The sequence below is a fragment of the Necator americanus genome, chromosome V, assembly GCF_031761385.1.
Source record: "Necator americanus strain Aroian chromosome V, whole genome shotgun sequence".
Taxonomy (NCBI): domain Eukaryota; kingdom Metazoa; phylum Nematoda; class Chromadorea; order Rhabditida; family Ancylostomatidae; genus Necator; species Necator americanus.
Genome location: NC_087375.1, coordinates 36,204,088 through 36,270,463, shown reverse-complemented (window position 1 = coordinate 36,270,463; position 66,376 = coordinate 36,204,088). Strand labels below are relative to the sequence as shown.

At 37.3% G+C, this 66,376-nt stretch overlaps 3 protein-coding genes across 5 annotated transcripts; all 3 read right to left on the bottom strand.

Moving 5' to 3' along the window:
• Positions 1-9,882: 9,882 nt before the first annotated feature.
• RB195_016256 (uncharacterized protein) lies at positions 9,883-18,113 on the bottom strand (the record flags this gene model as incomplete). Its single annotated transcript, XM_064207326.1, has 8 exons — positions 9,883-10,004; positions 14,096-14,246; positions 15,094-15,207; positions 15,420-15,638; positions 16,782-16,886; positions 17,616-17,732; positions 17,791-17,933; positions 18,008-18,113. The coding sequence occupies 8 exons, from the start codon at positions 18,111-18,113 to the stop codon at positions 9,883-9,885; spliced, it is 1,077 nt and encodes a 358-aa protein (XP_064063207.1).
• A 429-nt stretch (positions 18,114-18,542) lies between these two features.
• RB195_016255 (uncharacterized protein) lies at positions 18,543-19,065 on the bottom strand (the record flags this gene model as incomplete). The annotated part of the gene is made up of 2 exons (XM_064207325.1): positions 18,543-18,664; positions 18,975-19,065. The coding sequence occupies 2 exons, from the start codon at positions 19,063-19,065 to the stop codon at positions 18,543-18,545; spliced, it is 213 nt and encodes a 70-aa protein (XP_064063206.1).
• A 475-nt stretch (positions 19,066-19,540) lies between these two features.
• Positions 19,541-50,264, bottom strand: RB195_016254 (uncharacterized protein; the record flags this gene model as incomplete). Of its 3 annotated transcripts, XM_064207324.1 has the most annotated exons (97): positions 19,541-19,590; positions 19,688-19,880; positions 20,191-20,264; positions 21,571-21,756; positions 21,916-22,049; positions 22,116-22,222; positions 22,315-22,423; positions 22,792-22,972; positions 23,028-23,127; positions 23,191-23,307; positions 23,366-23,526; positions 23,704-23,851; positions 23,915-24,010; positions 24,065-24,187; positions 24,291-24,464; positions 24,606-24,731; positions 24,799-24,959; positions 25,015-25,159; positions 25,217-25,369; positions 25,450-25,527; positions 25,591-25,683; positions 25,751-25,843; positions 25,899-26,015; positions 26,080-26,260; positions 26,320-26,465; positions 26,520-26,615; positions 26,818-26,961; positions 27,060-27,221; positions 27,290-27,431; positions 27,511-27,641; positions 27,733-27,861; positions 27,938-28,075; positions 28,421-28,583; positions 28,734-28,840; positions 28,919-29,024; positions 29,150-29,308; positions 29,384-29,521; positions 29,582-29,679; positions 29,776-29,889; positions 30,048-30,216; positions 30,496-30,629; positions 30,684-30,761; positions 30,832-30,931; positions 31,021-31,160; positions 31,249-31,413; positions 31,484-31,556; positions 31,620-31,780; positions 31,970-32,038; positions 32,119-32,277; positions 32,341-32,490; positions 32,560-32,702; positions 32,818-32,939; positions 33,025-33,152; positions 33,527-33,628; positions 33,955-34,146; positions 34,213-34,327; positions 34,429-34,523; positions 34,612-34,767; positions 34,831-34,974; positions 35,046-35,162; positions 35,228-35,371; positions 35,439-35,588; positions 35,659-35,787; positions 35,867-35,974; positions 36,041-36,204; positions 36,273-36,396; positions 36,452-36,568; positions 36,686-36,805; positions 36,904-37,135; positions 37,592-37,758; positions 37,894-38,082; positions 38,139-38,220; positions 38,317-38,453; positions 38,526-38,630; positions 38,784-38,885; positions 39,016-39,193; positions 39,260-39,384; positions 39,474-39,557; positions 39,614-39,731; positions 41,422-41,525; positions 41,583-41,699; positions 41,757-41,814; positions 41,904-41,994; positions 42,111-42,202; positions 42,340-42,417; positions 42,490-42,599; positions 42,683-42,814; positions 43,112-43,208; positions 43,272-43,426; positions 43,642-43,749; positions 44,280-44,352; positions 44,425-44,528; positions 46,509-46,691; positions 48,119-48,222; positions 49,130-49,177; positions 49,232-49,476; positions 49,568-49,683. In XM_064207324.1, 97 exons carry the CDS (start codon positions 49,681-49,683, stop codon positions 19,541-19,543), a joined length of 12,375 nt encoding a protein of 4,124 aa, XP_064063204.1. The 3 variants fall into 3 exon arrangements, with proteins under 3 accessions (XP_064063204.1, XP_064063203.1, XP_064063205.1); XM_064207323.1 differs by lacking the exons at positions 49,130-49,177; positions 49,232-49,476; positions 49,568-49,683 and adding an exon at positions 50,237-50,264; XM_064207322.1 differs by lacking the exons at positions 49,232-49,476; positions 49,568-49,683 and having other exon boundaries at positions 49,130-49,196.
• Positions 50,265-66,376: the final 16,112 nt, after the last annotated feature.

The window sequence follows — 66,376 nt, the reverse complement described above, 5'->3', positions numbered from 1 at the left end:
CTTCAGGATTTTTTTCTTCAGAAAAAAAAACCCACGAGAAAAAAATGTTGGCATTAGTGAAGTGTGGAGGAGTTTTTTGAAGAGATGAAGAGTAGTAGCACGTGATTTCCGAGGCTTTCTTGCACGTTCTACTTGAGAAAAAAATCCTAGAACGATTGTTTGAAGGTCTTGGCACGAAATCCACGAAGTCGTGTTTTATTTTATTATTATATTTATATTATATTATACATTTATTTTTTTTTGTTTTTTTTTGGCTTCGTTAGAAAAAATTTATTAAAAATTAGAAAAAAAATAAAAAATTATCTACACAGATTCCGGTTTTTTTTTCTGCTGCGAAGAATATCAACCTATCTTTTCACCATTTTTTCTGGAATTTCATGTGATTCATGTGATCAGGGAATTGAAAAAATGAAAAAAAATGAAATTGATTTCTTGCCTAATTCAATATACAATCTAAACGCGAAAATCTCTCCAGAACTCTATGGACAAACTCTAACCTTAGTTTTTCAACCATTAACGTAGCCACTAAATGATCATGTTGGATTGGAGAAGGCGATAAGCCGATACGTTAATCAATAAATGAATTAAATAAAAATGAACAATCAATAACAATTTTAATAACAATAGCTCATTAAAAATCAATAAATCATCTTATTATGCCGAAGATCATCAGAATACGAACAAAAAAAAATCGAACAAAAGATAGAACGGTGAGGAAAAAAATTCTCACAATCTTATGTTCACGGAAACTCGTCGCATGTGGAGAAATCCCAGCATGTGGACGAGTTTCACCTGACTACAACAAAACTGCTGTTGTACCCGGTTAAGGGAAGATGACCAATAACTGATAAGATGCGGATCGTGGTGAGACCCACAGTCAGAATGGCGATGTTATCTAGGAAGAACAGGTCCGCGGCCGGTCGAAAACCACCACAAACAGTTTCGCTTTCCGCTGTATGGTAAGGAAACAGTGAAAGAGGGCGGGGTCACACCACAGAAACTCCTAGAAATAATAAATACCGTACAATTAAATAAATTATACGGTATTCTGTGTTATTTATTTGATTCTACGGCAATTTATTTTATTTTATTTTATTCTATTTTTATTTTCCTTATTTAAAAATTTTATTTAATTAAGGAAATTTTAATTTTAAGAAAATTTTGTTTTATTTTTTATTTTTCCTTTATTTTTTGTAAAATAATCCTCCTACACCTTTCTTGTAAACTTCCATAGCCCTCCTTCAAAATTCATCTGTTTACGATGAAAATATACTGTTGTCTCTTTTTTTAAATCCATAATTTATTCGATTTATTTTTTTTTCGTAGAAATATATTTTTTCTCTCCTAGAAATAATTGTATGCACTGTATAATGCGGAATAAACAATAATTACAGAGACAGAGAGAAATATATTACATTTAATTTTTATAGCTAGAAAATATTACTCAAATCAAAAAGTGAAAATATTTCCACGAAATTTATTATTATTATTTATTAAATTATTTTTCAAACTTATTTTTATTAATTAATTATTAATAAAATTTATTTTTTTTCGAGGTTTTCTGATCAAAACACCATAGAAATGGTTTTTCCAAGGAAAGGGAAACGCTTCTTAAATCACTACGAAGTCTTACTAATAAAATTTAATTCGCTCTGGAAGAATCACGGACGACTATGTACTCTAATAGGAAAATAAATAAATATCAATTTCTTGCATCGGATAAGTTTCGGTGACTTAAAATTCCATTGGAACTAAGCTGATCAGAAAAACTATGAAATAAATTTAAAACTGCACCTCATCTTCAATCTCTCTTTTTTTTCTTACAAAAAGATGGACGAGTTTTAGTTGAAACTGGAAGGATTCAGGAGAATTTTTGAATTACGATACTGCGTAATCGTGTGCGTGTGTTCACTTTAATCCAGCAACCAATTGAAAAGGAAAAAAGAAAAACGCCCCGAACGAAACAAGTGAATGCCAAAGTGAATCCACCAGAAAGAAGATCTGCGAAATTTTTCGAGATTTTTCCGCTACGACATGTCGAAATGACACTTCCGAAATGACGAACTACGCGGATCGCATGCGTTAAGCAAGCAGAAACGGGAATCGCGTAGGGGGACTGGGCTGGTGAGGCGGGTGCCGGCCGAGGAGCGGAGGGTGATTGCCCCACATCTTCACTCATCCGCGATCCGAACCCCGACCCGTCGAACCCCCCCCCCCCCCCACTCCCCTACGGTAGCAGAATTTGGGTCAGAGACGTAGAATGTGCTCTGTCGTCTGGCTCCGTTTTATGATCACGACATCTGATCCTCATCATCTCCGGAACGTTGTTTCCAGTAAAGTAGCCGACGTTTTTTCGATTTCGTCGTTTGATACGATATTTATGGATGTGCCACGAAATAATCACACCATCAATGCCCTTCCGCTTGCTCCACCTTCCAAGATGTTAAGAATTCTATTCAAAAATAGGAAGAAAAAAAAAGAAAAAATATTTTAAAAAATAAAAATAATAAATATGATACAAATAATTAAAAATATGACAATAATATAAATAATAATATAAAAATAAAAATAATAAAAATAAAACAAATAGTAATATAATAATATAATTAATAATAATATAAAGTAAAATAGAAAATACGCCATAAAAATATAGTGATGATCCCAAAAACGTATTTGCAAACTGGAAAATTCATGGAAAAGAAAGACACTGAGGAGGGAATACGTAAAATTTGTCGGTGAATTTAGAAACTGCCCATGAATTTTTTGGAATTATTTAATTAATAATTTATTATGACATTAACTATTAATTATTATTAATTTTATTATGATTTAATTTAGAATTTGAATTCTATTAATTTCACTTTGAAATGGTTTTTTTTTAGTGATGGCCGTACCCGTACGGGAAGAATACAGGACTATTTGCTGATGGAATGAGTGAAAAAAGAAGGAATAAGAAGAAAAAAAACAGAAAACGGTAGACACTATAAAAATAAGAATATTAGGAGATAGAACTCTTCCCAGGACTCTACGACACCCTTCAGAAAGTGATCAGCAAAATAAGTGACTGGGCCAACTAGGCCACGCCCACCAATCCATTCATCCCCAACGAAGACTATGTGAGCAAGTTTTTGTGGTCTTTATGAAAGGAAAATTCTAGGATTTTTTGTAATTTTTATTTTTGTAATATTATGAAAGGAAAATTCTAGAATTTCTGTAGTTTCCTTCCAACGCTACTATGTGAGAAGTAATCTGGTCACTTTTATTGCGTTGTGTTACGTTGAACGTAACAAAACGAGAAACCACTACGTACACTTTAGGAATCACATCAGCAACGAAACAGGTCCTCGGATGACTCCACGCAGTTCTGTTGATGTAAACACCGGCATCAGGCAACGATTATCGTTCCATTATCAAATCCAGAAACTGTGAAAAATCTGGTATGGTTTAGATAGATGAAAATATTAATTATATAATAAATAAGATACGGTATATATAAAAATATATAATATATAATAAACATGATAATTTTAAGAGAAGATTGGCTCCATAAAAAGATGCCAAACTTGGATCTGGCCACCGTTAAGAAGACACCGAACTCACTGAGGTCCTAAAATGACTCATGGTTGACCATAAAAGAAGCATCGAGAATTTTTGAGACTAGAAAAATACGAGAAACAGATGAGAAAAAAATAAGGGAGAAATAAAACTGGTGAATATTGAACATTGCCATTGAAAAAAAATTATGATAAAAAATTATCAATAATATATTAAGTTGTCATTTTATTAATCAAATAAAATTTTATTATTATGTCAAATAAAGGATAAAGGAGGATAAATAAATAAAAATAAAATAAATAAACGAGTAACAAATAAATAATAAATAAGGATAAGTAAATAATAGACAAATATTAAATAAAGGATCTTTGGCGCCTCACTCCACTTTTAATTACCCAACGTATTTTTCCGTAATTCGTAATATATATTAATAATAATAATAAATCGTAATAATTCCTAACATATAGTAATATATTAAATTATTATTGAATTATTATTAAATTATTACTCTTATATAAATTATAATATTATCAAATTACCGTATTTTTATTGCTAAACGTGTATTGGGAACTTTGACTGATCTTTGATTTTGAATAAAAGAAAGAAAACCAATGTGAAAATCAATAAAGATGGAAACAGGGGACAGAATTAAAATTACATTTATTATTATTTTAGTATATCATAAAAATATTATAATAAATTGTTGTTAATTCACTAAATTATTATTATATTAATTACTGAACTAAATACTTACTGCAGTATTAATTAAATTATTAATATATTAAGTACTATATTAGCCAATCATTACATCGATACTGATAAATGTGTACCAGGGACTTTGATTGAACTTTGATTTTGGAAAAATGTGACAAAATCAATTTTTTTCAGGAGGAAAAAATCGTTCAGTTGTTTGCTCGCAATCGCTTGATTCTTATTTCGTATCGTTAAGTATAATGATATGAGCACATGAAAATGTCCGTGATGACGAGAGTCCAGAAAATTTTTGACGTTCCTGGATTTCCGGAAGATTTATGACATATCAAATAAATCATGCTGTATTAAATGATTGAGAAAAAAAAATTGCAAAAAAAAAAGCACTACATCAATCCGGATGCTCTTCATCTGGGTAAACTGATGCATTTTTCATCTTCATTGAAGCGATTCGATTAATTTTTAGTCCAGACACGAGCAAGTTTCTGGAGTTAAACGCGCGCGCCTGTGGGCGCCCGCGCAAAATCTGCAAAAGCTTCAAATTTCCAGGCATGCAAAGCATCCGAAGAAACGTTCGGTCGTCAACTCGATTGTAATAAACTGAAAGAAAAAAATCCACGGCAGATATCCGTACCGAACAAGTTTTGAATCCACGAAAACTCAGTCTTTCGAACGAAATAAGAAAGAATTCGTATGAATGTTTAAGTGAACATTTAAGCTGCTTCCGGTCGATTTTCCAGCAAAAATTAAACGTATTTCCTATGAACAACCTGTAAATTCTGTTATGGCGTTTTTTACAGGTTTTTCCAGTGAGGACCACCACGAAAAAATGGTGTGGGCGTGGCCAAATTGCAGCAGATAACTGATCCGAAATGTCCGAAAGCATCGAGCGAAGACGACCAGGCAATAAAGAATTTTATTGCTCAGATTTGGTGCGCAATAAACGGCAGTGATCGAGAATTTTCCGCATTTAGAAAAAAAAAACAAAAGTGGAGAAGGAGGCGCGACTGAAGGGAAGAACATGAGCGCGGGAAAATTTAGAGATAAAAATTAAAGGATGAAGACAAAGTCTCTGATGTGTGTATTCCGCATGAGATCCGCAAATGCGTTCGACCGTAATTCAGAGATTCGTTGAGAATTTACGAACGTTCCCTGAATGACTATAAAATTAAGAAAAAAATTCAGCTCTTCTATAAATATTTGTTGTATACGTACGTATTTTTTGCCATTGATTTTTCACTTATTTTTACGAACGACAAATATTTATTCTCTCCTGAATCCGTATCCAATAGAAATTTTCCACTTGGATAAACGTACTCCAGCCAAAAATGTTCCTTGCTTGGACACAATGCTATCCAATAAAAATTTGTTCGTGGAAAAACGCACGGAGACGCAACGGAAACATGTTTTCACTCGTTATACTGCTGGAAATATTTCTCCAGAAATCGAGTGGGTCCCGAAACGAAGTGCCAGTGCACTGAGTTTGAGTGTGAGGATCGTCAGGAATAATCAAATCAAATATAGGACAGCAATAAAGGAGAAGAAAAGTCGCCAATGGTTTTGTTTCTATCGTATTTATCCTTCCAAAGAGAAATATATTGGATACGGTCTCAGGATACATCACTTTCCCCGCGGCCCCATCAATTGAGCGGCGATAAATTTTCGACAAAGAAGTTATGTGAGTGAAATCAAGCTGTTTACAAATGAGAGTGAATGAGTTGTCAAGATGGGACCTTGACGGGACTTAAACGATACGGTAGAGACTACTTTCTTTGAAAAAAAAGATAATAGGTATGCTAAATAGCACAACAGTTAGGAACAGAGCTCGTGAGCAGGCGGAAGAGCTTCCGAGGACCCATCCCATAATCTGCTCGGCATACAAAACGCTAATGACGGTCGGTGGTCGGTGAGTAGCGGACGGACGGACGGACGGACGGCTAAACGCGCAAATAAACGGGAAAATCACAAATAGCCAGTTACCAACGAACGTCCACGAAGGTGCGCGTCGGACGCACGTCGCTTGCCCTCTTGACGTCAGTTTTCGCCCCGGTCCCAGCCGGTCGGTCAGAGGTTCACATTCACATTCGCATCGAAAGGCAGTTTTTAGTGGCGCTTAACGACGCGACGAAAACGGGTGAAGTGGCACGAAAGTGGTGGACGACGAGTCCGGCCGCGGTCCTTTAGTCGGCGCAGCCGGCGGTGTCGCCGTGACCTAGAACTATTCAGAAGCGCGAGGCGCGACACGGTTTTCCTCGTCCAATCATCCGACGCATGTAATTGCGTTACCAAACGTTGTTAATGAAGTTTTCCATGAAAACGAGGTCGACGTCGGAGGACGGAGGTGACCGCCGATCGCCGACAAAACGCGGGCATTCGTTATCGAAAGGGTTTGAGGTGATCCTGACTTGATAGGGAAATTTACATGTGCTATGTACGAGTTTCGATGTCCACAGTCATTGTGAGCGAGTGTAGCGCAGCCGGTAAGAGGTTCGACTGTTTCTGAACGATCGATTGGGAGTTCGAATCCGCCCCAGTGACAACCAAGCCTTTCATCATATCGAAGACGACAAATTGGCCCCAGACACCTTATCTCCTGGATATTCTTTGGATATCGGCGATTGATCTTAAGCGGGGACCGATTTTATAGTGCATTCGATTAAGCCAGTATAATGAGAGGGTGACAAAAACAGCAGTTAGCGGCTCCTCTACGGTCGTTGTTGTTCCAATATTCGATATCCAGATCGATTTATAATTTCCAGAGTTATTAGGGCCCGAATATTCAGTCGAGTCGAGCGAATATTCGAAATTTTTCCTAGTGTTTGTAATTGAAGACTCTTGTGTCTGACAATTTTATATAAAATTTGAGTATACGGAAATTTTTCTTTGAAAAAAATTCTATTTAAATTTTAATTCAATTTTAAAAAAATGATGAAGATTCGAATTAATCAACTAAGTGGATTCCGTAGAATGAAACGATGAAGAGAGCGTCGAAATTTTCCAATTTCCAAAATTTTCTCATTCGAATGTTGATATTCCGCAAAAAGTATAGGATTTAGTTTTCCTAAAGACTTATTATTTACCTACTCACTTACTTAAACCTAAATACCTCTCTGAGTTTTCTGATGAAGAATTGATTTTGGTTAATTTTTGATTGGATTTCCTTCTTTTTTTTCAAATTTGAGGAAAATATTCAGCGTTTTATCCTTGAAATTCAGACTTTATTTTCCATTTTTTACGCCAACAATGTCCACAGCTTCTTAACTAGCTTTGTTTTTATTTTAGTTTATTAGTATAGTACGTAAATACGGCTATTTAAACACTGTTAGTCTGGATAGGATCGATGACCCTGAAGAGATGTGAGATCAAGAATAATGATCATAAAAAACGACGTAGTTCCTTTTTTTTTTTTTTTTTTTTTTTTTTTTTTTTTTTTTTTATGTTTTTTTTTTTTTTTTTATTTTTTTTAAATTTTTTTTTTTTTTTTTTTTTTTTTTTTTATTTTTTTTTTTTTTTTTTTGTTTAAATAAGTTGTTTTTTTTTTTTTTTTTATTTTGAGTTTTTTTTTAATTTAAAAAAAAGAAAAAAAAAAAAAAAAAATTTTTTTTTTTAAAGGGTTTTTTTAAGGGAAAAAAAAACCGTCTTTAGGATACAATTATCCATGAGAAATTGAAACAATAATATTTCTGGAATGTAGAGCTTGAAAGATATGAATCTGAGTCTGAAGATCTGAAGGGCTTCTACTGTATTAGAAAAAGTAACGTATAAATAATTATTTAATAATTATTTAATCAATATTTAATTAAAAATGTAATTATTTCCGATTAATAGACTTCGACAGATTAATTGGAGTCCCTTCCCTTTCACTATGCACTCAAGAAATCCGGAGCAAATAAAGAAATCAGCAAAGAGAAATCTACACCTACCGTAACCTTCTCATCACTTCGACACAGAATTCGGTTATGTTTCTCTTTCGGAATTCATTTAAGGCCCAGTTATAACCCCTAGCAAAACAGGTTTGGTATGAACAGCCGGAAAATAACTAATTAAACTTATTTTACCAACTATTAACCTAAATTATTCCGTTGACAAACTGAGAAAAAAGAGTAATTAATAAATTAGAATCACGTTTCCTTACGCAAAATTTGAAAAAATCAAAAAAAAAACATTTGCCAAATATGCCCCAAATCACTTAGTAGCTAACAAAAATTTTTGAGGAGCCCATGAAGTGGGAGAGCAAACGTGCAAGAAAAGAAAAGGAAGAGGTTTGCGACATTTTTTTCTGTGGGAGCCCCGACACAAGCACTTTTAGAACAAAAAAAATCGCACAAAAATCCCCAGAAAAAATTAAGAACAACAAAAAATAAGACCAGGAAGCTAAAATACAACAAAATCGATCAAAATCGATTCTTTGGCAAAATTTCAAGAAGATGCAAGAAAAAGAAAAAATATACAAGAAAAGCCTAGTTGACACAAATTAGATCCAAATCGGCTATCTTGATGTCTTTTCTGACTCAGAGCACGTTTTAAGCAATAAGTCAGGATAACTCTGAAAATATCCAGGGAATCCCGAGAAATTGTCAGCGAAAAAAATCGATAAAATCATAAAGAGATCCAAATAAAATGAATTTTTCGTGAGAGAGCGGCAAGTCGAGAGGATAACCGGTCGGCATCGTTCCGGTCAACAACAATCATCGGCAAGCAAACATTTGTGTACGGATGCATGTATTCCTGGACAAGAACAGAGACGGAGGTGTAAGCACGTGAGCCGCTGGCGAGGGTCCGCCGCGAATAAGCCCCTATTCCACAAATTCCACAAATTTTCCTACTCTAGCACTCAAAAGTACTAGTTTTACTTGGGTAGTTTTACTTTTCTAGTAGTTTTACTTAGGGAATTCCCTAAACTCTGCACTACGTTCTACTGGGATCTACGAAAAAAATCTATTTATCTTCCTATTTATTTGTTTATTTGTTTATTCATATACTTATAGATAACTAAATAATAAATGAATAAATTCATATACTTATAGATAACTAAATAATAAATTCTCTTCTCCCGTATTATAATGTTTTATTTATTGATTCATATACTCGTAAATAACAATATAATAAATGAATAAATATATAAATTCTTTACCCACTTTCCTATAAAGTTTTTATTTACGTATTTGTTTATTTCTTTATGAGCACATAGGCAAATTTTTTTTCAAATTGAAAAAATCCACAAAACAATTATTACTGACATCATGGACAAAATATTCAGGAAAAGGAAAAAGAAAACTTCGGCTGAATTTTTCTGACGATTAGTGGAGAATTTTTAGCTCCACATGATTTTTAAATTTGCTTTTTTTCAACTATCTAATTCCACAGAAAATTTCCATTTTGTTTTTTCTTTATTAATTTCTTTAATTAATTTAATTTCTTTATTTTCGTCTTAGTTCATGTGTAGAAAAGTAAAAGAAAAGAAAAATGTGTAAACAGGCGAAACTCTGACCTTACCGTAAGAAAAATTCCCAACAATCGCGTTTTCCACCGCATAGCAAAATACTCCGGAAATTCGAGGATGTCCATAATAATTGTTTGTTGTTGTGGATTTTGGATTGAGAATGAGAAGGTAATTCAGCGACTACAAATAGCGTATTGTGGTTGCTTCATGAAAACAAATGATGCGACTCCTTTTTCTTCCAAGGAGAACGAATGCGTATAATTTTCAGGATCTTCCCCGAAGATCCGCAGACCAGCTGTAAACAAGACATTATTGTCACTAATATTTCTAGGATCATTAAAATATTTTTTGCTCGCATCTGTTATTTGCAATCAACTAGGTTATCTATTGTAAATAGTACAATTCTTGTAAGATCACCAAAATCCTGAAAAATTTAGATCCCATTGAGGGAATGAAAGCAGGTCCCATTTCCGAAGTTTTCTTTTCTCCCTTCCTATAAACCTTTATTCACCAATTTATTTACTTATTTTTCTATTTATTTATTTACATATTTATTCGTATAGTCATAGATAACTATATAATAAATGAATAAATAAATAGATAAACTCTCTTCTCGCTTTCTATGATGTTTTATTTATTTATTTATTTATTTATTCATATACTCGTAGATAAGAATATAACAAATAAATGAATAAATAAATAGATAAACAAATTTTTTACCCTCTTCCCTATAGAGTTCTTATTAACGCATTTATTTATTTGTCTATACGCTTACAGATAATCATGAGATTAATAAATAAATAATTTATTCCCTTCACGTAAAGTTTTTATTTATTTATTTATTCCTGCGGTCGCGGATAACCATAGTGAATAAATAAATAAACTATAAATAATAAATAAATAATAATAGAATAAATAATAAAAATTTCCTTTCTTCCTATGGGGTTTTCCAGATACTCGCGGATTTTTCAAGATCCAGACGTTGCATTTCCAGTACAAGCAGGCGAAAGACCTTTTCAAAGTCGCCTACCAATGCTTCGACGTTTTTCCGGGTCAGAAAAAGGCAAACTTTTTTCCCAGGGGTCTTCCTTTTTCTTTGGGTCACCATTTTTTCCCGTCGTTTTTTCCAAAACCTACCGTATGGGACAAATGTCGTCCTCGTTGACGATTGCTTCCCATGTTGAAAAAAAAGCACCAAATGGGATTCAGGTGAGGACAACTGCCTCCTCAACCGGTTTTGCACATATAACGGTACTCGAAAAAAAGAAGAAGAAAACGTCTAAGTGTCGAAAGTAATTCGATAACGATTGGGAATGTAAGGACTTTGAAAAGGACAGGGAAGAGAGTTCGTGTGGAAAAAAAAAACAGAACTGCTACGTTTTGGAGGAGTACCAATAAGGAATAATGAACGAAAAAAAGAAAAGAAAAAGAAAAAAAAAGAGTTTGTGTAGGGAAAAAAGCGCACTGCTGCATTCTGGAGAATTAGACGACTGGGGGATCAAAAACAAAGTGCTAGACGTTAGTCAATCGCTTTGGAATGCGTCCACAAGTTCGATTCCGATTCAGAATCACCTGAAGATTGGAAAACCCTAAGTAATGATAGGCGGAGACCATCAGATCAACGTTTTTATTCTCGTTGAAAAATTTGGCACCAAAGCTTTTCCACTAAAGTGACTAATCCAGTTACAAATACAAATAATAGATAATGAATAGCTCTGGACCCTTTTTGGACTTCCACCTGTGCCAAAAGAAATAACAATATGCAATTTAACCTATTTAAAGGGCGCAGGTTGCTTTCCCTGAAAGGATTTCTGGAAAATCTTGGTCATAAAAGCGTAGAAAAACCAAAAATTAGCGCTGTCCACGCCGAAAGATTGGAAATCCATACCAAATTATCCCATCAATATACTGGAAACGAAAGCACGAAGAAACAGTTCTCTCCATTTTTTTTCGTTTGGAAATCTACAAAAAGAATTTTTTCGGGAATCTCTAACTATTAGAAGATCTCTTGGCGTATGGAGAATTGAGCTATTATTGACTCGACGACTCGGAGTGCACAGAAACTTGAAGTGTTTGTTAATCCTCACGCTGCGGACGAGTTGACATTGTTCCTGACTAGACGCTCGGATTTCTTTCTTTCGCCGCACGGAAGAAAAAAAAGAGGAAAGAGAAGAAGAAAATAATAGGAATGAGGAAAGAATTATGGTAGATTATAAGAAGAAGCGAAAGTTAAAAAGTCATGTTTTTGTTTTTGTTTTTATTTTTTGTTGTCAACGTAAAACTTTTAGCAACGTAAGATTTTTTTTTAAAAATTTGTAGCGATGATCCAGAGGTTCGTCACTAATCGAGAGAGAGAGAGGATATTTTACCTCAAACAAGATGTGATGAGGTGAGGAATGTTCCCTGAAAAATCTCAGAATACCAGAGCATATAATAAAAGAAGAGAAAAAGAAACAAAGAGAGAGAAATAAGGAGAGAGAGGGTGAAAGGGAGTAAAATTGAAGAACAGAGGAGAATAGGTAAAATTCGAGGAAAAATCCTTTTGATATTTCTCAAATCTACTATTACTGCTACTATTTACTTTAAAAACGTCTATTTCTCCTTGGATGAGAGGAAAATTCAGAGAGGACGTGAAAAAACGAGACCGCAACGATGAAATTCTGATTCCATTCTAAAAAAGCGAGCACGATTGCCTTTCAGATCGGTGTGAAGAATCACCCTCCGAGTAGGTAAACAGTGGACACCGCAAACAGCCGCCTGAGTGAAGTGGAGGTGAAGTCCACACCTCTCACCCCTCAACGCGATCCAACGCAGATCTGACAAACAACGAGTGACAGTGACGGGAACGAAGAGGATAAATTGTCAATTTTAGACAGACGATACGTTTCATATTCGGATACGAGAAGAATAAAGGATATACCTAGGACCTAGGGGAATATTTAGGGGATCCTGAGGGCCAGAGTTCACTTACGTCACTAATGGATACATCAGGATTAGAAAAAGTGACTAGATGGACGAGTCACCGATGTCTCATCCGGAAACGTTTCTCGCTCGTTTTGATTTTTTTCCCGACTTTTCTAGGAAAGACGTATTAAGTCAAGAATAGTAATACTAAGATGTTTTCTACCATAAACAAGAAACCGGTTCTTTTCCAGGAGATAAAAAAAGGAGAAGGAAAATAGGAATAAAATAATATTTTTGATATAAAATAATAATAAAACAATAAGAAAGTAATATAATATAAAATAATAATAAATAAAAATAAAATAGTGATTTTTTCTTAATACCTATCATGATATCAAAAGTATTAGAATATATTCCTATACCTATTATATTTTTATTAATATTTTTATTTTAACTCCATATAGATTACCGCTTCTTCTAGTTGAACAAAATAACGTAGGAAAAGAAAGATTCGGAAATTTTTTTTTCTTTTAAGAGAAAATTCTGCGAAATTATAGGAGAAATATTTTTTTCTATGCGCATTACATCCGCGTTTTTGCATTGCGCTCGAATTCAAAAATTGGGCCCGTATATTCCGGGCTTGATTATTAAATAAAATATTATTATTTAACAATCTTCAATTATCTATCTTAATAATCTATAGCGGATAAGTAAGTGAATAGAAGATGTAATAATAAATTAAAAATAATAGTAGAATAAATCAGAAGTCTCTTTCCATTACCGTCGCATCAAATTATTGTCATTTCACGTAATTAATGTTAACAATAAATAAGTAATAATAAAATAATAGTAATAATAAAGTAAAGTAGTAATAAAATAATAGTAATAGTAAAGTGAAGTAATAAATAAAGCAATATATAAATAATAATAAAATCGTAATAGTAATAATAAAGTAGTAATAATTAAGTGTATAAGAATTGTTAAAGGTCCCCTTGTTCTCCTACGATTAGAAAAAAAGCGGAAGAGGCGTCTTTAGTCCCGAAAAAAAATGAACACACTAAAACTCATCGTAATTTTTAAGAAAAATATCGCACCCAGCAAAATAATTTACTGAAATAACCTCTTATTATGCACATATAATAATCTTCACGTGTGCACCGGGGAAATACATGCAAAAAAAACGAGTGAAGTACATCGGTGGACCGAAATTTTGGACAATCAAAGGTGCTACAGATACAGTGAGGCTAACAAGTAAACAACAAACAACAACAACAACAACAATTCGAAGGGAATTATGTAAGTGCGAAATCGAGCGAATGTGAGATGCTTTTCGATGGAAAAGAGCGGGAAGCAGACGGAAAAAGTGCGGCATAAACTGCGCACGCGTCGCGGAACCATTAAAAAAAAAAAAAAATTTTATTGTGTTATGTTGAGAGGGAAATAAATATAAATACATTCTTGCTCGCAAACGAAGTCGTCTACCACGAGAATTCCATAGAACGTAGTTGTCAGCCGCACGATCTCGTTCACGTACACGAAATTTGAGGCCGCTGATAATTTTGTCTCTGTTCGGCCAATCGAAACGTTCTCGTACGTGAAATCGCACGATGTCCACGAATCCATCCTTCCATTCCTGTATTATTTTTTTGAAGCAAAATTATAAATTCCATGCAAATCATCCATCATCCATTTATTCATCCATTCTTACCATGCTGACACAGATGCCTCAATACGAGAACCAAAAAAAAATCTCGCTTTTTTTGTTAAATAACCTCAAGTTTAGAGTTAAAATTAAAAATAAAGCTAAAATTTGTGAAACCACTTTTTTCGAAATTAAACATCAAAAAACTCTACACCTGCAGTTATTTTCTAATTATTGATTGATTAGTCTTATATAATATCCGATTCGATTATTCCTTGATTGAAAAAAATGATCTAGCTAATTTTCGCAAGAAAACTAGTAGGTTGGCTTTCCTTAGAACAAATATCCGTCTGAGATATTCCCAGAAAAATAATGACAGAATCAAAAAATCATTGCCAAGGTGCATCAGTTCCGGACAACTTGGACGAATTTCAGGGACAAATTCTCACCGCACGTGCACTTGAACATATCACGTGAACACGCCGTGCAGTGTCGTGAACTTGTAAGGGATTTTACCCTATTTTCTCTTATAATCGGAAATTTCAAAGTGAAATTATAAAATACGAATCAATAACTTCACTTAATTTATTAATTAATAGTGAATAATTTCGACGAGCAATGATTTTAGGCTAGGATTTGTGATTTTTGTACTTTTTTGGCCAATTCCGGACACATTTGTCCTCTCCGCCTACAATCTACAAATAGTTGCTGTTCGCAATACTTTCACATCTTTAAATAAAATGCTAAAAAATTAATATTAAAGCAATCACAAAAATATGTGTTTAAATCTAATGCTAAAAATGAAATAATAGAGTAAACCCTCTCGAAAATCACTAACCTTTAAAAGAACACGAAAATCCTTCAATGTCGGTGGTCCGTCACGGAACATTGATGAAAGCACAACGCTTGCGTCGTTTACGTATGGGACAGAATACAGTAGTAAGCATAGAAGCTAAAAAAAAATAACATTAGTATAATATAATATAAATAGAATATAATAATAAAAATAACAAAAAAAAACAATAAAAAATGAAAATAATGATGAAATTAATAATAATAAACGATAAATATAATATAAAAAACTGAAATAAGATAATGTAAAAAAATGAAATAATATCCGTCGGAAATAGCTGAAAACGGTAGAAAAAACACATGGATACCTACATTTTGAACAACGTGGTGCTGCATTAATTCGTGCACAAACGGTCTCATTTTCACCGAATTTATTGTCAACGTCCGTACGTTCGTTTCTTTAAGGAAATGGACAAACTCGTCCACAGTACACAATAAATGAGCATCGACACAGGATAACGTGAGAACAGTCACATGATTTCGGACGAGAATAGACAGCAGTGAATCCAGGAATGAAGAGCACACATCACCCTGAAATCAGGAAAAAAATTCATATAAATAGTTAATAATTTATTATTTCATGATTTCTTATTCTAGTATAACATAATTTCTTATAGTCCATGCAGTGCCGCACTATGACTTACACACACCGCGTACGCAATGGTAACTATGAATATCGATTGAAAGCCGGTAACAACTTATGTTTTTACCGTTTTTCCTCGGATATTCCTCTGTTTGCAATGAGTATAATTTTCTTCCATTGACAATTTCTAGCAAAAACGTAAATAAAAATCATTGTTGACTGGCCATTCGCTCAAAAACTCTTCCTTCACTTTACAATGAGTCTATAGTCAAAATCCCGCTCTAATCGAGCACGCGTCGCGGCTATTGGGGTAAACATAAGTGCTGGCGCCTATAAGCTTTCACGTGTGAATTCCACCTTTAATTTGCAGTTCATATACAGTCACAGAGCATAATTATTAAGTGATTGGTAACCTTATTATAACCATTACAGTAGAACTCTCCGCCTTTAAAATCCATCCCATTCAGAGACCGGATTCATGGAAATTTCCTGGAAGATTCCAAATTGACTGGGCAAGTTTCTGGCGTAAAAAAATTGGCCGCCACGAAAAAAACGGGAACGTTATCGGCTTTTCCGACGTGAGAGCGGGAGGGCTCCCGTTTTCCCGACTCCTGTGAGCACGAGAAAAGACACCGTCCTTCCTGCTCCCGACCTTTCAGGAATCTTTAAGGATCTTTCAGGGAGTCTCTGGACGTCTCTAGTTCAGTGCGACCGCAGCACGAGAACTCGCGGGGAAGGAGATAATAAAACAAACAATAGAATTGTCAACAAATAAGAAAGTAAAATACGTAATAAAAACAGAAAATAAAAATAGGTACTATCGATTTTTTCTTCTATACAAAATGTAAATATGATTTGAGAGCCATCACTACCATATCCCATCACCTTTCCTTATAAGAATAAAGTTTATATTATATTTAGCTTGAAAGTGAAATGAGCGACAATTTCTACACTTCTGGATTTTACCAGAACGCTACTTTCTAGGAATATTATGTCCAACTCGAATAAAGAGAGAAAAAATAACAGTAGTCGTATTTATTGTTTATTTTTATTATTATTTAATTGCAAATAGTAAACTATGCGAAGATTACCTCCATAAAGTGCAATGCTGTGATAGCAACATCGTGGAATTCGGATAATTTCTTTGACTGTAGCCCATCAATTTCAGGATCACAAACAAAAGGAACAGATTCCTTCTGAAAACGTGATATATGACCAACTGAACTGATAGGATGAAATAATTGTGAAACTATCAACAAATAATAAAAAAATTCTGAGCAATAAAAAAACTTTGCAACTTTGTAAGATTATACGGTAGAATATGTGAGAGCCAGGATTTTTGAACAGCTTTATTGGTTGTTCGAATCCGTATCCAGAAGTTATATTCATTTTTTTGAGATGATTTTAATTCCTTAAAGAGTTCTTTTTTTTAATTTTCAAGGGCGCGCCAGCCATTTTTCTACGTTTAGATAATGCTGACGGATAATTACTTTACCCCAAACTTTGAATCCATACGCTTTTGTCACAGCAATTAAAGAGGAAAAAAACAGGATTTCCCGCAAAGTCTGCAGAAAAAACAGAAGAAAATGATGGACTCCTTCCTTCCCCGTGAAAAAGTTTTCAGGAATTCCGCATAAAGAGGTTATATTCATTTTTTGAGACCATTTTAATTCCTTGTAGAGTTTTTTTTTTATTTTCAGGGGCGCATCAACCATTTTTCTACGTTTAGATAATGCTGACGGATAGTTACTTTACCCCAAACTTTGTATCCATACGCTTTTTCACAGCAATTCCCGAGAAGAAAAAACAGGATTTCCCACCAAGCCAAAAGAAAATCCAGCTCGGATAATTTCTCCAGAAAAGCAACAATAGAAAACTAACTTAAAATATGCATTTAATTCTTTGAATCAAGAACGGGAACTAACGAGGTACACGGCGACGGTGCCGATCTTCGGTCTCTGTAACTCCGAACCTCCTTCCATGATCAATCGATTGAACGAGCGGCAAACTAATCGGCACGAGATCACATCATTTGCGGTCAACTTAAGTTGAGCGATGTTAACGTGAAGCATTTCCCAGGAAGAAATCAAAGGAGCCTACATATTGCAGAACTTTAAGCTGAATACTGGATGGTAGCTCAAGAAATTCGAAGAATCCAGGAATTGGTACTTGAAAATCTGAGCGTTGCGGTTCTGGACCTCGTTTTAGTTTACCTCGGGGCAATTTTTCCACGTATTTGATTTCTGAACTCGAAATGATCGAAAATCATGAGGAATGTTCTGGTATTTTACAAGGGAAATTGCTAAGACTCCTTAACCTTTCAAGAGAAGGCAATAATCCTGGTCTGTTTTTCCAGACAACGTCCAAAGAAGTCTTTTCTTAGATTCACACAGATTGTTATTCGTTTTTGTACTGGAATCCATTCAATTCTGGCGGTTTACCTGAAATTCCACAAACTCCATCTTTTTAGGACGAAAAAAGGGACAAGTTATATGGAAGAAGAATAAATGGAAGAGCTTAAGCAGAAAACGAAGGAATTCAGCAGCAAGTTCGAATTCCGAAATGTCACTCTCCGCTACTTTGGTTAGAAGAAAAAAAAAGAAAGAAAAAAGAAAGAGAGAAAAAACTAAACAAAAGCCCTCAAGCACAGTCTCTAGAAATAACGGCTTGCAAATAAACACAACGCTTTTCCCCACGGAGTTGTTCTCTGTTTATTTTTCTATTCTCTTTTCCAAAACCTCCTCTTCGATACTTTTTCTTCAATCTTAAAATGGAGCAGATCAATTTAATTGATTTTTTCATTATTTATTCCTTTTCAATTTGACCATTCAGTTTTTACAGGTGTGTAAGCGTTAACAGTTTATTTCGAGGAATTTCGGAGCAAAATCCTTCTCGCCAGCTTTGTTCCTGAACTTAAAAGTACTCTTAGTGATGGATGGAGCCCATTTTTTATGCCTTGAGCCCACCAAGTCTCCTAGAATCATAAAGTTATCCAAGAGAAACCTTGACACGGACGAGCTTTTTGTACCGTAGCTTTGATAAATCCTATAAGACCCAGGAGAACTACAAAATAGCGGTTTTTTATTGCTTGTGTCATACAAGAATTCATTCTTGTTAATTTGTTTGACTTTAATCGGCAACAGTAACCTAAAATACTGAAAGGCAAAGAAAAATTAGACGAATTTTTAGTAATCTCGATGTTTGACTGGGGTGCAATCCCGAATCAAATCATTTCCAGGGCTAGAAGACCCTACCAGGATCCGCCCTACTCGATAAAATCCTACCTTTTAAAAGAAATAAGAAAATCCACATCAAAGGCTTCATTTTAGCAACAAAACATATATTTGTATATAATTTATTCTGATTATTAAACATTTCTTCGCGGACAACTGACACATGGATCGACGATGACAACCATCGGGCTTGGCGCCACGTCTCTCAACTGAGCCTTCGGACACAATAAGCTTCACCTATACTCGAATAACAATAAAAAATGTGATATGCGAAGAGCAATACACACTGAAGACACGCTTGCTTGAGCTACACATAACATCTGATCACTTCGCCAAAAGAAAAAAGAAGAAGAAAGTAGAGGAGAACGGGGAAAAATCGGATAAAAATGAATTGTGTACAACAGACAACAAACGGAGCGCGTAACACAGACATAGGACATATACGTGGAATGATTCAACTGGGATAACAAAAAAAAAGAAAGAAGGAAACAAAACGAAAGTTGAGAATTAAAGGCGATCTGGGCACACTGAGGCAATCTGCAAATGGTATCGTATACGAGAAATTTCAACCAGTTGAGACTGTATGGAGAGTTTCCTCGATCCGGCACTTGGCGGTCTCATTTTTGAGACTTCGATCCACGTTTACCGAACAGTGAAAATCGCTTCTCTGTAAAGCGTTTGCTATCAATACAAATATATCCTCGCCAACTAATAAAATAAAATAAAATAACTAGTAATAATAAATAACTAATAAAATAACTCACTCTCGCTCTTTAAGGAGTCATTGTCATGATGAGATGAGGGAGTTGTAGGCAGTGTAGGAGTTTGTCGACCGTGTGGTTGATTGTTTTCCACCCATGAGATGAACTCCACACTTTCCGAAACGCGACTATCACGATGCGGGGGCGTTTCGCGTGTATACGTCGACGTAGAATGTTCTTGATATGCTAACGTTTCCTGAATATGTGGGATCAACGCTTACGGTAAGAGGACAGACTATGGGAGTGAATAAAAAGTGGAAACATTTATTCTCGTTTTATTTATAACTTTTTAACAACTACTTCGAGCTCGTAGCATTGTTTAATTCTTATTTCTCAAAGCAACTGTTAAAAAGTTATAAATAAACAAGAATAAAAGTCCAGTATAAACAGAAACTGTAGGTGAGCATAAAATAGAACAACAATAAACACTATTTCATGTGCAGTATATACAAATATAATATAATAAATGTAATGCAATTATATATTAAAAAGAACCAATCACTAACCATATATCCGTTCGTCGCGGATGGAGTGCGAATTGTCGCTGTCGGTCCGTATGTGAACGAAGTGGATACACCACCTGAAAGACATGTCAACGGTTACTAGTTATCATTATCAATAAATTACTGTAAGTTGTTGTCGTGATATTCAGGTGATCATTAGGACATGGATTTCACGAATAAACATTAAGAATAAATAAACAAAGACCACATGAATAATCTCGTCCTCTATCCTACGCAGTACTTCGATAACAGAGTATTTTGCTGACAATCATGAAAAGCTTTTATATTACTTTCTCGGATATAAGATTATTCATCCAGTCCTCACGTGTGCTTTTTTTTTTGTTTAAATTGAAATAGAAGTGCGTGATGACTATTTCGCATAAGTTTCTGTGAATATCAACACAAAGAGTTGTGCTTGTTTTAGTTAATTATGCTGATTATTGTTAGTATTTAAACAGATTAACAGTGCAATGCGCAAGAACTACAGCACCTTCATGAAGATATATCGGAATTTAGTGCAAAGCACTACTCCAATAAATGTTCATAATCTTGACAATCCTGGTAAAATAGAAAGATGTGGATGAATATATGACATCCGATGGTATGCGTGCAAATGTTTTGGTGCTGATTGCTTCGAGTGCTCATATTCGAAGTGAAAAGGTTACTGCCAAGTGCTTTTCTTGCATTCTCCAACGTGTAAATTAATTCATTCAATAATTTAACTGTTAGTGTAATGTGGAAAGACTCTGGAGCGGTGCCATTCCATAGTGTCGTTAACTCCAGAATACATCATCGACGACACGTGCTCATGCCGATAGATATGTCCACAAACCATTCGAATCTTCTTTACTGGAATCTTCTACATCATCCATATCGCCATAGATGCTTTCAGTGTAGATCGACTGACGAGTACTTGGCCTCCGCGCTATGCTAACTTTTCGCGATTCGAAAAGCGCTGGCATATGAGTGCCAGAGTTCGATAACGAGTTGGCTGAGCCAAGAAGCACAGCATGACCGGAGCGTTCTCCACGAGGGAGAGTGGAGCAGAGCCGCATTGACGTCTCAACATAAGTGGACGCTCCTCTTGGTAGTGAACTATAGTCGCTCCATTCTGTAACAGACTAACATGCCAAAAGCAAACCAAAACATAAGCAACAAGCTTCTAGCACAATGGAAAAAGGATAGATATAGTAAGCTCTGCATCCTGTCGTAAAGCAGCACCGAAATTTCACCACAATCTAGTCATGCATGCATTACTTCGAAGCGTTTTTTTTTTTTTTGAAAAACTAAAAAGAGAAAAGATTCAAATCATATCAATCATAACAATTGAAACATAGCTATTCACCGATCAAATCAGGTGATCAACTGATCAGGCAAACTTACGTCCAACTGTACTCCCAGTACGTTCCAAAGTGTATGATCCGTCGTAGGAATCAAATGCTGATACGCGCGACGGTGGTCGAGACGTTTCATCTCGGAAGCTACGACGCATTGGTACCGGAGGAACCTCGTCGCTAGATCGTGATTCATAGCGCCGAAGAGGAGGAGCGATTGGCATCGTTTCCGCAGCTAGAAGGGAACTCAACAATGCAAATGAAATTCAGAAAAAAAAAGATCGAAACAGAAAAGTAGCACATCAAGCTGAGGGTTAAACGACAAAACCACAAACACATGTCGTAACAGAAGAATAGAAAAAAATACACTGTCACACAATGAATTTTCACCTACCATGATAGTTATAGGATTTAAGTTGGTTGCTAGGTGCAAGACCAGCATGGAATTTCACCTTTGCAACCCATTCAAGCATTTGTCGCTCATCTGAGCAAGCGAATACATACTCAGCGCCATCTTGAGTAGCAAGCCTAAGTCAGTAGGTCAGTAGGTATTAGTTTCTTCAATCTAATTACCTAAACCTCTAAGGAAATTACCTGAATGCGTGCTTCCTCTTTATGTATTCGGGGAACGGTTCACATCGTGCACCATAGATGTATACGGGCGCTGCAGCAGCAAGATTGTCGTAGAATGCAGCTTCATCCTGGAAGGTAGTCTTCTACATTACATTCCAGGTTAAAAAAAGTGATCATTAGAAAATCTGAATTCTTTTAAGAAGCATCTGGAACCGCTAACCTTGAAGAAACACATCAACTGGCCGCACAGGATAGTATAGTAATTCTTCCATGATCTTATCGTTGCCTTCTTTCCACCACTTTGAAGATCTTGTTTTCTATCCACGAAGCTAAAGACGAAAAGAATAACATTAATATGACACCAGTAAGTCGCTATGGTGCCGGAATAGCAGAAAAGCAAACTACTACTTCTGCATGAATTACAGACATCCTACTCAACATACAGTACTCAAAAAAGTTTGAAAAAAGAGTTAAATGAGACTTGAAATATAAAAGCGTGGGTAGCCATCTGAGTTTCAGTGATAGTTAGTTGGCATAAAGGCGTTTTCTACGGTGGAGAAAGGAGCCAAAAATCTCAAACACTTTTCCAGGAGTGAAATTACTGCTTATAGTGTTGGATGAGGTATGAGGGTGGAGTGAAGACCTTGCCCAAAGTACTTCCCAATGAACATGAACAGGGAATGGGGAAGTAGCTTACCCTCTCATGTCAATCGCTCCCATATCTTCCCATCGGCTAGTGCTGTTTCTGGACATAGAATGACCACGTCTAGTGGTGAACGATGGTGTCTTTCTCATATCAACTTCGGCTCCAGACACAACAGGCGCATTTACAGCAGAAGTCACCATGGTTGATGGACCACCGACAACTACATTTTCTCCTATAAAAATGTCTCCATAAAATTGATCAAAAACATTTGAAAACGGCAAAAATACCTATTGTTGCTGTTTTACTGCGTTCTACTCGTTCTATCTTCTTCGGCAATGTCTGGCTCGTGTAGTCTTCGTTTGGACTTGGACGGAGGAGGGAGATTTCCTGTAATAAGAAGTTCCCTTTCAAAAACGCTGCAGCTATTCACCTAGTTTTCTTCCCACACACCTGTGTCTTCCTCCTTTCTCTCTCTTGTCGTCTGTTCGCAAGTATTTGTCCTTTCTCAACTACTTTGATCGTATCGCGACGTTTCTGGTCTTCTTCAGCGATGCGGGTACGTTCAATCTGAATAGAGAGAAACTTAGAGCTCGAACTGAAAACTCAACTAATCCTGAGTGTGTACCTCCTTCTTTCTCAGACGGCTAAAGCTCTGTTCGATCAACGTGAGTCGTTTTACCATTTCGCATCTGTCTGCTTGGGCATCCAGAGTAATTAGGAAGTCGTCAAAGTCACGCAGTTGAGACTCAGCATTCTCCACTGTGTCGACATGACGCCAATCATCTCCTAAAGTGACCAGAAAGAATAACTCATTCACTCATTATTTATTCATTTATTAATTTATTATAATCATCATCACATCTATCATTTATTTATTTATTTCCATCTACAATGAACACTGCACAGAAATTAAAAGTGTAGGAAGTATAAAAAGAAGAAAAAAGAGATCTGGTAAATCCTTACCAAGTAGCCGCTCTCTCTCCAGCAGCCATTGCTCCAGTTGGGCCGCATTTTGCTTCCAACGCTGGCAGTCCAAGTTCTCATTGTACAGTTCATAACGATCCTTCCACACCTCACAAAGTACCGCCCAAGACTTTTCCAATGTTTCAACCTGTGGAAATATGCGAATATTTCAGTGATTGATTGTTGACAATATAGCACTATAGCACCAAACCTTCTCGCTAATTTCCTGTGAAAGCACGTGACCAGACTGGATCATTTGTCTACCTTGACGAATGAACTCGTCAATGTGTGATTTACGACCTTGCATCTGAAGCTCGCAATTCAGTTACCGCTTCTAGCGAAGAAGAACTAAGGAACATACTTCCAGATTGTATTCGTCATGACGTCTTGCCAAGGCTTCACATCCAATGACATCACGTGGGAGTTGCTCCGATGTCATCGATGCTTGCATCGCTTTCATCCACTGCATCAGCTCACGGTATTCCTACAGTAATAAAGAAATCATCCTTGTGTAAATGAAGAGATCTAGATGATCTAAGGAATAAATAAACAAATTTTTCTGGATATACAAAAACGTCTTAGCGTACCTGGAAGTAAGCCTGAAGGCTTTCCATATGCTGCAGGCGTTCATGATGTCTCCTTGTGCCTTCCAGGATATCCTTTAGTTGTTCTTCCATATCCATTTTGCGTACCTCCAGATGCTCACGCGTGTTAGGGAATGAAGTCCATAGACGTTCTGCTTCACGACACAATTCAGCCACCTATATTGCGGAAATTTTGATAATTTAATAAAAATGCTAATAATAATGCAATTAATACGCTTCTTTTACATCACACGTAAATACAAAAAAAATACATAAATAGTAAATACAAAAACAAAAAAATATGGATTTTATACTTGCCTGCTTCTCAACAGCACGCATTCCGTGTACGAACTCGTCGTGACGCTGCATTTGAACCTTGATTGTTGCCAAATCAGCATGTGCTAGATCTTCGTTTTCCATAGCAACACCAGTTGCTTCTTTATCCTAAAATCTTTGATACACTTAATACACTTTGCAGCATCCGAAACATTTTTCCAGAAACATTGCTAACCCCAAGCCAGTTGAGTGTCTCATCGGCTTCTTGGTCGAATCGATGTACTTGACGTGCTCCAGCCAGCGCTTGTTGTCTTTCCGTAGCTGCTTCATTTACCGAAGTCCACAGACTATGAAGATCAGTTCCTTTAGCACGAATGGATGCTGCATAAGGGTGGCCTAGAAAGACACATGTTTTCGTTTTGGATTCATATCGTTTTAGCCTATTACCAACCGCTTCTAAGCAGTTCTTCCTGGGCTCTTTGGACTCCTGCAACACGTTCACCAGCTGCCGCCAGCTCTCGTACGACTGTCTCGAATTTCTCGGTGAGTTGTACACAATCTTCCAGATCGCGACCGTAGTCTTCAGAGGAGGCGAGCTGAAAACAAGAAAATCTCGCAATATTCGTGAGAATTCGGAATTTTCTCCAACGTACATGTTCTTTGTCGTGTAGCCAGTCAGAAAGGTCATCAACTTGTCGCACAAAGCGATGGTACCTCCCTGCATCCACTAGCTGAGTACGTCTTCTGTTACACTCTTTAACAAAATCAGAGTACGCTGTCTCCAGTTTGACTTGACGAGCAGCGATCTATAACGGATACACATACGTCTGTTACTTGTAAGTTTTAAATGATCGGAAGAACAACAAATTTAGTACAGTTTTCTAACCTGGTTGGCATTCTGGTGTTCCTGCAGTGCATCGCAACGAGCTCGAAGTCGTTCTATTTCGTCTTTGAACTTCGCCACCTAATGTAGAATTGCTTCAACTGTCTGATGCAGTTGCACGGGGCAAATTATATCTTCACAAACCTCTTTATCCAAAGCGGTTAGTCTTCGCAGATATCCTTCAGCAGCAACCTGATCGCGACCGGTCTCCTGATTGGTTGCAACAGGCATTTGGTCCTGCAAAGAAAAGCGAATCCATTGAGCAAGCAACTCGATTTTAATCCTATTAGATGTTGATACTTACTCTTATCCACTGCTCAGCCTCAGCCACTTCCGTGTAGTATTCATGGCTATCGACTGCTTGTTGAAGACGAGCGCGTCGAACTGAGGCAGCGTCCTGGAATCGAAATGTGACCTCTCTGCAGTCTCTTCCTACTGAGGAATATATTTACCTTAATTGACAACAACGCAGATGACAATGTGTCAATTGTTTTCTCAATTTGTGGTGATGCGAAATGCTTGGCACGAATCATAGCATAACCTTTAGACTCGATTTCTTGGATTCCAGCCTAAATAACATCCTTCATCCTTTACTATCGCGAGTACATATCCAAAAACACGACTCTAACTTACTTGTCGCGATTCCAGCTCTTTTTCTAGGGCAGCATGCTTCTTCTGTAAGCTATGCGCGGCATGTAGGCTATCACCACACTCTTGGCTTCGTGCCAATGGCAGTTTATCCGCCAACCATTCCAGTTCTTCCTCAGCACACGCTGTCCATTCGTACAAATCATGCGCGTCGCGAAGATTCTCCCTAGATTTCAACCAAATAGAACCTCAATGAGAATTTAATTTTACTGGACATTCTCTTACCTTCTAATTGCAACCGGTTCATTCAAAGAAGCGTATCTCGCCTGAACTTGTTCTGCTGCACCGAGAATTGCATCTGAAGTAGGCGATCCCATTGTTTTGATTTCACGCGCTTTCTGTATCAGATCGGTAACTGCGTCAGCACGACCCTGGAATCGGAGATTTCGTTCTTTTTTCAAATAAATGCGGCTTAAATTCCTTACGCGAATCTCTGCATCAAGAGCATCTAGTTTCTTCATCAGATGTTCAACGGAAAGAAGATCGCGTCCATGATCTTCCGAAGTCAATTCGGCTTCGATCTACAAGGTATTTTATGAAGCAAGGGGGATAATGTAAAGCGGATGTAATAATGTAAGGAAAACAATTCGACAACGACAATTCCTGAAACAAAACGCTCCAATGTACTTGAAAAACACCTATTTTTCAAAAGTAACAGGATTTCGAACACAAGAGCGGAGAAGTGAAGATCGAAAAACTGAAATTTTTCTGTTAAGAACTCACTCGATCCAGCCATCTTTCCATATCCTCAACTTTTCGTTGAAGAGTATGAGCCTCATAAGCTTCTCGGAGTCGACTAGTTTTCAATGCCGATTTCGTACGCAATTCATCCCAACCGCTTCTAAGTTCGCCAAGTTGTGCGCGAACCTGAATCCATAAAGAATAACATAACACGAATCCATAAAAAGGGTCAACGTTTGAACGAACAAATCCAGCACACGAATTCCTAGTGGATCTTTACATACCTGTTCACTCATAAAGTGTTTCTCCTTGATCAGCTGTTCTCCTTGCGCTTCCACCGCTACAAGTCTTTTCTCATTCTCGGTGAGCTCCGAGTCAAATGCTAGATGTTTCTGCAGTTTGGCACGAAGATTAGTGGGATCGAGGTACGATTCATCGTAAGCAAGCTGTAGCGACAATACTTTCACTTATGCATTCCTGCTCTTGGAACTCCTCAAAATTTGTTGAAACGTACCTGTAGCTTAGCGTTGATCCAAGTGATCAGTTCACCACAGGTACGGATAAATTCATGGTATTTCTTGCTGTCGCAAAGGAGGCCACGACGATTGGAAGAGGTTTCCAACATAGCTTCGTGACGCTGAAGCACTTCTTCGCACCTGAAATAGATCAAAATGGACTACTTAATTCATAATGACTATAATATAGGTTATCGGCAACAAAAAACACCAGTCTTACCTTGCCTGAACATCACCACGATATTCGTTGTCGCTTCCTATCAGCTTTTCAGCATCAGATTTCAACCGGACTAACTTTTCACCTTGTTTCTTGATCGTCTCCTCGAAGGCGTCGTGTGATTTGATAAGTAGCTGAACGTGAAATAATGAATCCTTACAAAAACAAAATCTTCCTCTTTCAGACCACATTCGTTTATATGTGAAGAAATGTTGAATAACGCACCTGAACAGCATCTGGTGCATCACCAATATCACCTTGTTTGAGCACATTCTCTTTATCTGCCAGCCATCTTTCACACATAGCCGCTTGATCACACCATTGTAGCCATTCCAGTGTGCGTTGAAGCGAGGCCTTAATCCGCAGAATACTCCGAATTCACAAAATCGTAGCGCGAATACGGCGGGGAAAAAATCTAACCACCACCAACCTTCTCAGCCTCCCAAGTTTGTCTCAGTTGATGTTCAGAGTTCTGGACTCGTTTGTGAGCTCTCTGCACTTCTGGTTTATGCTCTGGTTGTTCGGCAATGAGACGCTGACCTTCTTCATGTAGGATGTGCAGTTCGTCCTTGAAAAAAAAAATTCATTCGCATAAAAAGGTAAAGATAAAGTCACTGGGGATCAATCCAATTGGGATGGGCTGACGCGTTTTACTTGAATTCGTAATCGTTGAGGTTTTGGAACGCGTGTTGGCCTATACAATGACCTGCGGGGGCCTGCCGATACGTTAAGGGCAGTGTTTTTATCCTCCCAGACAGGTCTGGTACCAATTTATCGACCCCGAAGGGAGGAAAGGTTGGTGAGCACTAGCGCGGTTTCGAACCATCGACACTGTGGCTATGGCTACACTGCACCACACCCGCCCCGTTCATCCACAAAAAGTAACAAATTACAAAAACATGTGGACACTCACTTGACGTCCGTCAATCTCAGCTCGACGCTCAGCGTGTTGTGCTATGAGCTGTTCAGCCTCAGCAGTGGTTTTCGGTACTTGGTACGACGTCATTTTGTTACGGAGTTGTGCTGCCCATTGTTCAGCTTTCTTCACTTGATCGATGTATTTGTGCAATTTATAGCTAAAAAACAGAATATTTAGAACTAGAACGTCAACAGTCGATTAAAAGAAAAAACTGAGCACTAGTTCCATTTCCATTATAAATAAAAACTATAATAATGCAATATTTCACACATGTCTAAAAAAGAAGAAATCTTAGCTAACGACTTACGACTTATCCAGGCATTCATTGCGCAATTCTGCAGCTTGACTCAATTCCTTCCAACTTTCTTCGAGCTTTTTCAATGAATCCAGTATAGTATGCTTCAATGGTGGTTTCTGAATAATAAAGATGATAATTCCTCACTCCAAGAGCTGTGAGGAGCTGTAGCTTACTGCAGAAAGCTTAAAGTTTACCTTAGCTAGAATATTCTGTGCATCCTTATCATGGGCAATGAGCTTCTGATGAATTGCGCTCATGTCACGCTCCAGAGCCGTTTGCTTTCGCAGCAAGGCATCAACCCTTAATAAATGAACCTTCAATTTTTAAAATATTGAGGGAATCATCCATTAAAGGCTCTTTAGAATCCATCCAGAAATATTCTGATGAATTCCTTTCCACCTAAAAGATGAATTATGGATTCTCACGTTGCAAAGTCTCGTCCATAGTCATCACTTCTCATCGCAGCGATTTTCTCGTGGATCCTCTCATTCGTGTCATCGACATCACGATTGAATGCATGTACTTCCAAAGCTGCTGAGAGTTGTCGTCGATATGAGGCCAATTTCCCGTGGAGGGCTTCCCATCTGAATCAGAAACAATCCATTTGTACAGAACACACTCTGCTACTGCTATAGGAAAAATAGGACAGCAATAATTACGTTTGATTCAGATGTTGCTGTTGTTGTTGCACTTCTTCACGGCTTGTTCTACCCTGACCGATAAGCTTTTCTCCGAGACGATTGATCTCATCCAAAGTCTGTTCATCCACTGAAGAATCAGCTTGAGTGCCGTCCAATCTGAAAACGCAGTATCAGGAACCAATACTTACAACCTCAATGAATACTTCATAAACTCACCGATCGATAAGCATTTTGCAGTGTTCAAGATCACGACCCATTTCACCAGCTGTGACCATGAGCTCTCTTTCATGAGCCCACGAAAGTACACGATCAACCTTAGACAAACTCCAATAATTCGTGTAATTTAGACCGAAATATCATCTCCAGCATTATTATTCCTAGTACTTCCTCTGTCAATTGAGAGTACTCACCAATTGTCTGAAGGTGAGAAGATCTCGAGCTTCCTCAAGCGCTCGTGATTGCTCAGAGCAAGCGTCCACCAGAGTCATCCAACGATTGTACAAACCATCGCAACGTTTATCAATCTTAAACAAATTGTTTACGTTGTCAGGGAATATGAAAGGGTAGCAAAGTTACTTTGTGGAAAAAAATCGCTCTGGATGCAGAGATCTGTGCAGTATCCAATAAACGGCCTCTTTTTTTTTTTTTGAAAGGTTCTTTTTTTTGATACATGAAAACATACCCCTGCATCACGATGTTTCATCTGAAGCTCTTTTCCGCGATTAAGCACTTGATCTACTCGTTTGCGATTCGCTGCTAATTCTGCCTCTAAAGCTTGATGCTTCTGTAGACGCTTCATCTTATCCTCAATTGAGGTGCACTGTCCTTGACGATCTTTTTCGAGGCGTATCCTAAAACAATCTGGTACATTTTTACTACATCATTACAGATTCATATCATTCAATCGATTGAATTTTTTTAGAAATACATGCCCGATTAGCATGAAGGACGAGTTTATTACAGTATCTATCAAGTTACATCAAAGTAACATATAAATTTGTACATCCATTGAGGTGTTCTGAGCGAATTAAGACTAATATTTGTTTCAAAATAGCCTAAGTTATAACAATCCGTAAAAATTTCAGGAGATTTGATACTGTTTTAATGACGACAACGAAAAGAACACCAACCCTTTGAGTTTGTCGTCGATCCACGCCTCCGTATCCGCCACATCGCGGTCAAACGCAGCCAGCATGAAGGCGTCGTTGAGAAGGAGATGACGTTGTTCCACATCTTTATGAAGCAGAGAAAGTGCATCGTGGACCTAAACTGATGAATGCAATCACTTTTATTTCAAAAGAATATGAAGAAACCGTACCTTCTTTTTCGACACTTCAATGTTATTTTTCTCCATGTGGTTGTTTGCAATAAGCTCATTCGCTGTACGATCCAGGGCCTGCAAATAATACATCTAATCCACTTGCAGAATTATTCTTCTCTATTCAACTTTATTTTAAAATTTCTACCTTAGTTCTCTCGTCTAAAGTTGAAAGCGCCTTAGCGAACGTGTCCAGACGTTTCTGTTGTCCTTCAACATCCGCAACACTGCCTCCGACAGCCAATTGACTGAAATTCAAATTCTCAGGAAAAAGCCCAATGACATACCTCCGGTTACTGATGGTTCCATTAAAAACTGGAACGAGTTCATTACTCACCGAAGTGTAGCTCTTTTACTGGCGATAAGAGTAAGGATTTGGTTAGCTTCTTGCTGAAGAGCATGCCATTGAACCAACTGTACTAAGTAACTTTGACGAAGATCCCATTCTGATTGAAGTCGATCCAGAGCTGTGGTCACCTGCAATGAAAGGTGTCAGCGATATAAAGGTCATTATCCAAGAATCCCCGTGTTAAGATCTCTCTCTTCCTTGCGCTATATTACGTACTTGGTGAACCTTCTTAGAGATATTGTGGGAATCGAAGTGTCCACGTTGAATCATCGCTTCGCCGGAGCGAGCTACTTTTTCAAATTCAGGTGCTCTAGCAGTGATTTCTCCGCGAAGCCTCGAATGTTCTTTTTGAAGAGCTTCAGCCTGTTGCAGACCATTTACCTGAAATATTTGAGGTTTAATGTTGAATATTTTAAAAGGATTCTTCAGCAGGCATTCTCCTTCTACTCACTTGCATTTCAGTCTGCATATCAGCAATAGTGACATCCGCCCAGGCTAAGAGATCACGAACGTCTGCGTTGAAACTAAAAGAAGACGAGTTCAATCTCTTTTAATATAGACCAGATGAGATTTAAAAAAAACGATACCGATGCATATCTCTTGCCGCACGAAGTTCATCACGTCTGTCTTCAATAGCGTTGAGCAAATCCTGCCAACTATCAGCCAGTTCAACTTGCTGTTGGGCAATATGTTCAGCATTTCCACCAGGATAAGACTCTTTTAAGCGAGCAGACTCGGCAAGAAGTTTCTAGAGTGAAAATGGATTCAGAATCGAGAACAACTTCAACAACACATCTCCAACTCTCAAATTCGTACTATCTTCACCACATCTTCACAAAGCAAAAAAAAAGCAAACAGCTGGCAACAACATAATTTCCAATGACAAAATGAAAATAAATCCTAGTAATTCCCGAACTAGGTCAAACTTTGTTCTTACCTGCAACTGCGGTTCCATGCCAGCTACTTCCTTCTCAAGTGTCTCATGTTTCTGGCTTAGAGACTTAGCCTGAATATTCACAACTAATTTTCAATTTCAAAAATTTCCTCAGCTCATTTACCAAACAGCTACTTCATGAAATGTCGCACCTGTTGTATATTTCTGCCCTTGTCACGAGACATATTTGTTCTTTTGTCCACAACCCATTCTTCATGCTCCAAAACATCTTGATTGAAACGGTGCAGTTCCTCTGCCGCTGCCAACTTAGACTCTCTTGACTCAATGTAGTCCAGAAGTAATGTCCACACCTAAGAAACAAACTTTCAAATTATTCGGCAAGGAAAGAACACTAACACATCTCAAAAACTAACAGATCGCAGTTTTTCTTGTTTCTTCAAGATGTCTCTCCCGAATGGTGGATTTCTCCTGAGAAGTGCATTGGCAGCCGCTTCACACGACACGAAGCGTTCGCTGCCGGTCCTCACACTCTGTTTGAATTCTTCGAAACGTGATTGAAGTTCCTTGAATAGTAAGTTAAATATTCACTTTATCGCGACACTATCGAAAGCGGATCGCTGCAGGTGTCGTACCTTGAAATGCTCATAGTCGTCACCGTATTCCTCGCTCATCGCTGTCTGTAGTTGTTCATTGATCCATTGTTCGAGATCTGCGCTTTCACGCATATACTCGAACAGATGTACGGTATCTTCAAGAGCACGTCGACGTTCTTCAGCTATAAATAAGCAGTAATTGCCGCCATCAATCACGTTCTCCACCAAAAATGAGGTTTCGGAACCTCGAGAACACCTCTGGATTAAAAAGAGAGTCAAAAACAACAGAATTTTCACCTAGACGGCTGAGTCTGTCGAATTCAGTTTCTAAATCTTTCTGTCTAATAGCAAAACGCTCAACATTTGGCCGATGTGAATCCACCAGCTCAGAGCATTTTATCGCAAGCTTGTCCAGCCATCTAAAAATTACGTAACATGTGTTCTATGATCATGGAAAAAGATAAAAATTGAGATGTGAAACATTAAAAAAAAGAAACTGCTTACTGTCTGTAAGTCTGCATATCCTTCTGTAGTGCTCTATGTTTAGCAAGAAGCTTCTGCGCAGCATCTTCGTCTTGACCGTAGTTGTTAGATTCAAGTGCGGCACGTTTCTCATTCATCCATGATTCTACCTAAAAAAAAAACCAGCGCTTAAAAAACCTTCACTTATAAAAAAAAGTAGTCAAAAAAATGTAACAATAGACTATGAAATAGTGCATGTCTGTAAATATGCATTCAGAGATCAAATGAGATCTGTAAACGCAGCATAAATTTGATAACCTGAATTTGAACATGAATTTGATAAATGCAAAAATAGTCTAAGCTACATTTTTTCTTCATACCTGGAACTCGAGCTCGTTCTCAGTTTAGCAGAACAAACAACTCTTTATGAGGAGCACTACAAATTTAGATCATGGGAGACACTACAGTTTATACATATAACTCATCGCAGCTTTTCCGCGATCATTTCTTTTTTTTTTCTCGAATCTTCAATGGAAACACGAACCTCCGCTGCATCAAACATGTACTGCTGTTCCTTCACTCCCCAATCAACCACCTGTCGACGTCTTTTCACAAGCTGCGTCAAATTTCTCCAAGCGTCAGCAAGCTAAAAAGTCAAAAAAATAACTACTTAGAAGAAAAGATTATGAGAAGCGCAATAACACTCTACATTCGAACTAAAATATATATGAATGCTATGCATGAATCAACACACTCAGCACATAACACAACAATCTTTCTATGTTACCTTTTCCGATTCACATAGATTATCAGACTGAAATACAGTTATCAATACATTTGACTTCTTGAAAGTGAGAAAAAAAAAACTTGAAAAAGTATAGCAGAAAAAAAAACAAAAGCAATAGAAACCATGGAGATCATATCTGCTATGCTAGTATAGCCATCAATTTAATACTAATCAAAAAAGCTCACCTGTTCACATTTAGCTTTAATCTGTGGAGCGGCTTTATGTCCACTATGAATCAAAGCTTCTCCTTGTGCTATTGTGGCCTCGATATTGCTCGAATGTTGGTGAACCTCAGCTTCAAGCTGATCCTGTTTTTTCACCATATTCAAAGCTTCCGTCAAATTTCGACCAGTGTCTTCGGAGGATGCAATCGGTTTCTGGAACATGGTCAAATCGTTTATGCAAGAAGAACAAGTAAATTTTACTCATTATAAAAAGCAAACCTTTTCGGCGATCCATTGCAGTTCACAATCCACATCAAATGCAAGCTGATGCCATTTTCTGGACTCTTCTAATGCTGCTCTACGAGCACTGGCGGGACCTCCGAGATCTTCAAATCTAAATATAGCAGAGATGATTGGGGAACTTTTCTTGTGGATAAATATTCGAATCTATTCGAATCAGATTTATACTTAAATAATTAGGAAAAAGACAGCAACCTTTTCAGCAGTGCAGCCACTGTGTAGTTGATCCTGTCCGCATCAAAATGACCCTGTTCGGCCATTTTTCGTCCTTTTTTGTAGATTTCAGTGAGCTAAAAAAAGTACAATTAATAACACTGCTTAGAAAAACACGCTTCGGAGGGTTTTGTAAAAACGCTGTTTTGCGTTTGAAAAGCTCACTTTCTTCTCATAGATACCCATTTCTTGTTCAAGCACTGCATGTTTCTGGATGAGATCTTTCACAGCTCGCAGGTCTGAGCCGTGCTCGTCCGACTTCAAAGCTGTTTCCAGTTCGTCAAGTTTCGCATGTGCATCTTCGAGAATACGATTTAATCCCTGTAAAATATGGCTTGACAATGACTGACATCACAGAACGAGACTAGATACCCTAGCAGTTACCTTCTGATCGGATGCTTGACGTAGTTTTTCGCCCTTGCGAGCAACTGCGTCGCCAAGTTCGAGCCATTCAGCGTTCAATCGTTTCAATAGACGATCCACATTAGCAGATTCGTAGTGTTTTTGGGCAATAAGAGCAGAGCCAACCTATTAAAATAAAATCAAGATGTCTATCAAGAACGAACAGAGCTATAGCTGCACATACGCACTCTACTCACTCTATTAATTTGGGCCACACGTGGACCATTAGCTCCAACTTCTGCCTCGAACGCTTCGTGTTTTAGTAATTTGTTGGCAATTGATGTGAGATCACGATGGGAGTCATCGTTAGCCAACTGAAAAAATAACTTCGAGAAAATACTATAGAATACGTCAATTGCGACCACCACAACTGCCGAACCTTCTTCTTCTCATGGATCCATGAAATCATCTCCTCAGCATCTCTCTTCATGTTTTGATACTCTAGTGAAGCTTCAAGACGAGTGCGGCGTTCAGCGGCAAGGCGACGAACCGCAGCACGTCGAGTTAACACATCAGCACGTCGCTGCAATAGAGCCATAAGGTATAAAACATTACATATTCGTCTAATTCCTACTACTGAAAAGTCTTACTGCGTCTATGAAGGCACTCTCGGAATGTCTATTTTTAATGAGTTCATCAGCATTCTTGGAGAATGCGGCAAGACGGCCTTCTTGAGCGTCTAACTTAGCTTCTAGGTCACGATGCCGCTTCAGTAAATTCTCAACTGATTCCACTGAGTCCTAAAACGAACAGGTTCACACTTATTAGAAATGAGTGAGACCACAAAGGGACAACGAGTTCCTAACTCACTCCCAAATCAGCGTAGTCAAGGAAAGCTTCGTGGCCTTTAGTGGCAGAATCAATGCGTTCAGCCTCACGGTTGAACAGCTGTAGGTCAAGCTGTTCTTTAAGTTGGGAGTCACGGGCACGATACATATTCTGGAATGAAATGTAGTGCTCGATTGTTTGCAGGTATCATTATCGGTTTGCGTATTAAAGCATAAAAATAAGTAAAGACCTTCACAACTGCCATTTCCGAACCGAGATGTTTCAGCTGCTCTTCAACTTCGCGTAATCGCGGATTCTTTTCGAGCAAGCGGTGTCCAAGCTCTTGAACGTACTCGATCTGCAACAGTTGGGATGGAATCAGAACAATTTTAGTGTACAGTTAACCTCAGATAATAAGGATCACCTCGTATTTCTTATCTTTGATCTGTTCACCGAGTTCATAGTGTTTCTTAAGAAGGTCCTCTGCTTGTTGTACGTCTAATGCACGAACATTTTCAGCAAGCGCTTTCTTTGTACGGTCAATCCAATTAAACACATCTCTGAGTGCGGATTCGAACATTTCTTGGCCTAAAAAGAAACTTATCAGTTGTCGCTGAGCTGTATGGACTGAACTCCGAGGAATCTAACTCCCATACCTTGTGATTGTTCAGCAATTTTTATCTTTTCACGAGCTCGGCGCAGAAGTTCAGTGTGAAGTGCGCGTAGTTCTGCAATTTTTCGCTCAATCGCCGCTGCTTCTTCAGGATTTTTCTTTTTCACCTGGAGATTAGAAAAAATTAGACTAAACTTGTAGGCCAGTAAGCAGAAAACCTACCTCGGCTGCCAATTTCTCAAGATAGTGAATCTTGTCTTCAAGTGGCTTCAAATCTCGTTCTAAATTCTGCAAGCTCTTCAAATCGTTTGGATTCCTATCCAGTAGATCGAATTTGCCCTGAATGAATCAAAACGTGACCACCGAAGTCGCTCACAAAATGAAAATTCCTTGTGTTTCGAAAGAAAGAGCACACAAAGACTGCAAAGAAAAATAGTATCAAAAAAATGCTCCTACCTGCATCCATTCTCTGGCATCATCGCAAGACGAGTCGAAATCTGCAACTCTTTCAGTCGTCTCCAGTTTAGCAGCACGTTGCGCTCGTAGGCGCTCCAATTCTGCCCAGAGAGCATTCACCTGGAACAAGGAAATTTTTAAACTGTACCTAATGTGATCCAGAAATAATTGAATCTATGACTCCCAGAAACGAACATGAATTTATTCTAACCACAAACCTTTCTCTGTCGCGCCTCAATCTGTCTTGATTGACTATGTCCTTCGCTAATTAGTTCGTCTGCCATGATGTTGATGTGTCTCAACTGGGTGCCACCATTTGCCTTCATATCAGCTTCCAGACGGTCAAACTTCCTACGGAATGCCTTCACGTGTTCTACAGTTGGTTCATCTGCCAGGGCAGCTTCAGTCTCACGTGCCCATCCTTCGAATTCATCGCATTCGCGGTAGAACCTAAGGATCAACACTATGAAATAGTATAGCAAAACAAGGAGATACTATTAATGATTTCAGCTTAACTTGGTGCATTAAAGGCATCACGCCACAAATCTGGTGTGATGCGGGTTTCAGGGGGGTTATGCCTATAGACGAGGTCGTAGATTATGGCAAGGTGGGTGATTCCGTCAATTTCTTCCCAATTGCCGTAAAAAACGGCCTGGAAGATGCGGTGCACGCACAAGGCTGGCGCGCTCCTATCTAACTCGTTTGTAGAAAAGAGCGACCCGGAACGCTCGAAGCCGCATATTCCGGACCGTTTTTAACGGCAATTAGGAAGAAATGGACGGAATCACCTTTCTCCCCATAACCTACGACCTCTTCTATAGGCATAACCCACCTGAAACCCGCACCACCCCAGATTCGTGAGGTGATGCCTTTAAGGAAAAGGATAAAATATACTCCATCGCTCACCTCATGAGCTTGATGTTATCCGATAGCAATCGTCGCCTCACTTCTGCTAAACTATTTAGTTGTCTGTAATCCGATGAGATCATCTTCTGGCGATCCACAATCGCACGACGGCTGTCCACAACATCTGTATGATTCTTCAGAGTTGTAGTAGTTTGTGTGACAGTGACCTGCAGTTAAATGAGGATAAGGAGCCAAAAATAAAAAAAATTGAAACTATAGAAATATTCGTGGCCAGATAACACAATTATTTCAAACACGAACCGTTCTAAGAACTTTTTGATTTCGAATCGACAAAAACCCACCGTTTTTCCAGGAACCTTTCTGCAGTAGTTTGCCGGCACGAATCCTTCAGTACCGTCCTGCTTTAACACACGCCACCATTCCGGCGTAGACTGCTCAAGAAGTGCTAACACTTCACCCTTCACCACAGTCATACCATTTCCTTCGTATTTGTACAACATTTCAATTTGCGGCACGGTAACCTCTTCAGTCTGAAAAAATCGTAACTATCCAGAGCGTTCGTCAAGTATTTCAAGGTGAAAGTGACCTCTTGAGAGCTCGTTGTGGCAGTATGGAAGGAACTGTTTGCGAGTTGTTGGCTCATTTCTTCCAATCTAACAATGTCAGCTCTGAAAGAAGAAATTGACGTCGACGTCCTTCACGGCTGTTGGTTTCACTTCACAGAAAAACACAATAAACTGCACTTCAAATTAACTCCTTCTTACCTATATGCATGGATTTCTTCTTCAAGACGAGCATGTCTTTGCAACAACGACTCAGCCGCTCCTTCATCACGTCCAAGATCATCACTTTTCACCAATGGCATCTTCTCACGAATCCATGACTCAGCTTCATTTGCATCCTGAGAAATCGATAGAATACGAACATTCTAAAGCTTCTCTGACAACATTTTTTCCCTGGAATAGCAGCTTACCTGGAAATACTGTTGTGCCTGCTTAGCTTCGCTAAGCCATTGGCCCAGCGCTTGATGGGCAGCACGAAGTCGTTCCCAGCCCTCCTGCATCGCTTGAATACGACGCTAGAACAAGATGTCATAATATTATATGAGTAGATAAGAACCACCATCTTAACATTAACAAACCAGTACTCTTAACAGTATCGTCAGTTGCAAAGGTGTAGTTTTGACATTTGTAAAAAAAAATCACTCAATATATCTGCTCTAGGCCCTCACCTGGATATCCTCTCGAGATTGACCGTTCTCAATAAGGCGTTCGCCTGCGGCCATCATATCCTTGCTGCGCGCCCAATGTGACTGCATTTCCGTTTCCGTATTCTGGAAGAACAAATCCCATTTATATTTAACTTACTTACATAAGTACTTTACAATTTTCCTCATTTTAACCTAACCAAGGGACAGAAAAATATTTGAAATTGTTCTGCGAGTTATGGGAAAAAGTCCAAACCTTATACAGCAATGTCGTTTGCTGCACTGCTGCAACATCGCCGCTTGCAAGTGCACGACGACAAAGATGTTCTTTTTCACCCAACCAAGATAATTCCTCTTCATGATCCTGCACAAACTGATACAAGGATCGAGCTTTGTCTAGGTTAGCGCGTCGAAGACGACATAGATCGACAAGGCTAAAAATATCCATTTATAAGTTCTACAGATGAGGAAAAGACGTCAAAACTTAAATATTTACTTACGAGTAGTACTGTGCTGTAACATCGTCAAGTTTTCTTTGTAGTACATCATATTGTTCGCCTTTGCTTCTAATATATCTGTTAGCCTGGTTGGTGACATTGGTGAGCCATGTTCCTTGAGCATTCACCTAAATCAATTTAAATTAATAATCTTCATAGAAAAGTCTTAAAAAACAAACGAAACTTAGAAGAGGATTATTAATTAAGGCGAACATACCTGCGCTTCAACAAGTTCATGTTTCCCAAGCAGATCCTCAACACCTAGCAAATGTTTCCCTACATCGCGATTTCGAACAACCGGCTGCAATAGAAACAGTATTCCGAGGAAAAATTACACCAAAACGTTGAGTGACGAACCTCTAGATGTTTAAGTTCACTAGCTAGAGTATCAATATCTCTCAGAAGAGTCATAAGATCATTTAATCCCATCAGAGCTTTGCGACGTTGTTCCAGCAAGGTTAGCAGGTGTGTCCATCTGCAAAAATGGTTAAGTACTCACGAAAAAGCTAAAATCCCCAGTACACCGAAAAAACATGCTCGATTACATTTTTAGAGCTTTGATATCCTTCTAAATGGGATGAGCGGATTTTTTATGGAAGTTTTCTTCGAATGTTTGAATTGTACACAAGTACAAACATCCTTAGAAAATGATTCAATAACACGCACCACTTCATGCGGCACGTCTACGTGTACGTGCACGTCTACTCACTAATGCGTGCTTTAGTACCAAGGTAGGTGGAAAGCTGGAGAATTTAAGTTCCTGGAGAAGTTACTGTAAGACGTAGATTCGCCGAAATAATTCAGTTTCAGCTTATGTGGCCGTCATGGCAGCACACTTTCTGCCATGATGGTCGCATGCCTACGAATACAGTAATTACCGACGGCAGGCACTGCCTGGCAGAAAGTCTGGGGAATGGTTAGCAATTCGTCCAAATGCTGGCAAGGACGAAAAGATCGCAGAGCTACCGCAACCTCTGCTGACAGCATAGGATGGTTAGTCATCTATGCTATTTTGCTGGATTCGGGGCTACGGTAACTGGTATGGCAGCAACAAAATCTCCAAATCATAATACAATGCCAATAGGGAGAAAGTAGCAGAAGGACTGATGGACCAACCAATCCTCTTATATACCGCAACGGTGGTCCAGATCATTGCGGTCAAATACATGATCTACTATACAGTATGGCGCTCAGTCCTACAACAACAAAGTATACTTTCAGCTCGAACATAATGTACACTACACGAAAACTGATTCAAGGATTGTTGTGCAGAAAAAGACGAAGTGCTGGATCATCCTGGAGAACGGTTTTGTGCAGTGTTCGATTTGTCCCTATCTCCCTTACAATCTCCACATCTGTGGTCACTAGATTTGGCGCACTTTCTGGACCGTTCATCGATCAACATTGATGTAGAGAAGGGACAACGACTGGAATCTTCCTTCGTCATCCACAAAGTCTTCGGATTTGGAATCGTCATAAAAGTTGACCAAAGTCTAATTACAGTACGTTCAAATTTGGTCTTCCTACTTTTTACGTTACGTTTCTACTACCTGTGAACTTTTGGAGGCTCCAGTCATCGATTAAATAAGTATCCACCAATACGTATCATTCATGTGTCATGTTTACGGAGCTGTTTCCTGTTCAATTGTTGGGTGTTTATTATTTAAATTAACTAAATACAAGAACTGATCGAGAACGAAGCATACGTCTGTAAGCAGTTTAGCAGTTATAAGAAATATGAAGAAAAAATGAAACTTTCCAACTAAAAGAATTTGTAAGTAAGCAATTCAGATGAGTGGCACACGTGTAAAACTGTACGAACGTGTGGATAAGATTGGAACACTACGAAGCAAGCAGGGGTACAAATCTAGCAGGTGGATGGTACATAAAAGCTTCAACCCACAATAACTATAACATATAACATATATAACAAATAACGATTTCCATAACAAGAAATCTTTTTTCCAGGAGTCCGCTCAACCCCTACTAACTACTCTATCGGATCTACTTACGCACAATAACAACAGGTGAAACTCACCGTCGTTCTATAACACAGACACCTGAGCAGAACACTACTAACAACAAAAACCCAAAGTTATAATTAATACTCAGTTGCTCAATGCCACAACGTCATGATATTTTCTGGCCTAGGATACCGTACGTACCTCTCTATTATGTCCCTTTCACGTGCACGAATCTTATCGCTCTCATGGTATCTTTCATTGCACAAATCAGCACACATCGATGTGAGCAGTTTGAAACGCTCTTCCTAAAGTTCAAGAAATTCTCACTAAAGTTTTTTTTTCCACATACTTAATCAACGAACCCTCGCAAGAATATCATTTGCAATTGCTTGTTGCTTTTTCAGCGATTTTTCCACTTCAGTCGCCGTTCTCCCATGATCCATCTCTTCCAGAACTACTTGTACATTTCTAAGCCAGCTCTGTAACAATTATTTACGAGTAACTTAACGAGTGTTTGTAAGTAAAAAGTATTATACTTCTCGAAGGTTAGCTTTCTTATGGAAACGCTGAGCTACTTGTTCGAGGCGTTCTTGTCTGCAATCGCACGAAATAATCACAGCTTTAAACGGACAAAAAAAAAAAAAAAAAAAAAACGAAATGGAGTGAGAATACACGATTATTACCTCTGTAACTCTGCAATGATTGCGAGTTGCCGATCATTTTCAGCTCGATCGAGCTTCTCCCATGCTGATTCTACGTCGTACATAGAAAGACCTTGAAAAAAGAAAATGTATTCTTAAGCTCCTACCTCAAAATCCAAAGAAATAAACAAACAAGACAGGACGATAAAAACTAGAAAAAAAAATAGATGAAATAAAACAATAACAGACCTTGCGGGGGAGCATACTGCTTTCTACTCATGGCCTTTCTCTTCGTTTGAATAGTGAAAAATAAGGCTTCAAGTTCTCCTTTTTCCTTGTACCTAAAATTTCTCTTGAGTGACTTCCAAAGATAATTTCTCAATTTTAAGCTCCAAAAAACGTAAGAGTCGTTTAATTAGGGGACATTAGATAGTAACAATGGTATGGTAAATGGTAAACAAAACAGGGATTAGCTCACTTGGGAGGTTTCTCTACAGTTCTGAATTCATTAAATTTGCCAAGTTCTTCACGCATTCCGTGCAACGAGTTCGGGAATCTGGAAGAAACGTCATTTTTCTAACATGGATATGTCAATCCAAAGTCCAAACAGTTAACGCAAGACACTAACCGTCTATTCTCAAGCAATTTGATAGTTTCATGAATCCACTTCAGCAGATCAGATGAGATATGCTCGTAATCCTCTTCCATTGTATCGCTGTTCATCAATTTCCCAACAATCTATGTCGGAAGGGAATAGTAATGTCTACGCAACTAACTTCCACTATTTTGCGGAAGAAACCGGAAAATGGAGTGCAACTCACATTGGCAACACGACGAGCTCCAGTCAACTCCGTCTTTTGTTTTGCGAAGTGATGATAGTACAGGGATACGTACGTGATAATTGACTTCTCATCAGGACGAGCCGTGTCCACATCTTCGGCATCGAGAAGGCGCTAAACAAACGTAAGTTGGACAATTACAATAATAACCAAATGAAGTTGAAGCCCGAAAAAAAAGCGTATCACTTCGAATACTTTCAATTTAGTAAAGATTTTCAAATGCGTCATGTTGTATGCAGATTTGAAATGAAATGAAAAACATAACTATAAAGAATACAATTCCCATAACAAAACCTATAATTTTTCGCCTATCATTTGTGGATCATCCATAAAATTTTGCAATGATACATAACAAAACCTATAAGAAAAGCTGAAGGTTTTTTCAACATACAGGCAAGAAATGAAACAAACCGCGATCTCCAACTTTTTCTCAGCAACGTCAAAGGCATTGTTGAGATTTCCAATATGATCGTTGGGGTTCAACGCATTGAAGTTCAACAGTTCAGGTCTGAAAATCAAAATTGATAACTAATCCAGGAGAAGCTACGGATAGAGTGTTTGAGCTGTTCACCTGTGAGCGTGAATGAGAGCGTTGAAAGCTAATCCGTTACGCCAACTTGTTGTGAAGTTCTCCACTCTGACGTTAGGATAACCAGCAGTTTTTCGCTGACACCAAAGAAGAAGTGCATCTTTGGCGTGTTTACGCTCACCACGTTCTTCTTCATCCTGGAATAACATTAGCCATCGGTCTAATAATAACATGTGTATTTTATTTGATCTAATATGAATGGGAGGGAATATATTCTGGTTTGTAGAAAGAAAATTCAGAGGATAAAAACTATATTCTAAAAAATTGAATGAACAACCTATCTCACAAAAAAAAAACTCTGTAAAACAAATGAATATATCCTTCACCGAACAAGACAAATACTCTTACTTACTTCAATAACAATAGTATCGATTTGGAAACGAAGGATGATCGTCCATATGAGACCAAGAATGAGGCGTTCATTTCGATCCAGAATATCTTCAGCTCCAATGTTTTCGAGCTAAAACACGTATTGTTCAATTAACAATAAACTCTTCCAACTACGATTTCAGGAAAATTATTCTGTTGCTCTAAATCTCCTCAACACAAACAAACGCTTTGCCTTAAACGGTCAAAAAAAAAAGAGAATAACTACAAACCTTCGTTAACTCGAAAACAAAGCCTACTTGACCAAAGTTTCACGTAACTGACCCAGGATTTACATCTTCCAATTTTTATTTTCAAAACTCTTGTGCGTTACCACTATAAGGAGCGAGAAATTACATTTTAAGAGCAACCACTGAAGATGCAAGATGCAAAATTGTTGACCCCTCTTCTATAAACAACGCTCTCATCAAAATTCTCCCGTGATTAGCTCGTGCCAGCCTTGTGTGTCCAAACACAGACAGCAGCTCGCAGATGTAAATACAAATTGACACCTGCGGTTCCTCTAGAGCACGACTGACTGCACTTTGTGCAGTCCAGCACAAAAAAAAAGCACATTTCAGATATAGAAATCAGTATAGAAAAGAATGGCAAACAAATGCTCACTTGAATTCTTTTTCTTTTAAGAAAGTCCAGCGACTTGTTGAGATTTTCAATCTTCTGCACCCGCATACGACCTCTGAACACAAGAGCTAAGAATGACTCCGGCTGAAGCAAACAATACAAGAAAAAAGTTGCAGACCAGTCTCACCTATTGGGTTTTCCCAATTTCTCGCCAGAAATAATCTCCAGAAGTTTCATTAATAGAACACCATCTCCAAAATCAACAAAGAGATCCACAACTTCCAATCTGGCCTGAAAATCACTTCATTATCACGATCATGTTTTGTAGTTGTTAACTCGGTATGTTAACTAACGGCTATTTTTCTAATCTTTCTCAAATTATCTCTTCGAAGGGAACAAGGGGAAAAAAGCGTGATTGAAATACTTTTTTCCCCTTGTTACAATCGGAAAAGACCTCTATTTGTCTGATAGGGCTGGCGATAGCAATCATCTCAAGTGCCCACGTCGTGCTATGGTCACCAACAAAACAACGTGTCAATAAACCCCATCCAAATCGGCTGCTCGCTGCAGTCATGGTTAAGAACTACATCGGATGGACTAGATGTTGTTGACAAATGGTTTCTACTAGCCTTAGGGCAATGAGATAGTGATTTCACATCAAAGTGGACATTACGGCCTTAGATCACTTTAAATAGACGAAGGCGGAGGACTGGTAGATGGTAATGCTACAATAGCTTAAACTGTATACAGGACCTGGAGATCTGGCTTTTTCTCGAAATCTCAGAAAGTTGGCTAAGCACATTAAGATAGAGAATATTGTGGCCATTAATTCTAAAGAGGATTCTAAAAGGGTTAAAAGATAAAGACACTCACATCCTCGATTGTTCTCGCCTCATTAAAACTCGAAGCTCAAACTGACGTTGATACAGAAGTTCTAATAGAAATTTCAAGGTTTTGGATTTGACTGATATAGAAAAAAGGCACTGTCATTAAGGTTCTAATTCATAAACAATTCATAAATAAATAGTCGCTGTTAAAACTTCCTTCAAAAAGGCGTCAGTTAGCAGTGAGACCAACCTAATGTAGTAAATATAGAACGGTGTGAAACCTAGTGGCAAATGGCCAATTTCTCTAGACAACTGTAGTAAGTTATCACATATAACTTTGGTGAGTTCGAAAATATCACTCGGTATTAATCCGTTAAGAGGAAATCTTCGATAAATTTACATCTGATACCAACAGAGCATTTGAACACGAATCCATCAATGGATTATTATGACTCATTCATAACACATCGTTTTGCAATTAAAATTTCAATATGCCATTCAACTTCTGTAACGATATCTAATTATTTCTGTTGATTTGTTATAACTGAACAATTTGCCTCCATCAATGTTAGAAAAACCAATGCAAAATAGGACTATCAGAAAAATCAGAAAATCGAATTCTGTCAGAATTACTTGGAAAATGTAATAACGGCCAGATTATGAACAACTTCAGAAATCCGTGGACTACATTTTAGCATATCTTCAAGGGTTACATTTATTCGAGAACGCTAGGTACAAATGCTGGTATACGACTGGGTTTTAATTCAGTAGATGTTTCCCAACAGTTTTCTTATTGCAACTGTATGAACCTTGGCTTCGAATCCTATCCTCAGCCCGAATTCTTATGGATCACCTGCGTGACATTTATGCTAACTGATGTTTCACGCAAAATTTATCGAAGTTGGAAAGAATCCCATTCTTTCCCGTTTTTAAATACTACAAAGCTCGAAAATGAAAAAAAAATGAGGCGATCATCCCCAAAAGTGGACATTCTCGGAAAAACTGTAAGAGTTTGGTCAACCAATCACTGTATTTATTCAAATCTTCAATTTTAAAATTTCGTTGGTAAACTTGTTACTGGTACCCCGAAATCATCGAGTTTACGATTCTGTTCACCGTAAACAAGAAGATCCTTAAATAATATCCGTGCTTTACTTCAGTAGTCATATAAGGGGCCATATATCGCCGGTGTGTCTCTTGCCCTGCGACAAATAATAAGGCCATGCGTCGGAATGCAGTGCGCCAAAAATGTGCCGCAGCGAATATATCTAAAGCGTCATCTTTAACGGAAGGCCGCCATCACGCCCTATCCACACTTCGTCAGACTAATAAATATTCATACAAACAGTTTCGAAAATGGAATGCGATATATAAGAAATCGATAAATCAATGCTAACTAAATGTAAGTGATAGAGAAACAGTAAAGATACTTCCTATAACCCACCCGATTCAGAAAGGAGTTGCACCACTTTGTAAATGTTTTCTTTTGGATATGTACGCGTTCATCTTGCAGTTGCTTAATACGATTACGCTCAAAAAAGAGCGTCTCATTAGCAAAATCATCGTCATCATTCCGTGGACTTGGTGCTGCTCCAGCAGGCGTCCCGTTTGCACGTGGAACTCGCACCTAAAAAGAAACTTGTGAACCATACATCAGAGCAAAGACAAGGAGGTTTTTCGCTCCAAACGCTGAATGTCGTTCGATGGAACTTTTTACGTAACATTCATAAATCACTAGCTACAGCTGTTGGATTAACGATAAATATCAGACAGCTCATTTAACACTAGGCAACATTTGTCCCAAAAGTCCTGAGTAAAAAGAAAAAGAACTTGAAACCTCAACCATTTTTTCTCCTAAAGAACAAGCAAAATAGCGAAATAGAAGTTCTGATCACAATAACAAAGAGAGTGCTTGGACACTCGAGATTTCTATAGATCACACTCACACGGGATAGCTCCAAAATCAGAGATTGTACAGCTCTGCTGAGCACAAAATGTTCAGACTCCCATAAAATTCATTTATAATTCATAAGTGCAGACGAATTAAAAAATATTAGCAGGTAAATAACTCAAAGTCTACTGAAATACGTGTTTTGCAGAATTACATGACCCTATTTTATAACGTTAAATTGCTCTTTTTGCTATCACAAATACATATTAATCAAGTATGACCAAAAATTGATAGATCGATTATTAGATAAAGAGAGAACAAATTCTAAACCAATACAAATTTGTAATATGTTTCAAACAGAAACTAAACTTAATTTATGGCTGAGTGTTCTCACTCATTTACTATGACTCCATCATCGCAGTAGCAGATTTATGGCTACATGTGTTAGCAGAACTCATTTACAAGTAAAACTATGAACTTAGCAGGGCTAGTATGGAAAGAAATATTGTCCGACATGAAATGTCACTAAAACAACTTCGCAACAATTCTCCTACCCATTTATCAATAATAATGTTTTCCTACAACAACCTGTAACCTTATCATATGACACTTACATAAGGTATAAAATCTACACTAGCCATAAACTAGCTATTTACACACCATTATCAATCTACTGATAGCTTCAATGGATTGCCGCGCAGTCAATGATTGGATTGCAAACAAGTTGCACAATGTTCCCATAGGAAGCCACACTACATTTGCCAACGAGAGCGGAAACGTCTTAATTAGGTTGCAAAAACAAAGCAAAAAAAGGTACAATCACGACTATTTCAACTCTTTTCAGTAGTGCAACTGGACTATTTTTTCAACAGTCGTCTAAAATCTATAGGCAACAAAAGTTGCCACGTTTCTATGTTGTTTACCAGAGATGTGCAGTAATAAAAATCTAATCCCTCTGGAGAGAACAAAATCAGGAGAAAATCGAAAACAGCGACTACTTCACAAGAATTTCCAGCCGATCACACATTCGTTCATCTGAGACAGAAGACAAAAGGGATTCATAACAAGTCACAGTTTTCGGCACAAAGGCTATTCCATCTCATGATATAATAATGACAGCTGAGAAAACAAGAATGTGGTAATCAGTATCTCTGAATACTCACCCTTACTTCATATTGTGGCATAGTTGGCTCTTTTGTATGTAGTTCGTCGAAATTGATGGCACTTCGGCTTGAGGAAATCTCACCGCGCCAGCCTCGCGCCTCGTCTATGAATGAAAAGAAATTAGTAGTTTCAAAAAAGTGAACATTCTTTTTCGTACGATTCACGAGATAACGAAAGAAACGGAATATGTGAACGACTCAACACTGCACTGTAAACTAGTAATGCAGAAGAAATCACTTATGATGCTCTTGAAAAGGTGACTGTTTCTTTATTCTTATTTTTGCAAACGAAAGAAACAATCATCAAAGGCGGATTGTGCTTCAGTACCCTTTCTGCTTCAATCATCTTCTACTTCCTGACATATGAAAGTCCAAAGAAGTAGAATGAAACTATACAATCATATAGTTAATAGAACCATATGCAACTCATGGCATGTAAAGAATTTCACTTTTAAGAGAGAAAAGAAAAGATAAATTCTCTCAGTTTTTCCACTATCAATGCATTCTATGTGCAGGAACTGAATCAAACAGAAACAATGCTTTGTTCGCAAAAGAAGAATTTCGTTCCGCCTCAGAACTTTTAAACAAGTTTAGCAGCAGGTAAATAAAACATAAAAACACTGAAAAAAGCAAATTCAACTTTCCGGCTTTCGGATTTCTAATTCAAAGTTCTACAACATTTAATACTGCTGCAGCTCGTCAACCGAACTAAAGCAATATTAAAAATTGCAAAACCAAGAAAGTAACTAAATGAATAACAAAGCGATTACGAAGAGATGGCATGAACTATCTGCTAGTGTTTTACAACAATTAGATAACAGTTCTTCCTCAAATCCTATGATGACACTGACGTTTCTCGTGAATAGCACTTAAAAAGTGCTAAAATATTAAGTATATTACAAAATAGAAGTTTGTAGGGGAAGCAACGTAAGAAGTTAAGCTTCAATAAAAGCTGAATGGTAATTATGCAACCAGAACAAAGTCCATGAAAGTACAACTCGAAATGATTACCTTCAAGGTTCTTGACCGTTTTCCCTTCACCGGGTGAATAGATCGCAGCTGAATACACGAACGACATCACTTATTGGTGACACAGCTCAGCGCATTACTCACAATATAGAATCCAGCCACTATTAGCGGTCAGTAAATCGCTGTTCGCTTCGGGGTCAACTCTCGCCAATGTCAGCCAGCGGAAGATATGATGACTCGACGCGTTGGTGCGTGTGACGACAGATAGAGTATAGTTAAGAGAGGGGCGGAGGCGATAGGTACGGGTCAAGGCGACACCACGACGACGTTGACGACGACGACTGCGGCCGCGATGCAATCCCGACGAGATCAGACGGCAGACGAACGCCCTACACTTGCACTGTCACACCCTCCCCCGTTTACCAATTACGGGGGAATTACGGCTCGCCGACGACGACGACGATGACGTGCAAGACTCACGCTGACCGCCTCGATTTAGGGAGGGAACTCTTTCCGGCCGAAGAGCGCACGACAAGCACCTCCTTTGCGCGCAAATACGCACCGATTGAACGATGGGAAACTCCCGCACTGTCCATTTCACAGACATACGACAAAAGATAAACGGAATGAACAGCACGTTTCGAGTAAGTATCACTGTGAGAGAGTGAAACTCCGGTACAATCGCAGCGCTCATCATTCTCCACAATAGCAAGCTTGCAACAATTGCTATTGTGGAGAATGATGAGCACTTCGAGTCCTACAGAAATTGAAAACTTTATCCAGCTACAGTCTATGTTTTATGCTGCAAAATGCGCTCTTTAATAGCGTTCATCCATAGGAAAATTGCTGGAAAATGTTTACATTTCTCAAAAAGTAAATATAGTCCTCAAAAGTTCAAACGGTCCACGTGGAAAAATTCTTTGGAGAACATGAATGCAAGTAAAACTTAGCTCACCGCTGCCATGTCGCTAACGAATAGCACATCTGAGTTCCTAGAAAAAAAGCTGTTATGGAGCTGATATAAACAGATATGTTCCCGGATGCCTAATTTTTCAGTTTCTGTAGCTGAGACTTTGTTTTTTTTTTTCTTATTTCTCACTGAATGCGATAAATTGAATACATTTTCGAGTGTAACACTAATATCCAGACCTCTGTGCTGTGCTATTATGGCACTCATCTTTCGACATAAAGGTGAACATCAAGAGTATTCGATATCAAATGTGCAGGAGTTGCAGGACGACAGAAATTTGCATCTGCAAACAATGCATTTTCGTTTTCTTCGCAACAGTGGAAAGAAATTAGAAAAACTCTCTTCGAGATTGAATTTGATTAAATAAATAAAAGAAATAGCTTGCTCCATTACCTCATGGGAAAAGAGAACGAAACCGTGTTAATCGTGAAAAGAGCACTCAAATTATGATTTCCAGAAAGAGAGCGTCTACTTCAGAATAAACTTGTTCACACCGGTAAATACAGGTTCTCGACACGTCATCCGAGGGGAAATTTATCAGCGACCACTAGAAACTTTTTAAATATTTACATTTTTCCGTTTGACTCATCCCATCCTCATAAAATAAAACAATAGCGCACGTGACGTGGAGCCATTTGAACTCATTTTGTGATCGGTGCAAACCCAACTGGAACTGTGCTGACCTTAATTCAACGGAACGGATGAAAGTGTAGAACGTTAGATGGGATAAAGGACGATTCGAGATCTTCCCACAGTGCACACAAAAACATCTCTTTCGTAATTCGTCGTCCAAACATTAAGGGGGAAATGTGAATTTAATTCGAGAAATACAAAGGACTCATTTTGTGACTCATTGCATGACATCTCACTAAACAAACAAATTTCTTAACACAAATGTTGTCGGGAAAAGGTTAGAAAATTCCGCGTCCACGAAAAAAAAAGCAAGAACAGCACAGTTGGTTTTGTCATAGAATCATAAGAAGCAGTTCTGTTTCCCTCTCGGGCAAAATTCTGAGGACTACTTCCTATTACTATTTTCGCAAACTTTGAAAACACCTTTGAAAACTTTGAAAATATTAGCAGTATTCAAATGAGTTTAGTTCATCATATCAGCAGGAAAAGACACTAAATTGTAATTATATCACTGGTTTGTAAATTAAAGACACTAAATTGTAATTATACGAACAAATCATATAAAAGCAAGACTCGAAAAACTGAAGAACTTTCTATTTAGAAAAAAAATCAAGAAAGAGCAACAAAAATATCAACACAATGGCTGCAAGCTGAGCAATTTTGTTGAAAAAGTGAGGAAAAAAACTTTGCGAAACTCTATGTCCCATTTAAAATTTAGCCATAAACATTCAATAACGTCGTGTTAGCGCTGATTTGACAGTTTAGTTAGAAGCTTTGAGATAAGACATTGCAGAATCACGGGCAAAGTCGGAGTCGATAAAACGATGGAATGTGTTGCACTCATAAAACAGAACTTCGACGATTTAATTCAATCAAAACGAAATTCATAATGCAGAAATTCTGTGTGGGAAAGTTCACACAACTCAGCAATAGGACTGAAAAGAAGTGTGAAAAAGAAAGAAGGAAAAAAACGGAATCGATACCTCACTAGAGCTGGCACGTGTCTGAAACCAAGCAACGGGACTCGTTACCTCGAAAATGCTAAACCGGGGAGGCCCCTGCCTGTATTTTTCCTTCGGCATCGTTACCTACGTGATCAGAGAAATAGATGATTAAATTAACGACTGTTGGAGAGAAAATTCTACACCGAGTAAACTTGGCAGCTGGTTCACAACAGAAAATTTTTCATTGCGAAAATGTGGAACGAGACCTATTTTATCGATTTCTTTTCGATCACGATATGACCAGATTGAATGTGGAAAGAGGCGAATAGGCCAAGTCAGTATTAGAGTTTTAAACCAATAGTTAAGATCATGTCATAGATCCAGAATAGTTCTTCCAACTGGTAAGGTGGTACACAAAAAAACTGACAGAAGAAAGTTTTTAAGAATTTTCGAGAACCTGACAGACGAAAGAAACATGATTACATCCAGGTATTTCCGTGGATCTTTCCGAATTATACGATAGCAATGTTTTTTGAGCAACAAATTATAAGAGATTGTATTAGCACATAGGCAATACGAGCCAGATGCTACCAGAGACATGAATAAAATGCCTGGAATGCTTTTAAAATCTTCTCAAGATCTACAGAAATCTCTGTCGTCATCAGCGTTTCATCATTGCTGTAGGATTTTTTTTCCCGGAAAAGATCGAACAATTCCATGGGATTCCGTTGCAAGAGCTTCTCAAGCGTGCACGTTATTTTACAAAGTAGTTTCTTTCGAAACTATTTCAACCATGGACACCGACATTCCCTTTTTTCGTTAAGATTTCGAAGTAAAGACGAAGAGAATTCCATTGCAAAACAATTCCTTTCCCAACTTTACCACCATACTAACTTACTACAACTACTTTGCATAAATTTCGTTCTTCTTTGCACGGATTTCATCGAAATATTTTCATGGATTTCATCGAAATAATTCCTGCCCGCAATCTTATCGAACAGTAATTAGTAGTTGACACACTTCCGCTCAAGACCAATGATGAGACATTCACTGAGGCTTGAACAGCCTATTGTCACAGCTTTTTCACTGGCTTTGAAGTTCACATTGACGACGGTCGTAAACTCAACGGATTCAAGGAAGCTTTAATTAAGAGATTCTGCTTTTATCCTTCATAAAAGGCACTAGAGACCGTTTGAGGAACCACATCTCACACCAAATGTCAAATGAAATGAGAAAAAGGCGCAAAAATTTCGAGAAAACCATAAGAAGAACAATCCGCTTGTTTGTATCTGCCTCAGTGAAAAAAATGAAATAACGAATAAAATATCGCAATGAAAAAGCAGCTAATAGCGGCACTAAGTTTAATTCGGTTCCTGTAGAGCAAATCATCGTGTGATTATTAAAATTAATCAGACTTATTAAATCATAGCATACGAAATCATCTGCGGCTTCTTTTATCAGGAAATGTCCGCACACATCGCTGACGTTTAATTCTCTTGTAGTGAGCGATAAAAACTACATGGATTTCTTGATAAACATTCTCTCTAACAGTGACAATAAATAAGCAGAAACTAGAGAAAGAAAAATTATGTAGTCATATGTTCTTGCACAAAGAATCAGTTGAAAAACGAGTAAAATGCAGTTGGAAGGGGGGCACTCAGTGGCGCCATCACTTATTTAATATTACATCTTATATTAATTTATTTTATCATATTATATTATTTATTATATATTATCATTTATTTATGTATTATTTATTTATATATGTTATTATTTATCATTTATTATATCCATTATTATTTAAGAAAATAATTGAATAAATCGAATCCCTAAGGCCTAAGCATTAGTCTCAAAGGATCTATAACATGTAAACTGAAGTTACTAAGAGAAAAAAGTAACTTAGAGAGTCGAGAAATAGGGGCGACACAGAATCCCCCTCCCCGTCACAACTATTTTCCCCGAAAAACTGGATAAAAAATCCTCCTTAATGAGACCTAGCTGAATTGTAACGAAACCACTAACAACCCATTAACCACAAAAATCTCTAAGAATTGTTAAACCGAAAAAAAAAACGAATTTAAAGGGAAATGATCATATCCTAATAGGTGTAGTATAAAGACAGATTTTTTTTATATGACCAAAAAGCTAGTTGAATCCGAAAGTGAGAATTGAAATCGGGGCAAGTAGAGAGAGGGGAAAAAAGCCGGGCGTAGGTCTTGTTCTACTAGAATGAAGCGTAAGATCAATAGTACAAACTCATCAATGTGTGTATATGTGTCACAGCACACCATAAGGCCCGACATGGCTGTGGATTCTCGCCAGGCCAGAAATTAGCCGACATTTTCATCATCTGTCTGTTGTTGTATACGGCTTGAATTGCGGTTCGATCGAACAATTCTGAGCATGCTGCGCTCTTTTTTTAATGTTAAGAATATTTTCACATCATTATGGCGCAGTTCTCACTTGGGAATTTACACAACTTTGAGGATTTTATGGACTATTTTCATAAACTAAACTATTCGAAGATGCTGGAAATAGTTTTGGTCAATTAGTAAATCCTCTGAAACTCGAAACACTCTGAACTTCTGTCAGTTAATTAATTTATTCTGTAATTTGTTTTACCCCTTTTAACCCTTCAGATTTTGTAATATAATCATACAGATTGATAATTTGTAATAACATAACAGAGTAAGATAGCCTCTAGGAAAAAAAACGTTTGAAAAACGAATGGAAACATCTTATGGGATAAAATGTGCTATAAAGATCCAATCTTACTGTATAAAACTGGCGGGAAATTCAAAAGAGGTCTGCTCCTTTTTGTTTCCGTTTTATGGCATATCTATGGATATTTTCAAATCATAAAAAATAATAGTAAACCTCTCAAACTTTCACCAGAGAAAGGATACACAGAGACGTGGTCTTTTTTTTTCCCCAGCAGAACCCTCAACAGAAACCGAACCTCCTCGCATTGTGAAAATGACGATCGGAGGGGAGAAAAAGGAACGGAAAGGACATTGAAACGACAAGGTCACGTCATCGAACGGCTCATCGTTGGCGCCACAACCACAACGGCATCCGTCGACGTCCGTTTACGTTGCGATCTGCGACTGGTGGCTGACGGACGGCTGCCTGCTTGGGGATTAGTGCGCACGCACGCGCGCACGCGTGTACCGATTAGGGAAGTTGCGGAAATCCTAGCACTTTACTGGACGAACTGATAGATTCGCGCAAAACACATGGTTAGCATAGTTATCCAAATCCGCTTATCCAAATCCAAAAACAACAAAAAAAGTGGATGAAAAATCTTCAGCTTTAATCGAATACTGAAGCTTTCCAAAGTGTAAAAATTCGACCTTTCCTGAATCCGGATATAATTACTAGAACTTGCCGATGATTATTAATGTGAAGTAAGAGTCAAAGTAGTTAACGGTCTTCAGAAAGACTAAAGTTTCGACGTCGTCACCTTCGTCAAAGCATCAGTAGCCGCGTTCCAGTGATGTTAGCAGACCTGCGCTTGCTGGAATCGCTCGAATCAGAATAAAAAAAGTTAACTTTTCTTTTCCCAACCGAAATCCGGAACATTTCCTCCGAGTTCGGCCCAACGATATCGGCAGGAAATCTGACGAAAGCAGCTGATGATGACAACGAATTCTATGCGCTAAGCAGGAAAAATCGCATGCCGGGGGGAAGTTTTGCTTAGAAGCGGAGAAATCCTTCGATGCGCTCATAGAAATTCGAGAATTAAACGAGTTTCGTTGCTAAATAGATAAAACTTTTCCTGAATATTATAAATTAAGGGGAATCTCAAGTTTTTGATCTTTTAAATCGAAGGAAATTTCTAGATTTAGGCATTAGTAAGGTATGGGAACTTGTATATTACGAGAGGACTATATTCTTCTATATTCTATATTACGAGAGGACAATCTATAAGTTTTTTACTTTGTGACATAGTAAAAATACATGTACATAGTAGAAAAGTAGCATCAGAAGCGAAAACAGGGGCGAAAATATTCAAATCGGGTTTTTTCTCCCTGAACCTAGCAATATCGAAGCAAACGAAACAGATCCCCCTAGAGAAAAATTGTGAACTTGTATTCGAAGGACTGCAACCGGATGTCCCTGGGTCCCAACTTCAAGCAGGAAAACGCTTTGGGATTCTAAGTGTGGAGAAATGCAACAACTTTCTCCGAAACATTCGAAGAGTGAGAGCATCCATAAAATATGTAGCACCGACAGCAACAATAATAGCACACGCCATCCCATCCGAAAAGAATTAAATATCCATGAATCCAGAGAATAATATCCAATAAAAAGAAAGAAATAAAATAAACGAGAAAGAAAAAACCTAGCCGGAAAACACGTTTGATGAAGGGCACTTTTGATTTCACAACGCGGCAGACATCACGTGATCACGTGATCGTTTCGGGACCCTTCCAATCTCATTCCCTGAACGCTGCCTTTTCAATTTGGAGCATTTCTCCTACTTTTGTTGTGTCTTGTTGTGAAAATGTCGCTTGGATATGGATCTGTGGGCTTCTCACAGATCCTTATGCATAGTATATGTGGGTTTGTACCGATCTTGCACTTTTCTTTTCGCTGTAGGGAGGTCTCGTAAAGATAGTGTGGAGTGTTCAGGTTTTCTACGATGACGATTGGTATATATAGTCGGGAGGGGAATGAAATCTTTATAAAATCGTTACCTCTCGTCCAAAGCGCTGTAAACATGGATAAATTTAGGGAATTAATGTCATACGCGATATGAATCAGCATCTGGAAGTGCAGTTGTTCTTGTGAGATGATTTTAGGAGATGGGCACACTCAAATTACAATGACAAGACCTCACCACAACCTCAATCTCATTCATGACTTCTTTTTTCTTTTTTCATAAACCTAAAAGGAGAAAGCGTCTGGCGTTAATCATTCCGCTTGGGACGCGTCCCCATGTTCACTTCAATTCATTGAATCGTTTGAGTGCTTCACGAACGCGTAATTACCGTATACAATGACTTGCGGGGGTGGGGGTTGACCATTGTGTTAAGTAATGTTTTTGTTTCACCTGGCAAGATGAAAGGCTTGGCTGGCACCGGAGCGGTTTCGAACCAGCGATCGGTTGATCGATCGTGCAGTCAGAGCGTAACCTCTTACCGAGTGCGCTACGCCTGCCATAAGATCTTACGCTGAACTATTTCTAGATGGATTCTATTAGATTCTACAGCCAGTACCAGATGTTTAATTGATCCAGTATGATACAGTACTTTAGCACTTGTGAAAGCGGTCAGTGAAGAAACTACGCTAATATCCTGAGCGTAAAAAACCGCTCTATCACCAAAAAAGGAAAAAAGTTCCCCTGGAAAATTTCCACGAGCACTTCTTACGTTAACGTAACAACATTAATATTTTTCTCAAATATTTTAAGAGAAGGATTGTTCCCCGTGAATTATATTACAACATTTATTACCATCTGCAAATCGTTTCCACGTTCTCTTCGGGAAGGAACAGCGGAGATTTGGAGAGAAGGGGGAAAAAAAAGTCAGGCAATTGTGGCACAGCTGCACTAAAAGTCCTCGAAGTCGAAATCCACAGCTGCGTTTCGCTTGTTTTATGATATCAAAGTAAACTACTAAACTATATTTGTGGATATAATTGGAAAGGGAAGTAATATAAATAATATAATGAAGTAATATAGTAGTACGAAATGAAAAAGTCCTTTAATTTCTAAAAAGAGATAAAAAGTCAGTAACCAGAGGGGTGGACGGGGAAATCTTCGAATGCATGAAAACCCAACGACTGCTCGGTGCGAAGCACTTGGAGCAATTGATGACGTCATAAATCAACGGAGTTTCTGCGTTTGCAGACTCCGGACATGTATGTTTGATGTTTTTTTTTTCGTAGCACGGCGTCAAATTACCCGCCAAAGTAGCCGAACATTTACATATGGTGTGCTGTGCAATGGGATGGTGCAGAAAAATGAACATTTCTCCAGCTGCACAACTAGTAGTGGAATTCCGAAAATATCCTTAAAGTTAGGAGAAATCACGTTCTTCTTCCTATGTAAGTTCGGGAAATTAGGTTTTTCTCTCCACCGACCTCGACCAGATGTTGTTTCATTGAGGTGGAAAATGAAATTAGGTGCCTTTTTGTCGTCGCACATTCACTTTTCTTGGAAGAGGTTGTGTACAGTTCTAAAAATAACCCAAAACAACCAAGAAAAGTATATTTCTTGGAATTTCCAGTAAAGAATGATCAGGCACATAGACTGGATGTGATTCCAAAAGAAAATCCTAAGGAAAAAAAAAGATGGAGACCAATGAAATTATAAAACCAATAGAGGATAGGATGGTGATGGAATTTTATTCCTCTACTCACTAAAGGAGAAATAAAAAGAATCTGTTATGCACCAATCCGAAATAACAAAGCGTAAAAAATTCAAATTGAAATTATCAAAATCAAATATGAGAGAAGAAATTTGAGGAAATGGAAAAAAAAGAGATTATTTGTAAGGCAAGACATTGAGAAAAAAAGGTAAAACACATTGAGAAATAAGAACGGTTAGAAGTGAAAAAAGAAGGTAACTAATGGTAATAAATCAACCAGAGTACATTGGTTGAGTTCCATAAAATTTCCGTTATTTCCTAAAAAAAATCTTCTGGAGGTTAGCGGAATTCTCCTAGATTCATTTGGAAGAATATCTGAGAGGGAAAAAAGAAAAAAAAAAGAAAACATGGACTATGTATTAGGCAGCAAAGTGTTTTAGTTTATAAAAAAGACTGAAAGTCTCTCACTTATATGAACCTACAGGGAAAACACAGATCCATCCACCAATAACAATCGAATCGAAAGGTTGATCGAACAAAAAGGAAAGAAAGAAAGAAAGAAAGAAAGAAAGAAAGAAAAATAGACAGAAAGAAAGAAAGAAAAATAGATAGAAAGAAAGAAAGAAAGAAAGAAAGAAAGAAAGAAAGAAAGGTAGAAAGAAAGAAAGGTAGAAAGAAAGAAAGAAAGAAGGAGAGAAAGAAATGTAGGAATAAAGAAAGGCAGGAAGATCGAAAGAGAGAAAGAAAGAAAAAATGAATGAATGAATGAATGAATGAATGAATGAATGAATGAATGAACGAATAAATGAATGAAAATAGTGGTAGCTGTTAATTTGCTTGTTCAACTGGGACAAAACCTTATCGCATTACGTCGATCGCATCGCAATTGTAATGAATTACTAGTGTTCGGGAGAAGTCAAAGACATTAATCCGTTCGGCCACATGTTTGCTTATTTCAGACATAGACAAAGCGAGCGTCGATGAACATCGTCGTCGTGCCGGATCTTCTCGTTAAGGGCAGAAGGGAAACTGCCACCAGAAAAAAAAAACATCGCATCTATTGAATCCAGTATATGTGTGCTGTCACGAAAACATCCACCAACAAAACATTCAACCAGCCTCTGCGTTCGTGAAATTCATGCAGAAAAAAACGAAACAAAAAAAAATAGAAAAAAAACGTTGCTTGGGGATTAGTCCGCATAGCTGAAACGATGATTTACGTACGTGTATGGTTGTAAAATGTAAAAGAGACGTTCCGATCCAGGAGAAAAAGTTCCCATTTATCGGCATAAAGTGCTCTTTGCACAACAATTAAACTCTAAAACATTCTCATCAGAAGAACTCGTCACATGAAGTTCAGCGCATTTGTCATTTAACAAAAAAAAAGCGGCAATGATTTACTATATACACATTTTTAAAATAAATTTTATAAGCGAGCACATTATAATAAATATAGTTTAAGATAAAATCTTGGAAAGAATCTTCTAGGACAATTTTTATGCTAAAATTTACAGCGCAAGGCGGACGTGAGTAATTATTTCGCAAAGTTCGTTTCCCAATTTTATCAGATTCTAAGAAGTCCAAGAGTTATGAGTTGGGAAGATTTGGTCATTATCTTTTTTTAAAATAAAGAATGTTGGCTCACAAAGTTTTTGCAAGATAATATTCTCAAAAGAAAAACGAGGAAAAAAAAACTAGAAAACATAAATCCAGTTCACAATGTCGAGGTTCAAGAAGAGTTTCAAGAAGAGGTTCAAGATTTTTGTTTTAAGAAGCGAACTTTTTTTGGAAATAAAATTTCCTGGATTTGAGCTTACTAACACGTAAATATTCACAAAAGTCTATGAATACATTGACAATATGAGCCTACTCTTTTTCTAATTGTTCGAATATCAGCCTTCGAATTTCCAAAAACTTGTAAGTATTTAAAGTATGTAAGTACTGAAATCGACCGAAAGTTCCATAAAGATCCACCAAAAATTAGGAAAAAAAATAGCAGAAATAAACATTTAAAGTATAAACGTACCTAAATTTGAGGAGAGAAATCAAGTCACAGTCTTACATAAAAGAGTGTAAGAGAACAGAAAGAACACTCAATGAACATTTTCCAGGAAAAAAAACGCATCAGTGACAAGCTGATCTTAAAACTGCTCACTGCTCAGAAACACACTCGGTGAAAAAAATAGCAACTCAAAAATAAAATTTGCAGGAGAACTCTTTGATTTCGAATTTCTTAGAATTTTTTTTTTCGAATTCTCCAATTTTTTAGGTTTCAGTGATTTTAATACCACAGCAAAAGGGATGGCGATGAGGAAAATTGCTGTTTTTTTTTGCAAAGGCCACGTTCGCTATACCATAAAATTAAAATTGTTGTTACGTGGAATTTCTATCAAGTTGCACATTTGCAGAGAAATTCAGTGACGTCAGTGGGAAAAGGAACAATTTTGAAGGCAAAAAAAAGAAAAATGCCAAAACGCGGTGTTATGTACAGTGTAAAAGCTGTATAATGAAATTTCTGCTTTATCCCAATGATCGCTTTGAATATACGACCGTAAATATACGAAAAGCACCTTTAACCCCACATGCGTTGTAATTAGCGCGGGACCGTTACCGCTAATCTCACGGCGAGTTCACCGCCATAGGATCTTAGTCATCGAATGATTCATCGGTTCAGGTATCGATGCAAATGCAAATGAAAATCGTATAGCAGCTCGATCGATAATCGATCGATTATATATCTGAGCTGAATGGATAACGAGAAACTAAGGATAATAATTAGGAAGGATAATTGAAATAATTTTTTTTCCTTAACATTTTAGAAAGTTTAGCATTTGCTTTATTTCATTCATCTCATAAACATATAAAAAAAAAGATAAAGAAAGAACAAGTACGTATAATAATATGTAATAATAAATATATAAAGAAAGAATTAAAGATAATAGAAGAATAGAACAGACTAGAATAGAAAATTAAAAAAATACTAATATAAAAATATAAAATAAATAAATAAAAATAAATATAACAAATAATGACAGTAATAATATAATAAATATAAAATAAATAAATAAAAATATAAAATAAAAAGGGTGAAGGACTAGAGAATTAGTTTAGTATTCCGTTATGCCTCATAATATAGAACAACCGATCGAACCGCCACACAATCTATAAAAAAATGGTCAACCTCGTTTAGGAAAAAAATTGAACATGGGAAAAATTTTAGTGACCTCTATTCTTTCCTGTTTTTGTTTTATAGCAAACCTGTGGACATTTTGGAATAAATATGTATGTAAATAAAAACCACATTAGTGAACCTTCGTGGATAGACAATTTAGAATTTAGAAAAGAAAACTCAAAAAAAGGTTAGCTACACGATCTGATTTGAATTTGCGGAGAATTTTAGAATAAAAAGACCCTTACATATCTACTGATCATACCTGTTCCACCTGTTTGAAAAGGTTCGTTGTAAAAAAAAACAGCAAAATATCTGTGAAATAAGAAAATTTGTAGTTCTAAAGTTGTATTTACCTGAGAGGTTAGTAAATTAGTTAATTATATAGTACAGTTACGTCGATCCGTATGAATTAATTCCTTCAAAAATTTACTTATTTATTTGTAGTAATTATTTGAAATTATTGCCATTAATGTCATTATAGTTACATTATATTGTAATAATATATTTATTAGTGGTAATACAGATGATATTAATTTGTTGTAAAAATATCATTAATTTACGGTAATTATTCGTTAGTTTATAACTATTCGTGTTAATTGAGTGATTCTGATTAGGTGCATCGATGGAAAAAAAAAGGAAAAAATCATTAATAAAAATATAATATAAAAATATGTCTGTTGCTACGAGCTATTTTTTCGATCTTTTTTTTTTTTTATTTTTTATATTTTTTTTTTTTTTTTTTTTTTTTTTATTTCTATTCTATATTTTATTATTTTATCTCTTACAACGAAAAAAAATGATCCAAGTTGTTTAGTGACGACTATATGATTCGATTTCTGTGGACAATGGACTTTTATGCCATTTCGAGGCTTTTTTCTCTTGATTTATTGAAATGGAATTTAACAAAATATACGATTGATAGTAACTGGTGTAACTAAGATTCTTAATACGAAATAAAAAAAAAAAAATAATTCGAAAATCTTAAAACCGCAATATGTACGTAGTAACGCCGAGTTTGTTTTAAAACAATCCGCTACAACATTTGATTGCAAACCAGTTGTTCTGTGTTTCACTGGGATTTAGAATGGAATTTGAAGTAACTGGTGTAACTAAGACTAATAAAAAAAAAGTCATTTCGTCTTAGCAAAAAATTTTTTATACCTTTTTTTTAAGGAGGGGCTTCTTTAAAAAAATAAAAGTCACTGGCGTATCAATCCGCATAGGATCCACCAACGCATTTTTACTATAATAACATTGAACTTAAGCATCAGCCGGCCCTCAGGAAGTCATTCTGTGGGCCAACACTCGTTCCAAAAACCTCAACGATCACTGTAAAACAATAAAACAAAAATAATAGGATGCCAGCTGAATGTTCTCGACGTAGAAGTAAAAGCAGACCGGCGAACGCTTTGCTTTACTAATCAATTCGCATAATTTACATTTTGTAGAAATTTTCTCGAATATTCGTTTTGTACCACAAAAAAATCATTTAGAGGAGTGAAGTTCATCAGAAGAGGAGCCATAATTATCTGACTTTTTATGAAAATTCGAAAAAAAAGAGAGAAAGAAAAAGGAGAGCAGAATGGAAGGATAATGAGAGGCTAGGACAAAATTTAAAAAAAAAAGAAACCAAAGATTGTAAATACAACACCGCTTAACTGTTCCAAATCGGCAAACCGTCGGAATCTAGGGTGGTCAAAAGTAAATTTAAAGTACCATCGAAAGTAAATGAGCTGCTGATTTCAAATACACTTCGAGAATTTACTTTTGACAAATGTGTGGTCTGAAAACGGGCAAAGTTTCCTCAAGCCCCGTTAATTACTTTCACACCTCCGCAATCCTTCCATTGGCATGTAGCTCTAAGCACATAAGTAGTAACTGGACGTTTCAGATCTGTGAGGAGTGACATAAAAAATTTTTGAAAAAAAAAATATTACTAAACAAATTAAAGAAAAAGTAGAAAAATTTCCGGAGAAAATTGGTCTACCAGTTTCTTCTCCGGAAATTTCTCTATTTTTTCTTCCGGCTGAGGCTTTAAAGCCTTAGAAAACACCAATTTCACAAATGTTAGCCAGGTTTAATTCAGTTTTACTGGAAAATAATGCCAATAAAGTGAAGAAATCGAGAAATTATGACGACAATTTCGTTTCTGGGTCGCATTTTCGTTATTCGCATGTGCGAATTTGATTACTGCCATTACAAAAAGTGCGACGCACCTTGGCCCATTTTATTGGTGTTGATTCGGGCTACTTTAACGCAGAAAATCACAGAAGAGATACACCTTCAAGTGGTGGTACCATTTCGTATAAAAAATATATAAAAATAAATTATTATCGTGTATCAGGGGATAACTGACGAGAATACAGGTTCATCTAGAAAAAATATAAGCGCATATGTTTAGATGAATGGGATGGTCGCGAATAAAATGCGATTAGATCTTTTTTGAAAAGAAATTCAACATACATAAATGAATTTTCTGCTACTGTAACAAATGACTGGATGTAAGAATGCTACGGATTCAATTGGTGGTGTCGTTTTAACAGATTGGAAAAGAGGGGAAGGGAGGGATCCATTTCACGACCACGATATGTCCGATTTTCCATTTCCACGGTTAATTATGTATGCATTTTGAGGTATTAAAAACTAGAATTTCCCCCGGTGATTATTCGTATACGATCCTCGATAAGTTCACTGATTGGACAGTACTGAAAGAAAATCAGCAAAAATTGGATAATACGCAAAGAAAAGCAGAGAAATCGGTGGCAAAGTTCAGCTAGAAACAATTTTTAATTGAATTTTTTCTCTCAAATATATTTTACATTAATCCTAAAAATCCACGCTTAGACTTACCAAACCAAAACAATGTAATATTGACCTATCTTGGATTTAATTTTAAAAAGATATATAAACATTGAAGTACATGGAAGTTATGAAAAGGCCCAATTATTCCAAATATTCAAGAACTGGTTTAGTGACAATTTTTACAGAAACGATGGTGGATGAAAATTGCACATTTTGGGCATACTACTACCAATTAGAAAACTTTAAGTATTATTTTATATTAAATTATATTAGTATTATTATTTCATTTCAACAATTGATAATTTTATTAACTATCATACTTCTTATAATTCTTACACCGCTATCAGAATAATAAAATTGACCATTTCCAAGAATTTTAATTTCTTTTTATTTATTGAAAATAAAAATAAAGAAATTGTTTATGAAAATGAAAACAATGAAATGAAATACTAACAAATATGTTTTCTTCTTTCTTCTTTTCCTTGGTGCAGGATTGGTGTATATATGAATAAATAAATAAATAAAATAGAAATAAAAAATAAATAGAAATGATAATGATTTCTTTTCTTTTCTTTGGTACAGCATTGGTGTATATATGAATAAATAAATAAACAAATAAATAAATAAATAAATAATAAATAGAAATAATAGTGATTTCTTAAAATTCTTATACCACCATTGAAATTATATAACTGATTGTTTGCAGGAATTTTAATTTCTTTTTATTTATTAAGAATAGAAATAATTAAATAAGATATAAATGGAAATAATAATGACAATAAGTGTTGAGTTGAACAAAAAAAGAGGATAAAGACGTATGAAATGGAGAAAGTTGGGAATCGAATGGAATTCCGAGTTGTTCACGAGGTATGAGACGACCACAACGAGGCGACGACCAGAGATTTGCGGGGCTGCGAGCCGACGTGGGTCGGTGCGACCCACGTCGGCTATGAGTCACGGAGACCTCTCCCGCTGATGTCCGAACACGATGCAGATTGATCGACGATAAACTACCAAGGTTGTGTGTGTGTGTGTGTCGCGCATCAACTGACGCTGTGAAGAACGTGGAGAGCTCATTCGTTTGGAGGGGAACATGCGGCGGTTAACTGGAATGCACTGATGACTAACCTAACCAAAGCGCCTAAGTTTGCACTACTTATCAACCGGAACTAAGGAGGGGCCACGTACAGTTTGTAAGCAGATGAACTGCCGAGAAAAAAAAAACGAATGATGGAAAAATGAAGCAGCAGCAGCGATGATGATCAGGGACGTAGAGGTTGTATAGAACGGATTGGTAAACAGTAATGGAAGGTGTGAACCAAAGAAGGACGACGACGCGCATCGTCTTCGCGAAGAGCAAACACGGATTGAATCAGAGCGAGGTGTTTGAAGTAAAAGGTGCGATTTCATACAAACATTTGCAAAGAACACCGAAGGGGACCGAAGTGTCAAGTGCCACACACAGAGCGGAGCACATTCAACGATAGAAGAGAGAGAGAGAGAGAAAAAAAAAAGATCTGAGATCTGAATTCGGCAGAGAGAGAATTTTCTGAGCTGGAAAATCATTAGTAAAGTGGAATAAAGTAGTAGTGTAGTCGTTCAGCTTGTCAACGTACCCACAACCGGTCCCAAACTCTGCTTAGATTTGCCTCAATTACTTTTCTTCCCATCGAAAGTACAATTCTATCTTAAACCGTCCAGAAACCCACGTAAGATCGGGTGGATTCGAAAAAAAATCGCTTCGTAAAATATTCTCTCACTAAATGCTCCAAATAAGGAAAGAAGTAGCTATTGAGAAGAATAACAAATTTGAAAATGATATCGAATTCATCAAGTTGAGCGACCGAAAAAATCGTGCGTACGTAAATTTTAAGGCCAAGCATTAGCGTTATCGCTATCGATCATAACGCAAAATCGCAACTGACAAAGCTACGATTCCGCACAAAATTCGATCAGAACGGGTCAGCACTGTCGCAGCAATTTTTTTTTCAAAAAGCGGACGCAAGTTACGATAATTCCTCACGACGAGAAAATTCTAAGGGAAAGAATCACAAAAATATAATTCCCTGCCATTCTATCAATACACGATTTCGTGGACAACTACAGAAGAAAAACTGGGGAAAGCACATCGAAATCCAGAAGCACTCTGAAAGAAGCATCCAAACTCGCTGGTAACCAGAGAAATTTGAAGCAGACTCCACAAAGTTTTCCAATCCTAATCGTGAGAAAAATAACGTTTCTAATGAAAAAAATTCAAGAACTTTTTGATTTTGTTAATTAATTAAATTATTTAAATAATTAATAGTAATAGTTATAATATTAATATTAAATTATTAATAATTAAATTAATAATTGTTATTAATAATTAAATTAATTTTGACCAGGATTGGTTCAAATCAGAACTTAACACCTGAACTGAAAGTTAGGCGTGAAAAATCAGACTTCTAAAGTTAG